We start from the raw sequence: 71805 nt of genomic DNA, 5'->3' as shown, positions 1-71805 counted from the left end.
CTAGCCCGTGCTGCTCTCTGACAAGGGACAGCCTTAGGATGAGTGTTTGCCCTGGAGGACCATGGGAGCTGATGCTAATGAAGCAGGTAGCTCACCCCTGCTGGTTAGGGTCCTGTCCCCTTGGGATAGTCAGGGTTTCCCTTGCGCCCCAAAGGATGAGACATTCTTCTCCATTCTGGATGTGGAGAAAAAAAGTGTGTTTGGAAAGACAGCCACTTTTGGCAGCTTCTATAATGAGTGTGTCCGTGAGGTTTTCTCTTGCATGAGGAAGTCAACCATTGGTTGACAGAAAAGAATGCCATCACTACTGGGACTCTAAAGAACTCCTCATTTAATCAGTGAAATAGACAGTCTTTCTATATCTGTGCAACTTTTTAAATTGCATATTGAACCATTAATGTGTTTGCTTATCAACTCAGTAGACACTTAATGGGCACCACACGGAGCCAGTGGGCCCAAATGGTCAGCTTGGGAACTGCCATTTCCAATGACCTCTCAGAGACCCCACTTTCTTATCTGATAAATAGGAGTAAATATGATCTCTGCCTCATGAGACTGTTCTGAGGATTGAGTAAAATCATACTTTGAACACTTAACGTTAGCTACTATTATTGTTGTCGGTATTGCTGTCTCTACTGTGTGGAGCCACGTGATAAGTGGGGTCTGTAGAAGCAGAAATGGCATGGCCCTTCCCTGTAGGAGCTCACAGTCATTGCAAAGGCAGATGTGAAGGAATACCAATGATCGTGACAAGCACAATGATGGAGATGAAGCTGTGGGGAGCCCAGAGGAGAAGTCCATTAATTCTGCCTGGAAGAATAGAGAAGGCTCCCTTGAGGAGCTGGGTCCATTCAAGTCAGACCTTAAAGGCTATTCAAGATGCAGAGGGGGAGAAGAAAGACACTTCAGGCGGATGGAAGAGCTGCCAGTCAATGGCTGAAGCAAAAATGGAAGATTATGGCCATGAAAAGGAGGAGAATGTGGGCAGGGTGCAGGGGACCCTGAATGCAGAACCAAGTGGGGACCTTTGAGTTTTGTCCTACTGGCCATGGAAGTGGTTCCAATTCCTTAGGCAAGGAAGCAATTGGATCTAATCATTGCCAAGGGTACAACTTGCCACTGTAAAAATAAATACGTTTACTCAAGACCGAGAAATATTGGCAGGAATAAGCATCCAGATTTCCAAGCCTCCTCTGGTTGTGTGGGTATGCTTCTTGCCACAGGCAAAAGGGCCAAGATGAATGATGTCACTGTGGGCTGCTCATGTCCAAAGCAGGCAGCCAGCCTGTGCTTATCAAGGACCGTGGAACACTGCGCACCAGCCCAAGCTTCCTCCGACCTCTACAGCCCTGGCGAGTTCCTGTGGGCCTAGGACGGGAAAGTGGGCACAGAGGGACTAATGACAAAGGGAGTTGGAGCCAGATGGGCTTAGGTTTCAATCCTCTTTCTACCACGTAACTAGCCATGTGACCTTCAGGAAAAGAACTTAACCCTTCTGAAGTCTGGCTTTTTCATCTGAAAAGTAATAGTAACAGAAACTATTTCTCAGTGAGACTCTTACTCAGTCCTTTATCCCAGGAAGTCACAGATGACAGAAGAACAAGCATACACATATTAAAGTTTATTTTAAGCCAAAAAATAGAGAGAAACAGAGTAACTCCCCCACACAGGGATAAAAAGGTGCCAAAAGAGGATAGACATTGATGCTTTTGGGACATCAGCCTTTAACCTACTTTGTGACTCTACAATTTTTTCCCTTGTGATTGGTTTGGTTTGGATCCTGCAACTGAAGTCCATGGACCAGCTTCAATCCCTAATTTGAATCTTTATCTTTTAGAATCTCCTTGTGATTGGTCCAACTTGGACCTTGTCTAGTTTCAGGCTTTCATTTATATATTCACTATAATTGTTACTTTTATGGTCTGGTTTCAATCCCTAATTTGAACCCCACTTTATTGCAGCTTGGCGGGCTCTGCTAATCTCCCGGGCCCATCCATCCTGCTCTCTTCTCTGGTGCTGCCCACCATTCTCCCTCTTGATTACTCTTGGAATCCGCTCATACTGATTGTTCTCAGAATTCAGTCCACAGAGGGGCTGATGTTTCATTTTGATTCATTGCCTGAAATCCTTGTATTGAGCTGTTCCTACCTGGCCATTGTTATCCCTGTGCCTGGTAACCTTCCCTCCTCTGCCTTCGACTTCCAGGCCATTTGGCATCAATGAAGTCATAGGACTCAGTAAGAGACTACATAGGATTGGGGCAGGATGCTTGGCATGCAGAAAATGCTCACAAAATGGTAGCTGTCAGGAGCAGCTCTGAAACTTTGAAGGGCTCAGCACTTAGGCCTTCCTAACCTTCTTGCCAGTTGTGCTCTGACCAGGCTGTGATCCAGGCAAGCTAGACAAGAAGCCGAATGGAAAATTCAGATGCCTGCCTCAGACGACTTGCAGTGAAAGAAAAACAAAGAAGATCATGTTTGCACCACTTCTCCTGGGAGGGTAAGAAATGTATCATGCATTTTTCCCCCTCTGGGACCTTTGAAATTTTAGTTATAAATAGTAAAACACATCAATGACTTTCCCCATGAATATTTATTGAAATGGCACCTTTAATACAAAGCCATTTGAAAAATGAACCTCCAAGGAAAAATGCATCTTGTGTAGCCATTGATCTTAAAATATTTACTATGAATATGCTCATCCTAGAAATATTGCACCCTGCTTTTTATTATTTATACTGGATGCGATTGCAGGGATTTGGCCTCAATGATTTTTACAAGCTGAACAGTATTGGCAAGATGATCTGGACCACATTCAACTTTCTTTCTATTTCTCGCTTTGTTAGTTTTATCATTTTTTTTCCCAGAGATGTATCTGGAATTCACAGCTAGTAAAGGGAGACTAAACACACACCTGCTAACACATGAGCTCTGAACATGTGTAGAAAATCGTGACTACTCGGGCTAGAAGGACCGTGGAGGTCATTTTGACCAAGACCCTTTCTCTTATATGAAGATGCTCTTATTAATACTCTTCAATTGTATGGCATTTCTCAATCTTCCCATTGGATTGGCAAAAGTTTAAAGAGTGATAACTCCAGAAGTCTGTAAAGATCCAGAAGAATAAGCATTCATCTTTCATGGAATTATGAATTTCAGTTGAATTCATATTTCCCTTGCTGGTGGAAGCATGAATTTCTATAGACGTTTCAGAGAGGAGACCACCAGAATCGATTAGCAGGAAATCTATACATACCCTTTGAATCTTCAGTTTTACTGTTGGGATCCTGGCCTACAGAACTCAGAGTGCTAGTATATAAATTTTCGTGTAGAGTGATGTTCCCTGTGTGGAGATGCTTGTTTCACAATCCAGAAATATCCTGGATCCCTATCAAGAGACTGGTGGTCTCCAAACTTTTTGTTGTTGTTGTTACTCGGGATTGTACCCAGGAGCATTCTACCTCTGGCTACAACCCTAGCCAGTTTGATTTCTTTTAAAATTTGAAACAAGGTCTCACCAAGTTTTTCAGGGCTGTGCTAAGTTTCTGAGACTGACCTCAAACCTTGGTTCCTCCCAAGTAGTCAGATTACCACGCTTGGATGGTCTCCGAGCATTTTTGATTGCTCATTTAAGGATAACATGAACCCGCAAAATTAGATATTTATTTGCGTGCATGAATATTTTAAGTGTAGGATAAAGACGCACAAAATAGAAATTTAAAAGAGATGAGATAAAAACAGAGAGAAAAGTTTGAATATATTTTACCTGTGCCAGTAGGCTATATTCATCCATTCTGGAGAGCCATACTGAGGAACACTATGCTACCTCCAAAAGGAATGGATACAGTGGATAAGTTAGTAGAAGAAAAAACTAAAACAAAACTAAAAAATCTGTGCATAATATGATCATATTTTTTTACAAAGTCTAATGATGGCTTTTAAGTTCTTATACAGATATACTTATCACTACACATGCTTTTATTTATTCACATGAGTATAGAGAGTGTGTGAATAGTTGTCACTACTGATTATCAGTGCACTGAATGGAAAGTGAAAAGGAGAGATCGTAGAAGAAAATAAGATATTAAGCCGGGCGTGGTGGCGCACGTTTGTAATCCCGCGCTTGGGAGGTGGAGACAGGAGGATCACTCAGGTTTGAAGCCAGACACGCTGGCTTAAGAGATCCTGTTTCAAAAAAAAAAAAAAAAAAAATATATATATATATATATATATATATATATATATAAAATAGGTCTGGGAGTGTAGCCCGGAAGTAGAAGGGATTCTAGGAACCCCAGTACCACCACCAAAAAAAAAAAAAAAAAAAAAAAAAAGAAAAAAAAAAAGAAAAGAAAAGAAAGAAAGAAAGAAAATAAGATATTAAAAAACTAGACCGGGCATGGTGGCGCACGCTTGTAATCCCCGTGCTTGGGAGGCAAAGACAGGAGGATCACACAGGTTGGAAGCCAGCCTTGCTGGCTTAAGAGACCCTGTTTCCAAATAAAAATATAAAAATAGGTCTGGGAGTGTAACCCGGAGGTAGAAGGGTTTCCAAGAACCCCAGTACCACCAAAAAAAAAAAAAAAAAAAAAAAACCAACAAAACAAAACAAAAACAAAACAAAAAACACTTAGAGAAAAACGGAAAAATATGCATGCTATAATATTAAATCAAAAGTGTAAACGTCTATGACATAGGTTAAAAAGTAAATTAGCACAAAAGGGCTAGAAAATAACATGAATAAATGAGAGAACTGATTTGATCAGGTGCACAAGTTTTGGCTGAGGTTGGTTATCATTTTAACATCAATAGGCACCAGCTCACTCTGTCCGTGCTATGTACATCTTGGTTCTTCCTTTGGCACAATGATGCCAGCTGCTGCTCTCTGCAGAGGCCTCTGCATGCCCACGTGCATGCTCCATGGGCCCCACGTTCACATGTCTTCATTTCACACACCCAGCAGACAGGTCACTATCTTTCAGGCACAAATCTAAGCGATCAGAAGACATACTCCTACTGCCTCAGCTTAAGTCATGACTCCAACGATCCAATGATCTTTATTCAGAAAGACAAAGTTATGCGGTCAGATTCAGGTACCAGCTTCACCATCATGACTGAGTGATAATTCTCAGGGAAGGGGATGATATCTTCCAAAGATGCTCAGCTAGTTAGCGTTAGAGTCAGTTCTAGAATGGAGGCTCCTGACCCCTGGGCTGGGGGATCTTTCTGTTCCTTGGAGTTGTTTGGTCCTCTGCAGCCAAGGACTGGTGATCCTAAGAAAGATTTGTTCGGTGGTTCATGGGATTAGAACAAGCTAGGGGCGTCAAAATTGGGCATCTCTGTGGGAGAGTAACTCAGAGTAGACTGGCATTTTAAAGAAGGGGAAGAGCCTGGTATGGTGATACATGCCCATAATCACAGTGTTTGGAGGCTAAAGCAGAAGAATTGCAGGTTTGAGAACAGCCTCAGCAACCTAGCAAGACCCTGTTTCCAAATAAAAAATAAAACAGGGCTGGGGGTGTAACTCAGAGGTAGAATATCCCTAGATTTGATCCCTAGTACAGAAAAAAAAAAAGTAGATAAGGATGTCTCTGGCTTATTTCTCTTTCCATCTATTGTTCTTCCACAATTGAAAATCCGAACAAAATAGTTTGCATATGGCATCTACTGGCTGGTGCAGCTCTCACACTTGAGATTTGCTTGCTGACATTCTGTGCATAAAATATTTCTTCCTGGCCCCATGCCTCAGCCTGACTCAGAGCTGTATAGCAAACTTCAGCCCACTGAGAGAGGGGTTAGGAGAGAGAGAGAAGAGGTCTTGGCATGGGGCCCTGCTGTTCGCTGTGGAGCATAGGTTGGGATATGCCTTGCTCAGTGCTCAGAGGGGCAGGAGACAGGACCAGGTCCAGGTCACTTCTCAGATCAGAACTCAATGGGGCCAGGGATGGCCCCACTGCCCTTGGCTACTGGGCTGTATGAGGGGAAAATTGAATTATAATCCTAACATCCTTTGTACATCTGGAAATTTGTCATAGTAATTAAATGCTAATAAGGCAAGTGAGATTAAATGGATAGTTTCTTTAAAGATTACACTTCACCACCCAAGGTCAGGTAGAAATTATAAGTAATATAGTGATGTAGTCAAATCACTCTGGCTGAATAAATGTCAAGACAAAAGCAAGGAGTCGCTCAGTTTTCTATATTTGAACATCTCATTAGAGTTGGTGTCATTTAAAGACGTATTGGGTGGCAGAAAGGTGACAGTTAAGGTCTCTCGTGGTAAACCAAGCCCTTAATTATCTGATAGAGGTTAATGTGGCCATGGAACATGGAGAGCCTGCGCGTGAAAGGGAATTATGGATGATGTCTTGAGCGGGTGCCATGGGTGGCCATCCCACCAGGACGTCTGGCCAGGTTTGTCCTGTGAGGCTGCTTCCCTGACAGGCTGAATGTGCGGACCAGGACCAGTTCTTGGTGTAAAGAAGTGATAGCCACAGTTATAAGGGAGAGGGCTGCAGGAAATGAGCCCTCACCTTCAACAATGATGCAAACCAAAGCCCAGCCACGCTGCAGGTCTAGAGCTCTGCTGAGGATGCTGAAGGCTGAGAGGGGCTGTGTACAGGGAGAAGCTGAGTGCAGGGTATTAAGGGGTGGACAGTGACTACAGCATGAGGCTTTCAATGGCCCAATGACCCCCCTGCCTTTCAAGATTCCTCGTGTGATCCCCTCCCCTGGATGGGAGCTGGATTGAGTGACTTCCTTAACAAATAAAATATGGCAGAAGTAATGACATTGATTCCAAGATTCGGTTACAAAACACATGACATTATCTTGCTTGTGCTCTCTTTAGCGCGTTACTTGCTCACTCAGGTGAAGCAGGCTACCATGTTATGAGATGGCCTATGGAGAGGCCCATCTGGCAAGGGGCTGAGGGTGGCCTCTGACCAACAGCCAGCAAGCGAGGGAGGTTCTCAGACCAACAGCACTCCAGGAACCACTCCTGCAGCTCTGTAATGTGAGTCCCTGAGTCAAGCCTTCTGACCTGATGAGACTGCAGCCCAACTTCCTGACTTCTGAGAGTCTCCTTGAGCAGGAGGACCCAGGTAAGCTCTGCCTGCACTCTTGACCTACAGAAACCCTCAGCTAGTAAATGCTTCTTTTAAGTCGTGGCAAAGCTGTAGGGTAATTAGTTACACAGCAGCAGGAAGCTAATACACCGAGCTTGAGACTTTAGATTGCTCCTCGAATGGGAGGCCCCAGGCAGGTGAGAAGGCAAGTAGGTGCTCCGTGCTGTGTCTCTGCAGTCTCACCCTTGCTCCATCTCATGGAAAGGAAGGCTTTTCCCGCACTGAACCTGGGAGCAGGGTCATTGCGGTCCACCTTGGAGCCTAAAATAGAAGGGAGGTTTATAGTGAAATAAAAAAGTTTTGCTATAGAGTTAATGGCTAGCTTTAGGCAAGGAGCTGCAGAGCTGGGGGAAGTAGAGAAGCTACCATTCCCTACCTAACCACAAGGCAAACAAGAACAGTACCCATCCTTAGTGTAGACTCCAATATGAAGCCAAGGTATGAACTGTACCATTATGCTATTGTTCTGGACATCCACGAGCAGTGATATTGACAGATATTCTGCCAATTTGTATCCTGTTCTTCTCCAAGAATTAGAAACAGATGGCTGACCCAGAACTGGAGTGGTAGGACAGAACAGCTCTCCAGCAGAATTGGTGGCTGCCAAGATTTTTCACCTTTTATACTGAATAATTATAGCTCAACTAAGTCCCTGAGTTACTCGATAAACAGCTGGTGAGGAAATACAATCAAGTTTCTTTGGCCACATTTCCTATGTGGAAAAATCAAGGTTTTATTTCCCAGGGTGATATTATTTTCTTAAAAAATGTTAAACCAAGTGATTTTGGATTCACTCATTCCTCTATTACCCTACAATTTCTTGTGCCTCCTTGTTTTAGTCTGCTTTATTTGTTGCTGTGACCAAACAACATGGAGGAGGGAAATTTATCTGGCTCATGGTTTCAGTTATAGTCCATAGTCAGCTGACACCACGGCAGATAACGTGGTAGCATGGTGTGGCAGAGGAAAGCTGAGCTCAACTCACTGGTGGCTAGAAGCAGAAAGCCAGACAGGAAGTGACCAGGGACAGACACAGTCCCCAAGGCCTACATCCTCCAGCCATGCACTACCTGCCTGAGTTACCACCCAGCAAAATCCATTCAAATGATTAATTATTCAATGGATGTATCCACTGATGAGATTAGGTCCCTAATTAAATTATTTCATCTCTAAATATTGTTACGTTGGGAGCATGCTTTCAACACATGAGCTTTTTTAGGGACATTGCAAGTCCAAACCATAACATCTGTTACACCAGTCCCTCCTATGCTAGTGACTGAGGCTACCAAGACGAATACAAAATACCTTACTGCCTCTGCCTCTACTTTTAAAAAATCTAAGGAAGGAAATACATAAATATAATTTTTCAGGTGAATAAAAAGTATCAAGGAGTTGTTTGTTGGATTTTTAAAATGACTGAAAATAGAAAGAATAAGCAAAAATCATTTTCTGGGTATTTTATTTTTCCCAGGACACTATCCATTTAGGAGGTGAGTAAGACATGACCAATATTAGGAGACCAAGCTTTGTGATGTGAAAGTCTATCTGTTGTGGTATCATTGGTGAAGGTCTGTGCTTTGAGCAGGTTCAAAAATCATTCTTTTCATGAAGTTATGTGAATGAAATAAGCAGGATTTAAAGATGACCAAGCTAGATGTGGATTCAGACAATTCTTATTTTAAACTTCTGAGTTTCTTGTGAGGTTCAGAGAAGGAAAGCTACTTCCCCAAGTGACATATTTCTATTTCCCGATGGGAACCCAGGTCTTCTTGCTCTAGGCTCGTAGCCTGCATGATGCTCGCCTGTCCCATGAGAGGATCAAAAATCTGTTTTTTTATGATAAATGACCCAACTTTTCTTGTGATGGGTTAATCATCAAGGATCTGTTTTTCAAGATGGTAAGTTAAGCAAGTGCTTTCTTCATTCTCAGACTTAGATCTATGTAATAACATAACCATGCTTGAAAATGAGAGGGGGCACTATCGTGAATCCCAAACTTAGAAATCCCTAAAAAAACAGAAGTAGATGGACACTTAGAAGGAAGACAGCACCCAGGGCATAGCTGGGGGTTCTAGCTCAGAACTATCAGCGCCTCTTAGAGAGAGCTGATGCATTTTTGGAGCCGAGAGTGGCCTAGGGTAATCACCAGGGTCATTAGCTAAGGTATCACACTTAAGACAGCCGAGACGGTTGACATATGCCTAACTCTCCTATCCTTTCAAGGACATACATTCACCAACATGTTGATTTTAAAAATCCCAAACCCTGGAAGAGACATCAAAATCAACAAATAAAAAAAATTATACCTGAGGAAACTGAGTTAATAGAGTCAGTAGTACAGAACATCAACATAAGTATATTTAGATTTAGAAAGATAAGGAAGTACATCAAATAGGTTCTGATTGTTATCAAAAGGAACTCGCAGTGTCAGAAAAAATAACTATAGAAATCAACAGTAAGTTGAGGAGTACACAGTGTGTACACAGAGTACGCAGTGATGAACAAATTTTAACACTTGACTACCAAAGTAAAGAATTCTTCTTGAAGCCAGGCGTGGTGGTGCACACTTGTAATTCCAGCATTTAAGAGGCTGAGACCAGAGGATAACGATTTGCGGGCAGCCTCAGCTACTTAGTGAGGCCCTTCGTAACTTAGTGAGACCCTCTTTCAAAATAAAGAATAAAAAATAGGGCAGGGAGTGTAGCTCAAAGGTCAAATACCCCTGGGTTCCATCCCCAGACCCTCAAAGAAAAAAAAAATTCTTCTAGAACTCAGAACATTAGAATCGAGAGATGGGAAGTATGGTAAAAGAGCCAGGATGTGCAAATCTGATTCTATGTTCCAAAATTAGTACAGAAGAATGACAGAAGAAGAGATTAATTTCATCCAGAAAGAAATGGCAGTCTTTAAAGAAATAATAATTTAAAATGTCCTAAGATTAAAGAAATAAACCCAGACAATCAAAAGGGGTCCTATTTGTTACCCAGTATAAATTCTAAAAAACATAGTATATGGCCAACATGAGGTGGTGAGGCTTCCTTATCTTCACAAATAGGTGGTTCTGTTAATGTTGATGCCGTGGACTGGGGCCATCAACCTTGAGTTCATTGTTATGACTTGGCTGTAACCTGATCCTCTTAGATGATGCTTCAAAATATCTATGACACACGACACAATCCAACAGTCAGTGTTGCTTTATAAACCATAAAGCACATTGCGATTGTTGTATATTTTCCTTATTATTGATGTTGTGGCGGCAAACTCACAGGTAATCCCTACATATTCCCACCTCTTGGAATTTATGCATTTATGTCAACATGTGCCTTGCTTCTAACCAGGAAAATATGGCAAAGGTGAAGGGATGTCATTCCTGTGGTCTTGTTATATGTATATTACTGTCTTGTCTTCTGGCTGGCCTTGAAGAAGCAAACAGCTATGTGGTTAATTGCTTATGGAAAGGTAAGTGGCCTGTAGGAGCCCAGAGCCTCAGTCCTACAACCTCAGATGACTTAGTTCTGCACCTACAATCTGATTGGGCATGGAAGTTGGATCCTTCCCTGGTCAAATTTTCAGGTGAAAACCCAGTCTGGCTGATGACTGAATTGCAGCCTGGTGAGATCCTGGAGCAGAGAACCCAGCTAAACCACAACAAGACTCGACCCACAGAAACTGTGGGAAGATCAATGGGTGGTGTTTTAAGTAATTTTGTTTGTGGTCATTTGTTAGGCAGTCATATAGAATTACCAGAGCTGATTCTCTGAGGTAGGGTTTCAGCCTTTGGCAATTCCATAGTATGATGGATGGTTGAAGGCTGGGGAGGTATCTGCTTAGCACCACTCCTCTGTCTCCTCAGCTTCCTGCAGAAACACTAAACATGTGTGCTGCCTTCCAAAGTGGGAGTGAATTACTATGTCATATGCTAGCTCTGTGGGAGGGAGAGCTATCCATGTGAGATGATGCCAAAGCCCAGGCTCATGCCACTTGTAATGCTCAGGATGGCTGGCATGTGATTTGAGGGGGCAACTATCTGTCAGAAAATGGAGCTCACACCTGCACACCGATGTTCTCATAAACACATACATACTGTTGAGTTCAGACCCACTGAAGATGCTTGCCAATTAATATCTTGGGATAACAGGGCTCTCTGATGCCTGGGCCGTTTATTACTCTGGGCTCCCATCTTATGACAAGTGCTGTTCTTTGGAGAAGTGCTCTCTAAGAGCCACGTGTTAAAGGCTTGGTCCCCAGCCCAGTGAGACTATTGGGAGGTGGTGGACCCTTTAAGAGGTAGGGCCAATTGGGGAGGGCTACTGGTCAATGGGGCATGCCCATGAAGGGGATACTGGGACTCCAGCCTCTTCTTATTTTTATTCTTGGCCATGAGAATGGGCTTCCTCTGCCACACAGTGCTGCCATGACATGATGTCTCACCATAGCCCAAAGAGCAACAGAGCCAACTGACTAGGGACTGGAACATACAACTCTGAGTAAAAATAAACTTTTCCCCTTATAACGCTGATTATCTCAGGTATTATGTAACGGTAACAGAAAGCTGACTAACATGAAAAATTATGGTCCATCTCTTTGACCTCACTTCTTCAGAAAGGATGCTTCCTCTGAGCAGGTTTACAAATACTGAGGATGGCGATAGATGATCTATAAAAGTGAATGCAGGTGCCCACTAAAAAGTATTTTGGCAAAAAATTCACAATGAAATTAATGGAGTTGTTCCCAAATGAGCTGATTATAACTGTTTCATTCTCAGTTACTTCTTAAAAAGTTACAGGAATGCATTGTGGAGAGTCTGGTGGTCTAGCAGAAAGTGCCGACATTCCAGTTCGCACTCTGCCTTTTTCTCTTACAGTAACACCTTGTATAAGACCCTTTGCCACTCTGGGTCTCGTTTTTCTAATCTGTAAAATAAAGGGCTAAACCTTGGCTAACACAGCCATGGAAACTAAAATTTCTCCTCTCCTCATGTGGAAATAATGTCTATCTCACTGAGACACATGTGGGATGATGCCCCTGTAGCCTCGTGATCCAGGGAAACACTGTTTACCGATCATCGGTGGTCATAGCTTTAAGCCACAGTTTATCACCACTGATATCTGAACCTGAAAAAATTCTCAAGTACTGAAGATACCTTGGAAAGTTAATTCATTCAGCTCATGCTTCTTACAGCATCAGCTGGAAGCCTTTTTGCTTTTGTTTGACATCAAGATTCTTCATTTTATAGAGCAATCTTGCTTGTAATTTACTGTGGATCTGCTTGTATTTCCCATGGCAGGAACCTGGGTTTTTATGATGTTTCTGTGCAGTGGAGGTTCTCAGAAGGGGCCGGTGAGATCTGTGTCCAGCCACGAGTTTCCTCGTTTGTGGCTGGTGTCCTCACCCTCTATCTACACATTGCACAGACCTTCACCCTGGCTTACAGTGATAGGTGTCCCAAGGAGCATTTGAAGATAGAGACTCATGACTGCCTTGGTCCCTCCAATTTCTGGAACACAGTGGGGTTAAAAAGGGAGGGATAGCAGGCAGGCTCTCAGTGGCATTGCCCCACGTCTCTGCCAATGGCACCAATTCTGCTCCACCTTGAGCCTACATATCCCATTCAGCAAAGTCTAAGTTATACAGTTAACCATACTACCCTCCTTAGAAGCCAATTTATCACCTATCTGCTGTCACTGTTAACTATCTGCTATCCCTTAAAGAGAGCCTCACCTCAATCTGAGTAGGTATCAAAGAATTCTCCTGTGCTGACTTAAAAATGCTACATGTCACGGTTGACTAAGCACAGCTTCCTACTGAGTGTTTCACTCCCAGCTCCATTCCTGCAAAAGCAACCTCCCAGTCCTACTAGCTCACGCTAGTCTGAATTTCAGGCTTTATCCACATCAGCTACAGAGACAGCGTATGTCAGAGCCTTGGGGTTTTTCAATCCAAGCCCTTTGTACAATGTGCTGGATTATAAATAACAGAAACCCAACTCAACCCAACTTAAACAAGAAAGAGACTTTATTGGCTCATGTATCAAAAAAGCCCAGGGGTAGGGCCATTGTCAGGCAAAGCCTGACCCTGTACTTATAAAGTATCAACAAGGACCTGGCTTCTCTCTGCTTGACTTTTCCTTCTGTGGCAGCTTCATACCAAAAGGGATTCCCTGTCATGGTCCCCATATGGCCACCGTCTAGCTTGGGGGAGGAGGTAAGATAGCTGCTACCCAAAATTCCTAGAAATGCTTTGAAATTCCCTTTGGCTGCACAGATTAAGCTCACATGCTCACACCTGGACCAATAATCATAGCCAGAGAAATGGTTAGTGCTGTTGGCTTAGCACAGGCAAAAGCTGTATCCCCAGAAGTGATGAGAGCCAGCTCCGCCAGATCATAAGAACCCCCAGCAGAAACCAGGGGCCACTGAAAAGGAAAATGGGGAAAAAGATGTTGGGGATACAACTGATGACCACCACAATCCCTCATCTTATGAGTGAGACTGAGACCAGAGTTGGAAAGGATCTTGTCCAAGACGACAGCAGAGCTTGGGACACAACCCAGCCCTGCCATCCAAACACCCTCCTATTCCCACCACACTTTACTCCTCCCTGTTCAGGCCCACACTTCCATACTGAGTGATGCTCAGTCTGAGGTCAGACCAATCACTTTCTCTCCAACCCTCATGAATCACTTTGGAGGCCTTCAATTTTGAACACCTGCACCAAGTTGCCAGGTCAAAAGATAACAAAGCTGGGCCCCAAGGATTCCTGCAGCCATGAGGATCAAACTCAGCACCTTCTCCTTCCCTCTTGGAACCCCCCTAAGAACCAAGTAGCTCTTGATACTTTTAAGAGGAAAAAACTGCACTCTGATATGCAAACATGATCGCATATTCATGCACTTGAAATCTAATTTTAGCTGCAAGAGGCTTCATTATAAGATGCTCACATAATTAAGCAGCTTTCTTCCTGGGGTTTGGGAGCCTGTCTATTCTTCTCCCTCATTTACACATCACTGGGATTATCAGGATGTGTTTTAGCTTTTTAAAATTATATATTTTGGTTTTTCCAAATTGATCCACAACAGGAGATAAAATCCATGAAAATTACATGTTTTAACACAGGTTTTTATAACTCCATAGCTTTGCTATTAAAGTTAGAATCTATAGACAAGGTTTTGCTGTTCTCTTCTAATTGGCTCTAATTTGCCTCAACTCTGCCCTATGGATAGATTGGCTCCTACCCTTGGCTGGTTGGGACAGTGTCCCTTTTACTGAGATGGAGATCAGACCCAACTTGGAGAGAGCTAAATGTATTTCACTCCATCCAGCTAACGAGCCATACCTGGGATGAAGGCTGGTGAGGACCAGCAGCAGCTGTGGGGCCTTTGCACTCCTTATGGTGGGAGCACCTGCCAGGTACCAGGTGCTTTGCTACATGGGCTGATTCCATGTAAACTCCAGAGTCCTGACCTCATTGCTCAACTCACCTACACTCCTAGTTATGGTACACAGTGAACACACGGCCACATGAGCTGGTGGGACTCCACCTGAACAGGCAGCTATGACTGGATGAACCCAAACAGAGGAGAAACCCTCTGGGGATGCTGCTCTCCAGACTCCTGATGGCTGTGGCATGGTTGGCTCTCCACATGTCTGCCCTCCCCAGCCCCCGTCCTCCCCAGCCCCCATGGCTCTAGTCTTCTCTTCTGAAGGTCACTTGAGTGGCCCTGGAGAGGGATGGCCCGAGTCATGAAGCCAAACTTGGAAGGCCAGCAGTGGCTGCGAGGACTACTGTCCTTCATGAGACTCTAGGTTTGCCCTGGGATGTAGGTGTGTCCTGGCCCCCTCCCATGGGCCTTGGCTCCCTTAGTGGGCCTGAACTCTCCTAACACTCAGGGGAGCAGGCCTAAGCAGGGGCTGCACAGACTAGACCACGGAACCACCCAGAGCCATAGCACGAAGGCCTTGTGGTTCAAGCTTTAAGATGAGCCAGTGACACTGAGGGTCAAGAATGGCCTTGCACCAGGAAGGCCTGGAGACCTTGAAGCTCCCTGCTGGGTGAACAAGGTGCCAACCTGCCTGCTGGCCGGGTTGGCATGTGTTCAGGCCGGTTCTCCCTTCACCCAGCAACTCCTGCTGCAGCTTGGCCTTCCCAGCACGGTGGAGGGGCCACTCCAGCTCATGTCCCTGCCTTCCACCACATTGCTGAGGCCAGTGTGCACCTAGATCTGCCAATCCTGCCCACACCTTGCTGCACCCCCACCCTCCAGACTTGCCCAAGACGTGCAGTGGAGGGTGACCCGTGGCAGGTCGCAACAGCAGCAGCTGCTCTTCTGGTCTTGAGCGGCAGGGCACAGCCTGGGCTGAGCACTGAATGGCTGGGAGGACACCTCTATCCTCCCGCCCACTGCAGGATAGAGGGACACACCCACCCTACACTCAACTAGCAGCTATGTCTCAAGAACATCAGGGTCTCCCAGGTTCTCTGCCTCCTCCACCCTTCCCCTCTCCTTAACTGGGATAGTTCTTACAGAATCCTCAAGACAACTTCAAAGTGGCGGTGAGGCACTGCAGGAAGACCCAGGGCAGTGGCTGAGCTCGCCTGAGCCCGTCATGGTCACTGTGACAGCCCTTTTCCCTGCCCACTCACTACACTGTGAGATGGGTTAGGGGACAAGAGGGGCCGCCTTCACAGTGGGTTCCAGGGTCCCACGAGCTTTCCGTTCGGTGGAGGAGAGACGACCAATGTCACCTCGGAGGGTGCAGCAAAGAAGCTGAGTGGCAACAGTGACAGTCAGTGTCAGGATGAATGATGGAGTGACAGGGAGCGCTGTGCCCCCAGGGTCACATGGCTACATTCCTTATGACCCCACCAAAGAAAGCAGGAGTTGTCAGCGTGTGAGGCACCCAGTCCCAGTGGTTCCTGAGACACCCCTGTACAGGGCCCCCATGTTCTCTTCACCCCTCTTGTCCTCAACCTGGTCCTCACCCCCTGCTTCTGGAACAGGGGATGAATCCCAGCTTCCTTAGAGATGATCAGAGGATGAAGCTGGGCAAGGGGGTCCCATTCTGAGGAGCACAGATGCAGGGTGAGCTTGGGGGCTGGCGGCTGTGCAGAGGTGGCTGGTCCTGAGATCAGTGTATGGGTATCAGCAGGGATAGCAGAGGGCTCTGTGCTGCCCACAGTGCACCAGTTCACCCACTGTAGAAGAGAAAGTCAGGGCTCTGGAGTTTGTGGTGCCTGGTGGTCAGAGCACACACATTTATGAGATGTCAATCATGTGGTCCAGGCCCAAGAGCAATAGTGTACATGCTCACCCCCACCACCCCAGTGGTCCTTGCTGCCCAGCCTGGCATTCCACAGTCAAGGACTCTTGCAAGCAGGCCTATGCCAGGGCTGGAAACAAAGCCTCTCAGAGCCCAGGCTGCATGTGTGTGCATGTACAGGTATGAGATATGGGCAGGCAGCCTCTGGGCCACACGCCCTGGTACGTGTGTGCGTTTGTGTCTGCATGTAGCTGGGTCTGCAAGGCTGGGAGGGTCTGGTGCACCCTGCATGAGTAGCTTAGGCACATCAAGATGGGCTTGGGCACTGTCAGTGGGATGTCTAAATGTGTCTGAGAATGTGGGGGTGTCTGGCTGGTGTGTCCATCTGAGTCTGTCCTGCCAGGTGTCTCTCTGGGCAGGCTTTGTGTCCACCCGAGTGGGCCTCCCCTCTGACACTGCAAAAGCAGCCATGCGTCCCCGGGGTCCTCGGCCAGGGCGGCAGAGCAGCGGTGCAGCCCCTGGCGCAATGGAGTCTCAGCAGAGGTCGGCAGCTCGGGCCAGGGTCTATCATCTGGGCACATACTCTCTGGGAAGCCCAGTCCAGTTGTGCTCACGCAGGGCCTGATCCACTGTCCGGATGTAGCCATTGATCATGTCCTTCATCTCAGGAGTGAAGGGCTCTGGGTCGTGGGGGCGCCGGCCATGCCGCCGGAAGCTTCCCTCCTTGTTATTCTCCACACAGAGCAGCCGCTCCTCACTCACGGACACGTTGAGGAAGGCTACCATCTCCCGCAGCGTCGGCACCAGGCTGCGCCGCAGCTCCTCGTAGTGCACCACCAGCAGTCGCCTCCCATACTTGAGCCAGTCCAGGACATGGGAGGACCACCACGAGGCGTAGGTGTTCACAAAGTCTGGCCACTCTGGGGGCAGGGAGAGAAGCGATGCTGTCAGGGCTGCTGCCCCCGGGGCGTGCCCAGAGAGGGGCACACAGGGTTTCTACTGTCCACCGCCCAGGGCCGACCTGCCTGGGTCCCCAGAGGGCAAGATCCCTCGGTAGCATCAGGCTGGGCTCCTGAGTCCCAGTGCTGCCTGGGAAGTGCTGGCCTTGAGTCTGCTTTCCCCCACAACTTTTCCTTGGAAACGTATCAAGTTAAGACAAATGTGGCCCGCTGTGTGCCAAGAACTGGTTCTCTCTCCTATGTTCTAGGAGTTCCTTGACCTTTGGGGTGGCACCTGGACAGAGAGGGATGGAAGTGTGTCCCCAGGCCTCAGACCATTAGGAGACAGGAGAATCAAAGGCCAATGGGAAACTTAAGCAGGGCATCTCTGTCCAGAGCAACCACAAACATTTTGGCCTTCTCCCTGGCTGCTCTACATGTCCCATGTTAAAGGAAAAGGAGGCGGCCAGGGTCTCCTTAGTGCCCAGCACCAAAGCCCAGATCCCACATGGGGCAAGACGTTTCTGGTGCCCAAGCAGCATGTACTCAGGGAAGGGGAGCTGCTGAGCTTCCTGGTGAGATGCAGCTGCTTCTTGCGAACCAAAATAGCTTAACTATGAAGTTAATGGGGCTCTTGATGGATGTATATGGGAGTCTTGAGTTTTACTGCCTATTTGAACTCATGTCCCTCATGAGAAGAAGGATATACGAGAATACCACAGACAGGGGTGGCCTCAAACTTTCACAGATGTGCTGCTGAGTGAGAGGCCTTTTCCAGGAGGTACAGATATCCAGAACAGTCCCAACAGAAATAGTTTCCATAGTTGGGCTACTGGTATACCTCAAATGCTGTGGCTTGCTCTTATTTTTACAATGATCCTATGAAACAGGGGCTATCCTACTTTCTAGGATGAAAAAATAGAACTCTGAAGACAGGTGAGCAGTTTTCTCAGGGTCAAATGGCTTGCAAGATGTAGAGGAGGAATCTAAGCTTGGCCTGCCTGCCTGACAGCTTTGTACTGAATTTACATCATTTGCCACCAGACCTGTATCTCTATTATTCATTGCCTAAGGGCTAGGCTATGTGCGTCTTAAGGGTAGGATTCAGAACCCCTTTAGCCAGGGCCCTGCCCAATGCCTGGCACACAGTAAGACTTCAGTAGCTGTAGGCTGGTGGGCTGATTCCATGAATAAAGCCAACTGGGCCCAGAATCAGAAAATCCAGATGCTATGGATTGAATGTTTGTGGTTCCCCAAATTCACATGTCAGAGCCCTAATCCCTAATATGGTAGTACTTAGAGGTTACCTTTGGGAGGGAATCTGGGTTAGATGAGGTCACGAAGGTAGAGAGTCGTGCTATTATAAGAAGACACACCCGAGGTCTGCTGGGTGAGGACGCTGCGGGAGGGTGGCTGTCTGTGGACCAAAAGAGGCCTCACCAGACAGCGCAGGAGCAGGCACTCTGACCTCAGACTTCAAGTCTCCGGAACAACTGCTGGGAGGTCTGTGGTGTTTTGACCCAGCAAGCCTGAGCTGACTAAGACAGGGATTGAGACCTGGGGCTGCCCCCTGCCTCCCAGGCCACTGCAAGTTATGTAGCCATGTTCTCTGGGCTCATCTGGAAAGTCAGGTGGGTGTGATTCCTGTGTGGGACACTGTGAAAGCCAGCAGGGGTCAGCACAGGAGGGGCTGGCACACTAGGCACCACCCACAGACTGGGCACGCACCTTTCCTCACTGATCCCCACATGGCCCCCGAGATGCGCGTTATGGGCTCAGTTCATAAAGGAGGACCCTGGTTCTGCAGGCAAGGAGGGTGCAGGTCAGGTCCAGCTGCACCCAGAGCCAGTGCTGCTCTCCAGCTCTCTGTGAGCCCCTGGGTATGAGCAGGGATGGGAAGGGGACAAAGGTCACCCCACCACTACCCTGGGGGTAGACAGGAGATTTCTGGCCATCCAGTTGGCATCCATCTAAAACACTGCGATGTATGAGTAAGCAGACTCAGAGGGGATGGGAAGGTGAGTTCCAGCTAGGCACAGCAGCAGCAAGTCCCCAGCACTGTGCACACTAATCCTGCATCCCATCAGGCATCTTGTCTGCACCTTTGAGGCCCCTGGCCATCTAGCCCCTGCTCACCTTTGCTCTTCCAGTTGCGATCAGGTGCATAACCCAGGTGCCCAGCGCATTTCCTGTTGAATTCGGCCACCAGGGACCTGTAGGGGTTCCGGATCAACAGGATGGCTGCATCAAACATCTCAATCTCCCTCCTGCCACTCTCATGGGTCTTCACACAGATGGTTCGTCGGCTGCGCCAGTGGTCCTTCTCACCCTTGAACCCTGTCCAGGAGGAACAATAGGGCCTGTGTAGGAAAGGCACCCCTGTTCCCACAGGAGTGCCCATCTTTCTGCAGCAGGAGCAGCAGGTTCTGTGCTGCTCTGCCTCCGAGGGGAAGCTGGTATCGGGGACATGAGCCAGGCCCATAGATGGCACTGCTGGGAGCACCAGGAGGACCTGTGGATGGGGATTGGGATGGGGATGAGAATGGAGATGGGGATGGAGATGGGGATGGGGATAGGGATGGGGAGGGGGGAAGGGAGGGGGAAGGGCATCTAACAGTGAGGAAAGATGGCATCTACAAGAGAAATGAGCCGATCCGCCTCCTGCGACCCCAGGGTTAGCTGACAGAGGGACGCACCATGTCTCCTGATGGACACTGGAGATGCACACACACACACACACACACACACATATGGGGCTTTTCATGGAGATCACCTCACAGGAGCACTGTAAATAACCTCTGAATTAACCACAGCTGCAGGCACAGCTGGGTGATGAGACTCAGGCTCAGAGAGGGTGTGTGACTTGCCCAATACCACATAGCACATGGAACCAGGGCAGGGCTCTCTGCATATACCTCTGTGCCTCAATAGGGCTCTCAGCTTCCACAGTGGGGGCAGGATACCTACTACCAGTCACTATTAGCAGCTGTAGCCCTACCCTTTAACCATAAGCCACGTCCTATAAGAGGCTCAGCCTTGCATACATGGAGATTCTCCACCCTGGCTCTAAGGCAGGAGGCCTGGTCCAGGTCTCATCCGTAGTGTTTGAGCCTGGCCTTAAAGAACTCACAGCTTAGTTTTTAGGCTGGAAACTTGCTCCCATCAATCAACCTCTCTGGGGCTGTAGGTCTTTTCCCTTGGTCCCTTGATTCACTACTTGGTGTTCAAGAACCCGAGTGACAATTGGCTGAGAAGACCAGACTCACTCCCTCCCTCCCTCCCTCCCTCCCTCCCTCCATCTGTCCATCCACAGAAGCTCACAGGATTCCACAGGGTTGCTGTGCCCTTGCTGTGATGGACTTTATGTAGGCGATAAAGAGATAAGGCTCAGACCCCATCCTTAAGCTTATAGTCTAGTACCAAGTACAACACATAGGGTTATATGAGGGAAAAGAATGAGGGACGCCATTAGTGGGACATCATAGAAGGCTTCCTGAAAAGCTCTCACCTGAACCTAGTCTCCTGGCCACATCCTAAGGTAGCCCATGCTGTGCAGTTCTGGGAACAAGCTCCAAAAATGTTCATGAGCTTATCTTGGGCTCTCAGAAACAAAGTGAGTCCATCCACCTGCCCCCTTCATGCATAGCTGGGAAGCACTTGCATTACAGTGAGCACCAGAGGCTTCCCTGATGCCAGAAAAATGTAATTATCTTGAATGTGGAAGTCCCGACTTTACCCACTGAAACTCAACATAGGTTTTAAACTCATCACTGCCATGGACCAAAACACCCAAAGCCTTGGTTTGGATTAATTTTGTCCAACAGTTGAAAAATGCCATAAAAGCAAGAATCAAACCATGGGCTGAAGGAACTTGAGATCTAGTCTTGGCAATCCTGAGATCCAGGGCACCTTTCACCAGACTTGCCCATTCTATCCAGTACTCTGCCTTGAAGTCCAGGTCACATCCACCTACCACGCAGGTTGGCATTTTAGCATCAGAGCCATCACCAGAGTGGACAGGACCATATACTTCTCTGGCCACTTCCTATCCCATCAGCAGGTGCCCCTAACATGCAAGACTCCCAAGGAAGATGGGGCTGGATTACATGAGCAACAGCAATTTTTCTCAAGCAATCAAGATTGTCATGAGCAATTGCAGAAACTGCTGCCAAGCTCAGGATGTTTCTGTTTCTCTAGTATGTTACTGATGTTATCATCTTTTTCTAAATCAAACTCTGGTTAAGAAACCAGGGAAAATGTTGCAACACTTGACAACATGGAAATACATTTTGCCAAATTTAGATGCCACTTGACTTGTCTGAGGCTCTTCATTCTTAAACAGCACACAGTCTTGAGGCATTTAAGTTAATTTACTCGGCATAATGAGGCCTCTTATTTCTACAAGGGAAAGATTAGAAATCATAAAACTCTTGAAAAATTTTGGACCTACTTAAAGAAAATTGCATTGTGATGAGCTACCCTTTGCCTTAAAAAAAAAAAAAAAAACAAGGAGATTAAGTCTGCTTCATCCTAATGATCAAGGATTCTAAAACTTAGGGAAAAAATTTAAAATGTTTATAGAGGAATCCAAGCTATCTCATGGAGCAGGCACTATCTCACGAGGTTCCAAAATGTGGTCCCAGGTCCTGCTAGTGAACATCCCTTGGGAGACTGTTAGAGACTCACACTTCTAGGTCCCACTTCAAGCTAACTGAAGTAGTGGCCCAGGAATCTGTGTTCTAGAAAGCCCTCCAGGTGATTTGTAAGCACTCTTGATGTCGTAGGCACTGCTCGTGTGCTCCCAGGAGGAGCTCGGCTGGAGAGGGCATGACCTGGCCGCTGGTGGCCACCTTTGCTCTCCCTTAGAGCTTTAACTTACCTTTGTTGTACAGGGTCCCGTCAAAGTAGTAGCTTCCTGTATAGAAGCCAGTGGCGTGCTCGATGAGGTGCCTCGCCCAGGTGTTCCCTGCTCCCGGGAAGCTTGACAAAGCCACAAACCCCTTTGACTTGTTGGGTAGGAATCTCCTGTCTGTGCACCGAGTATCTGAAAATCCAGATGCCCAAGCCCGGGTTACTCACAGACCCACCACTGGGCTGCCCCAAACAGGAACTGATGACCCACAATTCCAACTTAACAGATGGAGACAGAGAAGAAAGTGGTGGTGGGATGTGCCACCTGAAGCTTGGCTGCACAGGTATGTCTGACCGAAGAAAGCCCCGCAGCCAGTGCAGAAGTGGGTGGGAGTCAGGCACCCTAAGGTCCCTCAGCCCCGCTTTGTCTCCGTGGTCACAGCCAAACCCTGGCTCCTGGCATAGCACAGGTGATCCATATTCTTCTGGGTGAGGTGGACGGGGTGTGGCTGTGCTAAAGACGTCACACAGCACAATGCATCAGGGCTGGACTAATTTCAGGCAAATGGTTCTCTGGATTTTATGTGCCTTCCCCAGGTGCTGCAGGGGAAAGCCCCCGGGATGCAGGGTTATCACAGGCTCTTGACAAAGGTGGAAACTTCCTCTCTCAGTTGCTAAGGTCGGGGGGCAGCTCACTCCAAGCCCACCAGGCCTGGAGGCCTTGGGGCTGCTGTGCTCCCCAAGCCTCCTCTCTCCCTCCCCCTGACACTGCCACGGTCTACGCCTGCCTCTCTCTACTCTTCTCTTCTGCTCACACCATTGTTCCCAGAGAGACTCAGATAAAGACTCAGGGCTTCTTCAAACGAAGCCTGGCATTCTGCATCCAGGGAGGGTAGAGGCCTCACCCTCCCTCCTGCCCACCCTCACTGACAGGCTGGAGATCTCAACAGACACCTTCCCCAGGCACCAATGGCATCTCCAACTCTGGCAGCTCTCCTGAGCCCCAGACCAAATGTCATACCTGGTAGTGGACGCAGAGCTCACCTTGCACAGGTGTCTGGTAGACCTCACAGTAGCCCGCCAGCCTCTGGTCCTCGCGGGACTGGCTGCACAGCGAGCCGTCCACGCTATCCCGCAGGCTGAACCGGGGTGTGGGGTAGGCACAGTAGCACTCCCAGCCCCGGAGGATGGCCAAGGGGAACTCCTGCCAGGAAGCACAGAGAGATGAATGAAAGGGGTCAGTGGAAGGTCCAGGAACCCCAGAGCCAAGCTACCAGGCTGGATGGCCAGACGGACGGCAGCTGTGTGGGGTGCCCAGAGGTGACTTTCATACTCCTGTCAGCAGATCTGTGCCCAGAGGAGATGAAAACCAGCAAGATGGGACTCCTGTCCGCTAGGAGCTGAGTTGGCTGTGAGCGCACAGTGGGGAGGTGGGCGAAGGGCAGAGAGCCAGCGGCAGAGCTGGAACTGTGCTTGGGATGCCTAAGCGTTGCCCAGGGGCGCCGGGGAGGGGCCTGTGTGGGTGAGATTGCGCGGAGCAGAGTGGGGTAGTGAGCCCACATGGGGCAGCTCAGGGCTCAGTGTGTGCTGCCATTAGCTAACAGACCTTGAGCCCTGAGAAGGGGCTAGAATCCCTCTCTCCTTCCTCGGCCAGCCTGGAAAGAAACTGAGGCCTATCCTCATACCCAAGTCCCACCACAGAAAGGGGGCAGACTCCCACACGGCAATCATTCCAAGGACAAAAGGGGTGGGCCACCGCTCGCAGCCTCTCAAGTCGGCTTTTGTTGGCTGCCTGCAGTACGCAGTGGAGGAAGCAGGTGCCCGCTTCCTGAAAACTACAATGTGAATTTTGCTTTCCTTGCTGGGCAACCTTGGGCAAAATGCTCAACCTGTCTCAACTTCACCTTTCAAAAAAGGTACTAAGATCTATCTCATAGGTTTATAGTGACGGCTAGATGAGCCGGTCCAACCTGCCTAAGCCCTGGGCAGTGCGAGGAATGCACTGTCCTTGGCCTCCTTACCCTGTGGGCATCAGCTACAGCTCATGAAAAGATGCACCGACCCACTTCCCCCACGTTTCGTTTTGTTTGTTTGTTGATTTTTAGTACCACGCACCAGGACATTTAGCCCCATTTCATCTCTGCTCCTCCCTGCATCTTGCAGCTGGAGACACCAGGCCTCCTAGAGCAGAGAGATGAGAGTCGGCTACCAGTGCCTGCGAGGGAGGGAGGCGGTGGGTAGAGAACACTGCTCACAGCACAAACCTTTTTATTTTTTGCCCGCAGCGAGAGATCTCATAAATAAATAAATAAAAGGAAATCAATAGCGTTTTCTATGCACGGCTCAGTAAAGCGGAGGATCTTAGCCATCTTGGCATTTGGTAAGAAAATAAATGGCGCCGCAGCCTGGGAGGGTGGTGCGGAGCCTGGGGGAAGCGTGAGGGGTGTCTTGGGAGGGAATGCTGCTGAGCAGGCTGGCTCCTCTCTGCCCGCTTAGAGCCCTGGGAAAGCATTCCCCAAACCCCTCATCCTGGGAGCTGAGGCCACTGTTCCTGCAGAGTGCACAGGAGGGTCATGAGGCCTGTCTAACTAGACTCCACACCACTTACCAATAGAAAGAGAGGGAAGCCTGACCCTCCATCAGAACACTGCAGGCTTTTCTGGAAGCAAATTTGCCTTCCGATGTAAGTTCATAAAAAGAGATCTTAAGAATTGCAACCTTCAGCGGCCTCCAGGGCCCCACCTCCCCTCACAAGGCCTGGTTGAGGGCTGGGGTGGAGCCCTTGCCTGGAATGGATCCCCAGTACTCACCCCCAAACAAAACCCCCAACTAAAATTAAGCAAAGCTCTGTGGTGCCTGGCCCCATGTGGACACCTTCATCCCGGGGACTGCAGAAGCCAGCCTCTGTCCCCCTTCCCCCTGGCACAACTTGAGGGCACAGAGCGTCCCCCTCTGCTTTCCACACTTCCCGCCAGGTGGCTGGGATGGTAGAACTCTGCCAGTCGTAGTCCAAAATTCCTAACAAGAACAACTAAGAAGAGGGAAGGGTCAGAGATTCAGTCCATAACTGGCTAACTCCAAGGCGGACATGATGGTGGTGTCAGCTCAGTGCGGGCCGGAAGCAGAGAGAGCGACAGGAAGCGACCAGGGACAGACAGGCCCCAAGGCCACAGCCCCAGCGGCCTACCTCCTCCAGGCAAACACCACCCGCTACCATCCAACAGACCCATTCAAACCCTTCAGAGGCTGTACTCACAGAGGGAATTAGACCCGATTCAAGTATCTCACCTCTGAACATCTTTGCATTGCCAATACATGAGCTTTTTCCAGGGGGCATTCTATGTTTAAACCATAATGCCCTCCCCCAAATCCATGTTGAAGCTCTACTCCCAGTACCTCAGAATGTGATCTTATTTGAAAATAGGATCTCTATGGAAATAATTAAATTGAAGCCATTCATAAGGAAGGGCCCTAACCCAGCATAACTGGCATCCTTATAAAAAGAGGTTAGGACAGACGACACATGGACCTATAGGCCACCATGCGAGGACACAGGGAGCAGACACCTCCCGCAGGCCAAGGAGGGCAGCCCGGACCAGCCCTGCTGACACGTGGGCGCCGACCTCCGAGCCATGAGAAGGCAGGTGTCTTCTGCTGCAGCCACTCCACTCGCGTGGAGCAGCGGAGTGGCCGCGGCAATGGCTTCTTGCCTACCTCAGAACCTCTGCCCGGGATGCTCCATCTGCCCAGCGTCCTTGGCCCAGCTGCCTTGTGACTCTCCCCTCACTGCCTTCAAGTCGCCTCAGCATGTCCATCCCAAGTTGTGATACTCCTCCCACTGTCATCAGCCCCCTGCTCCTGTGCTGTGCTTTCTAATTTTGTTTTGTGATACCCTGAATGAAATACTCAGACCCAAGTGTATATTACTCAGTTGGTTCTGATGACTATGTATCAAGATGGTCAGCAATTCTGTCACAGCCCAGGTTCCTCTGCTCTCCGGCCACCCTCCCTCCCCACTCTTCTGTTTCTGTCACCACAAATAGTTTTATCTGTAGTAAAATATCATATAAATAGAATCACCAAGAATATATTTTTGTACGGCTTCTTTTACTCAGAAAAATCATTGTTGAATCCATCCACACTTTTTATGTATCAGTATATCATTCCTTTTCATTATAGTATAGTATTCCATGTGTGGATATACCAGTATGTTGATTCATTGACTTGTTGAGGGACATCTGGGTTGTTTCCAGTTTTCAGATATCGTGAATGAAGAAGCTGCTTTAAATTTTCATTTTAGGGGTAAATACCTACAATGCCTGCCCCCTTTTTTCCTACTGCACTTATCACCACACAACATACGATGTGTTTTACTTATTAATCTGGCTTATTGCCTGCCTGTACCCACAAGGACGTGGGTAGGAAAGTGCTTTTTGCATGTTTTGCTTTATCCTTAGTACCTACATCAGTGTCTAGCATGTGGCAGCTGCTCAATATATGTTTGAGTGAATGTATGAATTCATATATCAATTGACGTATGAATGCATGAGTGAATGAATGAATGGCTATCCTTTCCAGGTCTCAAGCCCCTCCAAAGCCATACCAACAAACTTGAGTATGATCTTTCTTCTGGTTGTTGGATCAACATGTAAGCAAGCCCTCTCCAACTGCAGGACCCCCAAGCTCTGCTGCCCTGGGATTCCCGTTACAGGAGGACCATCTCCCCAGAATGTTAAATCACCCAGGGCATTCTGGCTCTGGCTCTCTCCCCAGAGGTAACAGCGCCGCCAGAGCGGATGCCTCATAATCTTATATTCCTGAGCTGCAGACTGAGCGCCCCCACCAGGTGACCCAAACGTTTTTTACTTCCTTGAGTGGATTAAACTGTCAAGTTTCAGGGTGTTTGCAGAGCAACGGGAGAGCTGCAGACGGTAATGTGGTTTTATTTACAACAGAACCGCTTCAGCGACATCACTGGCTTCTGAAAACACCAAACAATTTTCAGCCCCTTGGGGATTTTCTAGGACATGATTTCCATAAAAATTAAATATTGATGAATCTTATCTCTCTGCCAACTTCCTGGCTCCCCCCAACCAGCTCCCGCTCTGAGCTTCAGCAAGGGAGGAAGAAAGAGAAGAGGATCAGAGAAAGGCAGGCAGAAAAGAAAGCAAGAGCACATATGTGGGACTGTTTGGATCAGACAGAAGCAGGGGTTCAGTGGCCCCGGCCGGCCTGTGTTCCAGGGCACAGAGGAGGCACAGAGGAGGTATCCTGGTGCTGGACCTGGGGCCAGAGCCAGGAGAAGGGGGCAGAATGGGGCCCCGGCTAGGCGTTGGGAAGGGCTGCGGGGTCATGAAATGGCCAGGGCAGGGCTCTGTGGGTCCTGGGGATCCACCTGCAAAGCCGGCTTGTGCTAAAGGGTCAAAGAGTGGATATTCATCAGATGTGGATGAGGTCCCAGCAGCTATCCCGGCCTCAGCAGCCAACCCACCCTTCCTGAGTACTGTTCTCAGAATCTCCATCACTGCAGGGACTTCAGAGAAGTCTCACTGGTCCCCTTTCATGTGGTGTGTCCGGCTTCACTATGGGTGGCTCTAGTGCTGGACAGACACTGGCTCATCTGTTCGATGAATACGAGAGGAGGCCAAGAGTGATGGCTTGGGGCAAAGGTCGGAGGCCCTATGGGATTGTCCCCTTGTGTGGTTTTCTGAAGACCTGAACTCACAGGCAGGCAAGCAGACCTGCCCATATTCCCACTGAAGACAACCATTTACCAGACAGAGAGTCTGAAAAATGCTGTAAGACTCAGAAACACCAAAGCATTGGGATCCCAGGGTGCCTGGATTTCCACCAACCTGGGAAAGGAACAGCTCTATGTCTTAGGCAGTTTCTCAAAGTTCCCTACACAGCGAAGGAGAGAGGGGAAGCTAAGTGATCATCACAATCATCATTTGGAACACCTGCTACTGAGAAGACACTCAACAGAAATCACCAAGTCTTGTCACAGTTGGGCGAGGCTTGTGCATCTCCACCCATCACATTTAGCAGATGAGAAAACTGGGGCCCTATATTATGTTATGCCAGTTCAGGGATATAAACCCAGATCACTATGACTCCAAATATTTATAACAACTTAAGAAGGATAAAGCTAGGAGACCCACTTGGAAAATATATCAAAATCTTAGTACATAAAATGTACTTATTCTTTGCCCTAGCAATTCCATGTCTGTTCACATAGACTAGGAAAATAATTATGAGCATGCTCAAAGGTTAATCTTTAAGGACATTCAAGGCAGTGACGTTTATAACAACGATTACAACCACAACAAAAAGAACAGAGAAAAAGAAAGAAAGAAAAAATGGGAAATGGTCATAAGAGCGGTATTACCTTCTTTTCAATACTTACACATTTCATTTCACATTTGCCTACATGTATTAATTAAGATCTCGAATGTTAATTAGAAAAAGAAAAGAAGCCGGGTATAGTGTCACATATTTGTAATCTCTGTAGTTGGGAGGCCGAGACAGGAGGATCACAGGTTCGTAAGGAGGATCACAGATTTGTAGCCAGCTTCAGCTACTTAGCGAGGCCATCTGCAACTTAGTAAGACCCTATTTAAAAATCAAGAAGAAGAAGAATTAAAGAATATAGAAGATGTCCACTGGCATTTCCTGGACTGCCACGAAAGGTTTAGCACAATAAAAGAAAATGTCCAGGACAAAGAAGAAAAGGGCTGATGTAAAAAGGAAAGACCGATGCTTATAAAGCAAATTCCCTATGCATACACTTAGACTAAAGGACCGAAAGGCTATAAAATGCTGTCAGCTGTTCTCTCTGATGTGGTAAAGTTATAAGTGGGTTTTATTTTTTATCCTTTTGCTTCCAAAATCTCCAAGTTTTCTAAAACATATATGCACCACCTTTCCAATGCCTTCAAAAAACAAGTGTTTTTAAAAGCATGTACAGAGTTGAGTGTGGTGGCCCACATCTCTACTCCCAGGACTCGGGAGGCCGAGACAGGATGGCTGTAGCTGGAGGATAGTCTGAGCAAGCAGTGAGACTCAGCAACCTACTGAACCCTGTTTCAAAACAAAAAAATAAATAAATAAATAAAATTGGGCTTGGGGGTGTAGCTCAGAGGTAAAATGCCTCTGGGTTCAATCCTCTGTACCACAGGAAAACAAAACAAAAAACAAAACACGTATACACACACACACACACACACACACACACACACACGGGGCAATATTGATAGTTTCTCTGTGAATTTTCTATAATTAGTCTAAAGCACTACTTCTCAGCCACCTATGGAGAGACGATAGCATTTCAACAAAGAGAGGTAGAGGTCACAAAACTCAGACTGTCACAGACCCCACCCTTAATAAAGAGCTGATAATGGGCAGATCCTTGGAGACCAAAGATCTATTCAGGATAGCCCAGATCACATCTATCCGATCCAAGTGGATTTAGTCAGAGCAGCTGCCCAGCTGAGATAAACATGCCCCCCACAGATCAGCTGGGATAAACATGCCCCCACGTGGATGCAAGCCTTGCCAGTTTGCAGGTGGCAGGTGAATGCTCCATCTACTAGCCAGGGGGAAACGCCCTTGGAAGAAACGTCAATGGGAAAACATCTAGGTGATTAATATTCTGCATACAGGACTTAGACACCCACAAAAGGCTGAAAGAGGGCAAAAGAATTTAATACCTCTCTGCCTCCATCCCCCATTCCGATATCAGTGCAGCCACCAGCAGCTGCTGGGAGAACAAAGCTCAGCTCCCAAGGCATCTCAGTGACCTGTTTGCAGACCTTGTTAGATTTCACTCATTAGCTCCCACTTCCGAAGAGACCTTCACTCCCACAAGTGGTCTATCTACTCAAGCACAAACAGCAGGCTTCAAAATCAGTTACCCCACATCTCAACTGGTAACAATGCAAATATCTCTGCCCCCCTCTCTGCTCATCCACACCTTGCACATAAATGGAGGAGACAGGATCTTGAAGACGAAGGATGATGAACAGATTTCCTTCCAACCACCAACACGATCACTGGAAATTAGACAAGATCATTTTATGGGGCTTTAAAACCATGTTCCTCCGGTCAAGTCCCTCTTGCTGGCAGGGAATCGGAGCATTAAAATGCTGATATTGCCCCAAAATGTTTTATTTGGTAACTACATTCCTGGAACTCCTCAAATCAGTTTTTATTAACTAGCAAAAAACAGTTGAAAATTTTAATCTGGGGTCACAAATAAACCTTAGGGGGAAACTCAAAAGTGGGATGTTGCAAGGAGGGCTCCCTTTTCTTGCTTCCAAGCCCCACCTCTTATATCTGCTGCTCCCAGAGGTCCTACTGCCCGGTCAGTCCCAGTTAACCCCCTGACCTGCACCCCCGCCTAGCTGTGCCTGATTGCACATCCTGCTGTGAGCATCCCTCTCATAAAAGTCTTTAGAAACATTTCGAATGGCTGCATTATAGTCCCTCGTATGGCTCTGGCATAATTTAGCCATTCCCACCTCATAGGGCATCTGAGCCTGCTTTTCAGTCAATCGAGGATGAGATAAATCAGCTGCTGAGGCCTGAGGAACTCTGGCCTCCCTGGAAAGGAAATATTCGGGCTTTGGAATAGGAAAGTACAGCCAGGTATCCCTGAAAGCACCTCTCAGCACCTCGAGGTTCAGGAAAGAAGAGAGGAAGCTGTTCCAGGCAGGGGCTGAAGTCAGATGCGCTTCCAGCTGGGTCCGCACCCCAGGCCTCCACAGGAGGCTGCAGGCCTGCGGGAAGTGGGCCAGGCCTGGGCGCTGCTGACCAGCATCCAAGTGGCCTTTCTACGGCCCTGAGTCACAAGAGACGATCTGGCCCTCAAGGGAACCCCTGCCAATGTCTGGAGTCTGAGTTGCTACGAATGAGGGAGAGATGTTGGCATCTGGTAGGAAGAGGCTAGCGAGGCTGCTGAATAACCCAGCTCACAGGCAGATCCCAGCACAAAATGCTCCAACCCAAAATGTCAGCAGCTCCAAGTAGAGAGACTCAGCTGCAGGGGAAGCAAAGCCCAGCAGGAAATCTGCAGGGCCGCGGGCTGACAGCCCAAAGGTTCAAGTCGTTATACCAACACCCAACGTGAGGCCAAGAGCAGGTGTGGCCTCTGGGTCCATGCTGCTTCTACTTGGATGTGACTTCCCACTCTTCTTGCCCTATTTGGTGTCGTTAACTCCAGAGCCCGGCCATCGGTTGACTCGTGGCAGCGTTGCCAAGGCCTCTCTGGGGGTGGCCCCTGCTGCCTCCCTGAGGGGCCAATGGAGAATTCCCCTTCCCCATTGGCCAGATCTCTCCCACCTCCCCCATGTCTCCTCCTCCTCCCGAGTGGTTCTCAGCTCTACTCCTCCTTTATCAGCACCATTTCTCCCTGTTCCAGAACATCCTACCTTTAGTTCTCAGACTAGTCGCACTAATACCTCCCTACTACCCCATCAATAGCTCCCTCTTTCCCACATAAAAATATCTGAACTTTAAGGCAGACACCTAAGGCCCTCTGCAATCTGTGCTCACCCTTCCACACTACCCCACGTAGCCCTCCACTGTGGCCAGACTGGGCTGCTTTCCAGTCACCTCTCACGATGCACTCCACACCCCTCATTCAACCTGTTGACCTTGCCCCACATGTTCCGGTCCAACCTTTCCAGAAAGTTGCCATCTCCTACCCTACTAAGCCTCCCTCACAGCTTCCTTCACCCCTTCAAGTTCTGCCACAGGTGTTCTGCTCTTAGCTCCTCCCAGCCATGAACTGGGTAATCCCCCAGGGCCGGGTCTCCTGGAAGGCTGGGGTCTGCTGGCCTCAGCCCAAGGCTTCACCCACTGTAAAGGTCAGCACCTGTTTTGCCATATCCCACTAAATGTTCTTTGCTAAGACTTGCTTTCAGCTTTAAAAATGGAACTGGTGGCTTCCTACAGCCGCAAGATCCTGCAGCTCTAAGCAATGGACTCAGGACCCCCCTCCTCCTGACACACACCCAGCACCACCCGACAGACAGGTGGACTGGGAGGAGGAACAAGCCACTGGCAGTTTCCCATGCTGTGTGCTCTGGGGGTGCGGCCGCTTCTGAGAGCCCTGGACGCCCTTCAGAGGCTTCTGACCTGAATGATGGCTAGCTGCACCAGGGCGGAGCAGGTGACTTGGCCTTGAAATGTATCCCGAGGGAGGGGCGTCAGACAAGGTGCTAAGGTGCAAAGTGGCTTAAGACACCAAGAGCCTGCGGGTACGTTCTGACACATTCTCTGCTGTGAAACTGCAGCAATCTGGATTTGCGCCAGTAAATAAGAAGAAAGACAGAAAACAGAAGCTGGGGATGTTTAAATCTTTAAATTCTCATCTGCAACCACAGCCCCAACTCTCTGGGTTCTCCAGGGCTGTCCCAGGGGAGGAGCCCCCAGGCTCCTAGGATGCTGCTTCTAAACCACCCTCCCTGAAGGATCACAAGGGTGGCTGTTTCCCTCCCAGGTAGCCAGAAGGGCCGGAAAATTAGTGCACCCTTTGCTGAGGGCGAGCTGGCAGAGTGGACTCAAATGACTAAGACACATCCTCTGTAGCCCAGCATCGTCTAGGAATTCTGTTTTGTCTTACAGATTCACTCACACAAAATGACCCAAGCAGAGTCGACGTGGCATTGTTTGAAAGAGCAAAAGACCAGAAACAGCCTAAATGCTTAACAGGAGGGGATTGGTTAAATAAATTATGGGACATCTGTGTAACAGAAAAAAAAAAAAAGAATTTACTCTTTGTGCTGATATGGGACAATCTTGGATTGCCCAGAGGAACAGGTTCAGTGCAGAATACTGTACGTGGCTTGTTACCAACCGTGGGGTTTGTATGAAACTGAAGAGGTGTGACCCCATGAATATTTAGACCCCAGAGCAGATACGGGAAGGCAGGACTGTGAGTTGCCTCTAAGGAAGCCATGTGGAAGAGACCAGGAGGGAGAAGTGCTGAAGATCAAAGCTAGGGCTCTTCCTCTCCACGCTACGCCTCCAGGCCCTCTTACTCTGTTTTATTTTGAAACAGGGTCTCACTTGGTGGCTGAAGCTTGCCTTGACCCTGCACTTCTCCTTTTCAGCCTCCCGGCATCACAGGTGTGGGCCAGTGTGTATCCCTCCACTCAGGGCACTGACGTTGGTCCCTCTGTGTCTCCTCTCAGCTCTTTAGCCCTGCTGCCTCCCTTAGCAGATGGGGATCACATATCTCCCTGGGGAGGTACTGGAGGGAAGGCCCCTAGCCCAGTGCCCAGCCCTCAGGGACCCTCCCAGCTGCGGACTGAGGGAGGCCGCCCTTCAGCCTGCTCAGGGCTGCGAAGTTCCTGTGATTCCAATGGAGGGTTCTCTCCAGGGACCTGCTCAGCAATGCAGATGTGAGGGATGCCTTGGGGGGTAGTTTGTCCCTTTGAGGGTATGGGAAGGCATGCCGCTGAGCATGCACCCCTATGCCAGCTCCCTGAGCTCTTCTCCCACTAGGATCAGAAGAGAAGAGGAGATTCCCAGGCCAGATATCCGTAGATCAGTAATCTGCCCTCTGGGTTGACTGCACTGTGTCCTGTGAACCCTGCCGCCCGCCCCAGACACCTGGCTGCTGGTGACGCAACAAAGCCACTCCAAAGGCTGCACCTGGGGCGAGGAAAGCGCCTGTGAAGGTTTTGTTCTCTGTCCACCTGGGAGGGAGGCATGTGCATAGTGCTGAGGAATGGGGGCAGCTCCTGGAGCTGGGCAGGGGTGCAGGGAGAATGCCCAGGAGGTCCCATCAACACCTGTGCCACTGAAGCCCCCACCACCCCAGACTTCTGCACCGCTCCACCATCCACAGGCTGCCGAGCCGGCTGAGGTCAAGTCCCTGCTCCACCACCTAGGGGTGGGCGTTGGCCTCGGCAGACTGCCACACTAGCTTCTTTCGCTATTCACTGTAAGAGTAGTTATCACCATCGTCATCGTTTCCGTCACCATGGTGGATGAGGCCTTCCTCTCCTCTTAGCCCTGTTCTATGAATCTGGAAAGTACCGCAGTCCCATCAAGACTACTGAACTGGCCGGGCGTGGTGGCACTCACCTGTAAGCCTAGTACTTGGGAGGCTGAGACAGGAGCATGGCAGGTTTGAAACCAGCTCTGGAAACCTAGTGAGGCCCTCAGAAACTGAGCAAGACTCTGTTTCAAAATAAAAAATAAAATAGGGCTGGGGGTATAGCTCAGAGGTAGACTGCCCCTGGGCTCAATCCCCAGTACATACACACACACACACACACACACACACACACACACACACACACACACACTCTCTACTGAGCCTACTGAACCCAGCATACCTTCAGCAGCCCTGGCCCTGCCCCCACCACCTAGGGCCACTGAGGAGTATCAGCACCCACCCCAACAGCAAGGCAGCCGGACCTGAGCCCAGGATCTCACTGTTCCTTGGGCAGTCTGTGGGCTCTCGCCAGCCCTGTCTTTTGCAAGCCTCCTCTGCCTTTGACCAATCGCCCCCACCCTGTGCTAGCGTATGATACAGGGACGGTGGTCTTCGGTGCTCAGCCCAGCCCCTGTGGAATCACACATACTCCACTCCTCAGCCTGGGCCGAGCCAATGAAGCAAGAATGACTGCGACCCCACAGTCAGATTCATGGCAATACATCAGTGCAAACACTGTGGAAATTCATGGGCTCTCCCCAAGTCCCAAGCCAGCATCTTCTTGCAACCAAACCAAGCCACTTTAACATCTGACACTTGTACAGAGCTTACATCCAGAAAGACACATTCCTTTTATTTATTTATTTATTTGCGGGTCTTGGGATGGAGCCCAGATGCATTCTACCTCTGAACTACACTCCCTGCCCTGTTTTTTATTCTTTATTTTGAAACAGGGTCTCACTGAGTTGCAAAGGGCCTCATTAAGTAGCTGAGGCTGTCTAGGAACTGTGATCCTCCTGTCTCAGCCTCCCGAATGCTGGGATTACAAGTGTGCGCCACCACGCCCGGCTGACACATTCCTTTTAGCTTGACCATCTTCACTGATGATTGCCCATCCAGCCTCAAAGAGCTGGCACCTCCCTCCCACACCTGCTCCCTAGCTCCTGTCCCATGCACGTCCCACTCGGGGGGACCTGCTCCTCCTCTAGAGATCACACAGCGGGCTGTTAAAAGGGAATGACAGTAGGAGGGATCTTACTTTCTGAGAACAGAATCCTGAGCAGGCCTCCACTGTCATGTTGGCCTCTATCAGGGAGGTGGCAAAGGCATTGGTGACATTCTCTGGCAGTGGGAAACACCCGCGGTAGGTTGCGGTCCGCCCTGTGGGAAAAGAAATGGATTTTTGGTGAAAAATGGGGTCCGTAGTTGCTAGTGCCTGTCACAGAGGAAAACCCTGGCTTTGCACTCTGAGGCAGGTGAAATAGAAGTGTATCTGGGGGCGGATCTCAGGTCAGGGAGGGTGAACTGTCTGGATGGTGGGGTGTGGTCAAGGCAAGCTCCTGAGAGAAACCAGGTGTCAGGACCGGGGTCACCCAGGTCACTGACAAAGGACCATTTGGCTAAAATTGCTGAGCCCAGGATGGGAACCTCTGGGCAGTTCTCTAGAAACAATGTCTTTCCTTCAACAAATTTGGACTGTGCGTCTATTGCACCTGGTTCCACAGTAAGTAGACCCCGAGAGGCTGAAAAACTCCGTGTGCTCCAAAAACACGCATTGAAAGAAAAGTGGACATGGACACCTGACATCCTGCCCCGCTCCTGCTGTGCACAGGCCACGCCTCGCGCAACAATTTTGCTCACTCTGATCTCTACCTCCCACCAAATTCTAGGAATACACCTCAGACCTGTGTCTCAAAGGGAGCGCCCTGCCAAGCTCTCTAGATCTTCGGGTTGGAAACACCCAGCTCCTCGGTGCAGTGCCGAACAAACCTCCTGGAATGTTCTGGCACCAACTGTTCCTATTTCCTCCAGACTCCAGAGTTTCTCTAGATAGCATGCTGATTCTCATCCCACACCCTTCTTGGTGCAGGGTCTCCCAGAGCTCAGCATCTCCCCAGCTCTACCTGCCTCGCCTCCTGGCCAGCAGCAGGAACCCTCTTGCCAGCCTTAGCCATGGCAGAAGAAATCTTTCTATGCAAAACTGCCAAAGCAGGACCAAGCCCTGGGTCTGGAAGCGCATTCTGATTGACCACAGCACCAGTAGTAAAGTCAGGGTGTGGGCCCAGTAGGACAGAGATGCAGGCCAGCAACCTGCTGCAGAGGAGACAGCTGAGCTTAGAGTCCTCACGGCCTGGGTCCAAAACAAAGCAGCTTGTGACTAGCTTGGCAGATCCCGTGTGCCATGGACCCAGAGGCTCTCTGTTCCCTCTCCTTCACACAGCCGAGCTCAAGGCATTGCTACCAGGAGTAATGGACATCCATATGCCACCATCTGCTTCACATCGTCTCCCACCTGTGCCTGCCCTTGATGGTGGTGTAAAGGCTGAAGGAGACAGTGTACACCAGGCTCACAAGACTCTCTGCTGTCCTGTGGCATGGCTGGATCCCCCAAAGAACCAGCCTCAAGCCACTGGGAAGCCACACTCAGGGGCCTGTGGCAAGGGGAGAGTCAGTAAGACTATTGAGACCCAGGGAGGGTAGAGTAACCGGCTTCCTAGCGAGTTCAGGAGAGACAGCAAGGAGCCAGGAAGGCTCCAGAGTGGAACTCCTGGAGGGAGACTGCATCTGGTCACCCACATCCCCTGCAGCCCACTGAGGCTGACACACGGCAGGTGCCCAGCAAGTGCTGAGTATGACTGCACAAGGATGAGGCGGTGAGGGTGTTATGTGAAGTGACAGGTGAGCAGCTCGGGAGGTGCTGGGGAGGAGTCACAGCAGCTGCCTCGGGGTGTCACTGATGTGACGGTCAGGGTACAGGCTGTCACCTAATATAGCCTGTTTCATAGCCTTCTCCCTGGCTGCTCTGGTGAGAACCCCAGGGGTCACTTGGGGCAGACGGACACCACCATGGGGAAGGCATTACTTGAGCGGTCAGGACCAACCTCTGACTCCAACCTGGAGGCACATTCCTGGGTCTCCAGCCCTGCGAGGCTCCTGGAGGGCCAGAAGCTGCAGTTTACAGCATGGGGGAACCTGGTCACCTCTGACGGTGATCCTGTCAGCCCGTCCCCGAGAAGGGAGCAGGAAGGTCTGCCGCCTGCCTGGGTGGGTGATGCTGACACTATTTCCAACATCAGCCACGACAGCAGATCGGGAGGTCTCAAGGCCTGGGGCTGGCCCAGATGCCTGGACCATCTGCCCCTTTACCAGAGGCAACAGAAGCAAAACACCTGCTTCTAAGAGTCAAGGGCAGAGTGGATAGGAAGGCTGCTGGGGCAGTCTAGGGTCCACATATAGGCCTGGTCCTGCTGGAGTGAGGGCCATGGTTAGGCAATGCTCTTTGAACCCAAAGAAGTAAAAGATTCATGAGGATAGCCTGCAGCGGTGTGGGCCTCAGGAAACCCACGTGGACGTCCAGGTGTCAGGGCCGACCTCGGGCCCAGGGCAAGGCCTGGTGTGGAGGAGGTGCCACAAGCATCTGTTGAGTTCATGAGCTCTTTAGTGAATCATTAAGCTAAAGAGTTTATTGTCAGTGTCTCTGCCTGGTGCCCACTACCACATCTGGCCCTCCTGGATCCTATCTGAATGTAAGAAGCACCTGAGCATGCCCAGCTGTCAGGGATGAACTGAGCCTCTCTTGCTGCACTCCAGTCTAAACAAGGTGGCCAGGGCTGGCCTTCAGGCCCACTATGGTTCTCAGGGGTGGGTTCTGAACTTCTCGGAAGGCTTGATTGTTGGGAAAGTCCTCCCAGCCCACCACCTTGCAGGTTAGCTTTTAACCTGACACCTCATTCCCTGAGCTCTGCTCCATTCTTGAACTGATCCATCAGCCTCCTGAAGCCCTGTTACCAGGACCATGGACAGAGGCATGCCCGCATCAGTGTGCCTGGATGCTGAGCTGTGGGAGGTGTCCACCCACGCTAGGGGGGAAGCCTTACTTCCTCCCACCCAGACCTGGTCCAGTCACAGGAAGGGTGGCCCCGAGTGCTGTGAGTGTGCGCAGCCCTGGTGTTTCATAGAGGAGCCTTCTGCAATTAGATTCAATGGATCTGGAGCCCATCATCTATTAATAAGGACAATGTTGAGTTTCGAATTCATCTAATTGGGTCCCCTCAGGTGTCATCTCTACTTGCCAGTACTATGAGTTGAAATTCTTGCTATTTGGTATATCAGTTTAGACTCTCTCCTGGTTATTTCCTCTTGAGGTCTGTAATTTTGAAATGAAAGCTCATCTTCAGTGGGAATTTACCTATTAGAGCACTTGACACTTTGGTTGTGGCATAAGTCTCAAGAGAGATTTTGCATTTGCCTCTGCAGATATTCCAGAAACCCTACAACCAGCTTTTATATTGGTGCTTTCAGAACCAGGCAGGTAATATAAATTAGAACCCCCAAATACAAATGCAGGATTATAGCTACAAATTCATAGAACGATTTTTTTTTTTTTTTGCCAGAAGCTCAAGCCAAAACAGAGAAGTTTTCTTTTCATCTCCCTGAACAGGTGGGTGGCTTATTACTAATCTAAACTTCTGTTAGTTTATGTTAGTGAAATTGAGTTCCACTTTATGCAAAGGTTTCAATCCAATTCCCTGGACCGACAAGCCACGGCATCCTTTCTTGCACTGCTTGGACATTAAAACCTAGGACTGGTGGCCACCATGCCTGACAACTTCCCCTTGCTGAGACCCAGGGCCACACAGCATCGTCTCCTCCTCTCACCACTGTGGCTCTGAGTTTCCCCTTTATTTATGGATCTGCTAGTTAATCCAGCCACTTAAATTGATGTTGGCAAAATCTTATCTAGCTTTTCTACATGTTTTCTACCCAGAGAACTTTCAACTTTTCTTGTCCACCCTATTGCTACAAATCGAAGCCTGTCTAGAGGCAGTTTACAAAATAGATTGGAACCCAGAGAGGGGAATCAGTTTCCCCTGCAAGGGACAAGGAAAGGTGTGTCTCAATCATAAACTCAAGCCAAGTCTTTGGTGGACCCAAACCCACTGCCCACCCTTCCACTGAAAGAGAGGGAAGGGAGGGGCCGGGTTCTGTTCCACCTAGCATGCTTGTGGTTGGAGCAGGTGGGACATGCAAAGCTCAGGACGAGGCTGGCACACTCACGCTTCCTGGAGCCTTCCAGCAGTGCGTCCACGTGGTACACGGAGAGCCGCCCTGCAGCCCCGCACACCGTGCCCTTCTCCCCCTTGCACTCCTGGTTACACTCCTTCAGCCCGACGCGCACAGCTGGCAGCCGGTTCCCACAGTAGCAGTCTGCGCCCGCCTCCAAGCCAGCATAGAAATAGGACCTGCAAGGAAATGGAACCTGGGTGAGTCCAGGCCTTGGTCTGGAGCTGGGGCTGAGGTCCTAAGTGCAGACATGTCTGGGTCAGGCGATGGCAGCTGGTCTTGAAGCAAGATAAAGATGAGGTCTAGGTACGGAGGGGGACCACAGCCATCAGCCTATGGCTGGCCTTAGGAATGGGTCTTCAACCAGAAGGAAAGCTTGTCTACATTGAGGGAATAATTCTTCCATTGTAATAAACTATTCAGTCCCATCGGTCTTTCTTCAGCCCAGGTGTTTGGTGCCATTGGGTTACAGGCCACAGTGGCATTCCATTGGTGCTGCACTGGGAGCCTGGTTCTTGGTAGGAGACATGCAGAGCCCTGATCAGTAGCACTTGCCAATTTCTGTGGTGTAAATACTCTCACTATAGGTGGTGTCAAGGGACCAATGGTTTAGTAATGGGCTGAGGACAGCCTTACAAATTTAAGTTTGCCCCAGCACAACCCTGGCCTGAAACACCTGCCACAGGTCATATGTTACAAATGGGCTCTGCTCTACAGCTTCCCTCTCCACAGCCACTGCTTTACCTACTTTTCCCCAGGTGTAATTGCAGTTGTGGACAAAGAAAGATTAGAAATGCAACCTATTATGTATCATAGAGGATTGCAACTACAGAAAATGGTCCATGTTTCCAGACTCCCATTGCAGTGTATTCTGGTATACAAATCCCAGACAAAAGCATCGAGTTCCTGATCCTCAGTTTCCCTGTTAGGAGACATTAAGACTATACTGTCTGTCTTCAGTTTGAGCTTTATCCAGGCTGCGAAAAGCATGTAAGTGGAGACCCTGCCTTTTCTTTTTCAAGCCTCAGTTTCTCCATCTATAAAGTATATAATTAATTGCTACCTAGCAGAGGGTTGTGGGCTTTATATGATATATGAAATGCAAAAGGCTCTAAGGTGATCGAATTAGATGAAGCGTAGCATCTGCTCATGCTGTTTCCCTGGCCTCCGCGTACGTGTGCGCGTACATGTACACACAGTGATTTGTGACTGCCTAGATCGTTAGGAGTGTTTCTTAACACACGACAAGTGTCTGGTTACTACTAGGTGTCCAGATGATATCAGAAAAAACAAATCTTGTTATAAACACAAGGTAGAAATACGTTTGCTGAGAGCTGTTAAGATTTTCAAAAAAATCTAGGTTAAAGTCGTTTGCTTTATTTAAAATAGATGGGTAAACTGAGGCCCAGGGGAAGAAAGAACTCACCAAATTCTCATGGTGAGTACCTGCTACATCTGGATTAAAAGCCAGGTGTTTGGACACTGGCCTGGTGCCCATACCATCTGCCAAAGACCTTTCTTTTGGATAATTGGGATTTGATCAATTGAGATCTAATTAGACTCTGACAGTCAACCCACAGCCATGTTTCACCCAGTTGATTCTGGGACTGTCCCTGACCTGATTTCTAGGGGAGTCAATAGCGCAGGTCCCAGCACTTACCGCTCAGCACACGCGTCCTGGCAGTGGGAGACAGTCATCTTCCTCAAGTCATAGAACACTGCCCCCTTTAGAGTTCTCTCCTGGCCTTCATCACTGAAGCAGCCCAGGTAGGTTCCTGCAGAGAGGGGTGCAAGCTGAGGCCGAGAGGGAGGGCTTCCAACCCTGGGCCCACCCTCAGCAAAAGCCAAGCACTCCAGACACCTCTTTGGAAGCACAGGGGATGAGGGCTGACATACAAATTCCCCCTGGGGTGGGGGCCAAGTGGGCACCTGGACATCTCTGTCTTGCTCATTTCCTGTCCCCTTATTAGTGAAAGGCCGAGTGTCTGCCGAGACAGCCATGCCAGCGAACTGGCATCATCCTGGCCACTGCTCTCATCTACATCCAAATAGTATTAGATTTGGGTTTTGTCATTCATTATTATGAATTGTACATATTTGTTGGATATGGTACAATTATATGTGTGTGTGTGTATACACACTGTATAATGATCAAATCATCAAGGCACTTAGCATTTCCTCTCCTCAAACTTTAAAAGCATTTTGACGTGCATGTAACACTTGGATATTTTAAAGACTTCCAGTGGCCACTAGCCTCTCCCCCCATCCTCAGCCCTCCTAGGCGCAGAAAGGCGCCTCTGCCTCCATGAGATCCCATGCATCTTCAATATGAGTCACGGGCCTGCGGCCTGTAGCTGGGGAAAGTCTGATATTAGCTAATGTAAGGAAGATCTTTAAAAGTGGGAAGCTATTTTTAAAAATCTGCCAGGTATGGTGATGCTCACCTGTAATCTAATACTTGGGAGGCTGAGACAGGAGGATTGCAGGTCTGAAGCCAGCCTCAGCAACTTAGCAAAGCCCTGTTTCAAAGTAAAAATATAAAGGGTTGGGGATGTAGCTCAGAGATAGAATGTCTCTGGGTTCAATCTTCAATTCCAACCCCCCCCCAAAAAAAAATTCCTCTGCTGTCCATTGCTGGTATAAGCAGTGTCTCTTAGAGTGGAAGACAGGTGACCTGTGTGGTGATGAGTGGGACCAAGTGACTTCGGAGCCCATCCCTGAAAGCCCATCCCGGAAGCAGGATGCTGGGGGATGACTCCATGAGGCAGTGGCAGTGTTGACCCAACCATGTCCTTGCACCTGTGGGGTCTGTGACAGCCCTGCCCTGCCTCCCCGAGGAAAGAAGACGCCTCCCAGAGATGTACAGAGCAACTCAGAACACAGTGCGAGTGTCGCATTAGGCATGTAAATGTCACACGCACCGCAGTGTTTTGAAGGAATGGCACGCTGGGAATTTGCAAACACGCCATTGCGTGGTCCCAAGCTGTGCACACGCACACCCACAATAGCTGAGTGAGATCTGGATGGGACACCTGTGTCAGGGACGCTGTGCATCTCCCCGAGAACGCCTGCATCTGGCTCCTCTGTGCCTTGAAATCCACCTGTGGTGCACGCCCCAGCCTCCAGGGAAATTAGCTGCTCACCCACCGGGCCTCCCAGCAGCCCTGTGACTCCTTTCCATTTCTGCCAAGAAGCTGGTCCAAAGCAGGGGCTGTGTGCCAAGTGGTCTGGAGGAGGGGTCCACTAGTCAATCATTTCTGGGTCTGAAGCAATTGGGGGCCCCTCATGGTCCATGAACACCACTGCTTTTTTTATGGTACTGGGGATTGAACCCAAGGGCATTTTACCTCTGAACTACACCTCTAGTCTTCAATATGCTTTACCTTGAAATAGTGTCTCACTAAGTTACTGAGACTGGCTTCTAACCTGTGTGATCCTTTCTAAGCCTCCCAAGTACTGGGTGTACAGGCCTGTGCCACCACAACTGGCTGGCACCACCTCTGGCCGTGCCTCAGTTTCCCCACTCTCCCTGCCTCTCCTGCTCAAGCTTTGCTCCCTGCTCCCCCGTCACATCTACCCCATGCTTTCTACCTGAACTGAAAATCACGACCACTGCAGCCTCTGTCCTCACTGAATTCTTATATGTTGTGCCTAAAAACTCATCTATCAGCCAAATTCTGGTCATTAACTGTTGCTGTTAAACCTTTCAGATTGGTGACCTTGACTGAGACCTCCCGGAGGGCAGGGACCACACCTTCACCCCAGCTGGTGACCCAGCCTAGCTGGCGGCTCACCAGGTGTAGGCGCAATGTTGATGCCAACCAGGAACTGTGACATCAACATCAAGGCTCCTAAAAATGCATACAGCCATGTTCTGAGGGCGCATAGGTGGGAGCAGAGAGCCCCAATACAGGGAGGGATGGTCCTACTGACTGCACCAACGTGCGATTCCCAAGACTCCGGGAGGCAAATCAGATGTGGATGACTGAGACAACAGGAGTCTATGCTTCCCACCACACAAGGACCCAAACACCCTAAGGCCATGCTAATGGCTGCCCTCATCAATGGCTGTCAAAGGGTCTGACCCCTTCCTCATATGAGAGTCTCAAGGCAGCCTCTGTCCAGGGGTGCCCAATCAGCACACGTGGCCACACCCAGTACCCCCTCCACAAGCAACTGCTATGTCCTGCTTCCCCGACACCTGGGCCCTGCAGGCTGCTCTCTCCTGAAAGCCTCGGGACTACTGCGCCCTTCATGCTTCTCTGCAGAAAACTCACCCAGGCCTTCAGGCATGGATTTTTCTTTCCTGCCTGCCTACTAAGGAAAAGAAAGCTGGTATTTGAGAAATTTCTAATGTGCCGCTCAGCAAAGAAAAAAGTCAATTATAGCTTTCAATTAAACATCCCAAACACAAGCTTGGGGATTGTTAAACATTTATCACTGTAGCTAGAAAATTAACCACGAGGTTCCCAAGGTGTCCGGACTTGAGTCTTTCTAAGGCTGAAGAGACTCGTAAGTATTTCTGGCCAACTGGATGGAGACAGCCTTTGGAAATGGTGGACCTGGGTTCAAATCCCCTCTCTCCAACTACTTGGCTGTGTGACCTGAGGTGCACTGCTTCCTCTCTTTGGGTCTCAGTTTCCCCATCTGTAAAATGGGGATGTGGACCCAATTCCATGGGCTGATTGTGAGAATTCCATAAGATAACACATGTTAATGGTGTGATGTAAGGCTTGGCATAGTAAGTACTCGGTAGTGGTTATTTTTACTGTGAATACATCATTATCAATCATGAAATTCCTCAATGACTTTACTTCCCTGAAATGCAAATTCTTCATCATTAAAATAGGAAGGGCACCACTTATATCAAAGGGCTGATTGACAATGAAATTAAATGAGACAACAGATGTCCATCTATACAAAACAACTCCTGGTACTGAAAAGATGTTCAAATAAGCTACAGCATTTATTATTCTGATCCTACACTCTGACCTGGGACCCAGTGTGAAGATGGACCAGTAAATATTAGCTGAAATTACTGTGCTGTTAAGAGAGGGAGAAAAATGGTTTCCAGCAGCCTGACTCCAGTTCCTCTGCAAACAAGGAGTGGCTACTGGTTACCAGCTGGCCACATCCGGGCCTGGCCAGTGGGCAGGGGAGCTCAGGCTGAGATACAGATGGCCCGTCTGGCTTGTGAGGAGCAGGTGAGCTCTTTCATCCTGAAACATAACAAACAGCTTCTCTAACTCCCTCTCAGAGAGGAGAATGTGCAGAAAAGAAAGAACTTTCGAGGGTGTGCCGGGACACATCCTGGGGCGAATTTATTACTTTCAGCTGAAACGGAGGCGATGCATTATTGCCTGTGACTCGGCATCTGTTCATTTGCACATCAAAATGGACACACTGTCAGGCTATTAACGATGGCTTTGGAGATATTGGAATGTCTTTGGATATTACTATCAATAAAAAACAAACTGGCTATGGAGAAGTTACTATTTCCCTAGTAAACTTACTGGCATTTTATTCCATTATGGCTGTTGTCCAAGGGATAATGAAATGCCCGGTGATTGATGGGCCCTCCTGCAGCCTCTGCAGCTCGCAGGATCCCCTTTCAGGAGGATGGCGGGCTGCCCGGGCTGCAGAGAGATGCTGCCTTTGTCTGCAGCCCCAGAAGCTGTCCCCAGGTGGCACTGGGGGCCACTCCCCACCAGTAGGGCCTGGAGGCTGTGCAGGACCCCTGGGAGCCCCAAGAGGAAGAGGGGCCTTCCAGGGGGCTTTCAGACTAGCATCCTGCCTTCCCCAAGGACCTCCAGCATGTGACAACGCAAGCCCAAGGAGGAGCTTTGACATTCCGCAGGGAAAGCAAACTCTTCCTTAAATCCTGGGCATATTCAAGATAGTCAACAACCTATGGGAGGCAAGGACCATTCAGAATTGCCACTATTGGGCCCTGGAATTGGATCCTGCATGCTTCCCTGCTTGCCCAGAAATTAACCCTTCTTTGCTGGAAAGTGGGAAGGTTTGGTTGGAGGTCTCTGAGGAGGCAGCCAGAAGCACGCAAGGCACCCCAGAGGCCCAGGGTGCCTACCAACAGCTGCAGGAGTGCTCTGGTATTTTAACCCTTGATAAGACCACACTGTTGGATAACAGTTGAATATCAGTCCCGTCTACATCTAACTACATTCTCTCCAACTTTTACCACTGGAGGTAAGTTAGAGGTAAAGAGGATGGTTCTCTTAGACATAAATACTCAACACTCAGAACTAGAGCTGGTCACCTGAGCCTCTTCTCTGTTGGTCAGTTGTAAAGGTCACCACCATCTAATGAGTCTCCAGGCCCTTTGTCTGGGCTCTACCATACTTTGGCCATGCTGGGCACATGTCCGATTCCACCTTCAGCCTGACCTTCCAAGGTCACAGTGTAAAGCACATGTGGACACGCATGCAGCAGAGCCTCAGGAAGGGTAGCAGAGAAGGGAAGAGAGGAACAGAGGTCAATTTGACCAAAGTGACAGAGCCAGGAATTGGCAATAGAAAGAAAGGAACCAAGGTCTGCTTTCAACACTTGTGTTCTTTTTGTGGCTTCGACTCAAGAAGTCTATGCTGCTTGTTATGTTTAGACATAAATTGTCCCCTGAGGAGCTCTTGTATTAATGCTCAGAGTTGAGGTAATCAAGTCCTGAGGGTTGACTCTCATCAGTGGACAAATCCATTGTGATGGACTTACTAAGCGGTAACCTAGGCCGGAGTGTGATTGGAGGACTGTGCTTGTGTCCTTGAAAATCCCCTTGCTTGCTCTCTTGCTTTAAACCTCAGTGATGTGAGTGCAGAGCGCGCTCTCCACTTTCCCCCCTTCCCCCCGCCTCTCTGACTCTACAGTCATGTCCTAAGCTCCCCAGACCTGACCTCACAAAACGAAATCCTTGAAATCTCCAGGACTGTGAGCAAATAAGTCTTCCTTCCTCTGAGTCATGTGGTCAGTTGTTCTGGATTACAGCAGTGAGAATGCCGACCGAAACACTGCCATCAGTCATTTACACTTTAGTCTAAATTTACACTGGTGAACACTGCACAGAGACCCCATTTCTTGACATGCTAGGTGAGTTTACAGAAGGCACAGCTTTGTAAAATGAGCCGCACCATCAATTCCTCATTTCTGTCTTCTTACATACAAGCCTTGCTGAGGAATCCTGTAGCAATGGCTGCGACCTAGATGATTTCTGAAAACAACCTTTCTTCCTTGGAGACAAAAATCCAGTCTTTTAGTTTTCATTCTGCTAGGCTACCAGAGTCATCTTCTTAATGTGAGGGAATCTCGAGCTCTTTTCTCTTCCCTGGAACCTTCACACCATCCTCAAAATAAAGACAATGTCTAGGGATGCAGCTCAGTGGAAGAATACTTGCTTAGCCTGCCCAACGCCCCGGATTTGACCCCCAGGACCACAAAAAATAAAACTAAAGCCAATGTCAAGGCCTGGAACTCATGGGCCTCCCTATCTCAGGCCTGGGGCACCTCGTGCTTCATCTCCTTCTATATTCTGCCACTTAGCATTCTATGTCCCAGCCACAGTTTGCAGGCAAGGGAGCAGTTCTCTAGTGACTCAGGGCACAGAACCATGTGAGGCGATGACAGGGCTGCTGACTGAGCCCAGTCACCATTCCAGAACAGCTTCAGCACTCACTGGGTGACCACCAAGCACCAAACACCCTTCCTGGGCCCTAGAGAAAGTCTGCATAATTCCGTGTAAAAATGTCAACACAGCTGGGTGTGGTGGCACACTCCTGTAATCCCAATACTTGGGAGGCTGAGACAGAAGGATTGCGGGTTCAAGGCCAGCCTCAGCAACTTAGTGAGACACTCCGCAACTTATTGAGACCCTGTTTTAAAACAAAAATTATAAAGGGCTGGAGGTGTGGTTCAGAGGTAGATGTCCCTGGGTTCAATTACTCACTACCAGTACGAAAAAAAAAAAAAAAAAAAAAAGTGCTAGCCCAGAGCCGCCCTGTCCCACTGTGGGAATTCTGGCAGTGTGCGCATGGCAGTCCTGCTATGCCTCCCCGTGTCTAGCTGCATGCAGGCTGTCCCCTGAGATGTGTGTTCAACGCTGACTCCCATCCCTCCTGAGCTGGATCAAGCTCTGAGTGCCCGATAGTAACCTCTCAATAATGCACCCTTTCTGGCTGCCTTCCCTTCCCCATCTCACTTCCACTTCCCACCAGTGTCTCCTGGGATCCCGTACCCTATCTACCAGTGCGTCGGAATCCTGGTCTCAGGGAACCCAAACTAAGAGACTGACCTTGATGATTTACTTAACTTTCCTTGTATCCATCTCTTTACCATAAAACTGGGGAAGACTACTACCTGTACATAATAGACATGCGGGTGCATAATAAATACCAAATGGCTGAGTTACTTTTATTAAATAATAACAGCTGCCAGTTCAAGTCCCAAGTAATATACTGGGCCCTCTTTCCTGAGGGTTCTGGGCTTAATCGTGCATGAAAATAGCTCAGAGCGTGATACTTAAATCACTGGTCACTGGTGCACCAGCACTCCAGCCTTCTCCAGTGGGAGAACCTGGGACTCTGCCCAGGGACGAGGTCCCAGGCGATGCTATGCTGCAAGTCTAGGACCAGACTATGGGACTCATGACTCTGCTATCATACTTCTTCCTCGCTGTGACCCCGAGGGGCCCAGAGAAGTGAACTGACACATCCGAGGTCACCCCAGGAGGCTGCGGCTGAGCCAGGCTCTAGGTGACAGCCGCACATCTCAGCCTTGAGCCTCTGGGGATCCTGGCTAGAGAATGAGCAAGACCAGACATCACAGGCTTCATGTGTCTCCCACAGGGCCGGAAGAAGGGACAATCTGCAATGGCCATGAACCTGCGGGACCTATTTTTGTAGCTGCCATAAAGCAGGGAAAGGGGACATCAAACTGTGACCCTAAGCTGGGGTCTGGCGAGTGGCCCCCGAACACACAGCTGAACACCTACCGAGGCTGCGGGCGGCCGGCTGGGGGGCCTCGGGGCTCAGGGTGGGCGTGCCTTGGGAGTCGCTCATGAAGCGCTGGAACCAGCGGCGTCTCAGCTGGCGCAGCTCTGCGCTGCGACCCCTGCGGGGCCAGCGCAGCCCAGGTGGAGGCTGGGCCAGGGGCCTCCGCAACACGTCTGTGTCCAGCAGCAGGTCCGGGCGGGAGTCGTGCAGAGCCCTGCTGTCCAGCAGGCCCATGCCCAGCGCCACGGTGGCCACTGGCAAGGCCTGCAGGGTGCCGGGTGCCCGGGGGCCCTGAGGGAGGGCCACTCGCACCCGCTGCAGGAGCAGCAGGCTGCCAGTCATCAGATAGGCGGCAGTGAGGAAGAAGAGCAGGAACTGGGTTCTGCGCAGAAACTTCTGGAGTCGGAAGAAAGGTTTGGCCATGCCCCTGGGCGGCAGGGCTCCCGCCTGGAGCCTGGGGGCGGCTCCTAGCACCCGGGCAGGACAGAGGCCCGGGCCTCCCGCGGTGTCATCCTCGCACCCTGGTTTGGCTCCGCCTGGCTCTCTGGGGCTACTATTCCCGCGCCATCTCCAGCTGTTATTCAAAGGGCACCATCACTTATCCCCAGCAGCCGCAGGGCCCTGAGGCTGCAGCTTCTGCCTGGGCATCGCCATCTTCCCCATTCCAGAGCTCTACCACGCCTCTTCTCCTGGCTTGGGGCACTAGAAAAGTGGAGAGAGGGAGGGAGAGAGAAAGTGTGAGTGTGTGTGTGTGTGTGTGTGTGTGTGTGTGTGTGTGTGTTAGCTCAGATGCAAGAGGAGGGTCTCCCAGCCCCTCCCCAGAGTCTAGGATACCCCCAGCCCCATGGCTGATCTGTGCCATGCTGCAGGAACCCTGGACAGAGGGCTGGGTTCTGATCTCAGCTCTGCCACCAGCCAGCTTTGTGACACTGGTCAAGTCGCTTAGCCTCTCTGGGCCTCAGCTTCCTTGTCTATAAAATGAGCTGTTGAGAAGTGAAGATCCAGTGGTCACAGAAGTAGCAATAAATAGGAGGAAAAGCAACGGCAACTCTTCACCGAACCTTAATATGTGCCAGGCACTCGGCTAAATGTGTTGTGTGTTATCTCTTTATCCCTCACACCAACCAGTGAGGCAGATACTATAATATGCCCATTTTACAGAGCAGGACGTTGGGAAAAGGAGGCAGAGTAATTTTCCCACACAGCCGGCAAACATAACAGCCAAAGCTATGAGCAGTCTCTATCCGGATCCTGTCCTCAAAACCACTACCTGGTCTGGCCTGTAATGACCCGGCATCACAAACAAATGCACCTAGCCCAGCAGGTGCAGGTGCATACAACAGATGCGCAGGGCATGCATGAACCATCTGACTTCTAGGGGTACACTGAGACTCAGCTATGTTCTTGGAGGGGCTTCTACAGAGGTCAGTCACTGTCTCTCAAAGCAGGCGGTCCAGGCAAAGGAGCGGGCTTCCTGCCAAGGCTGAAGGACCAGGACAGTGCCCAAGGTTGGACCCTGGCGGAGGAGGCGGAAGGAGCTTCCTTCCGTGGCACTCTCCACTCCTGAGACATGGCACGCACACTGGGCTTCAGTTCCCATCGGCGAGGCCTCTGAAGGGTGCTGCTAGGGTTGGCAGAGTGCTCTGCAGCTGCCGCGAGCCGGGCTGCAGTGCACGGAAGGCCCTCAGCACAAGGGCAGATTTGTCCCACAAGAAAGGGCCCTAGAAGCATGACTAAGCCGCTGCCTGTAACTAACATGGCCCGGGCCTCCCGCCAGGCCGGCACAGACGCTCAATGGCCTATCTGTGCGCCTGGGACAGAAGGCAGGGTGTGAGAAGAAAGCCAATGTTTGGGCTCTGAGGCCAGCACTCCAGGTCCCCAGGGAGACTGGAGGCTGGGAAGGTCCTCAGGGGCTGGAGCGGCATGAGCCTTCCTGATTAAGTGCTGAGGGCTGCCAGGGTCAAGCCCCTGGGGAGGGCTGGGCCGCGAGAACACCAGGCAGCGGTCATCCGCAGATGAAGGTGGACCCGAACCTGGTGGAGAAGCCGCTTTTAATGGGCCTCAGAGCCGTTCTTTCCTAAGCTGGCATGTTGGCAGGCCCACCCCAGCCAGCCTCATCAGATTTGTAAAATCAGAGAGAAAATCCCCCCAAATCCTGACTGATCTCTCTGCCTCCAGCTTGGGCCCCTCCAATCCATCTTCCATAGGGCTGCCAGGGTGATCCTCCTAACATCAAATCTGACCACCGCACTCCCTAGTCTAAAACCCTTTCAATAGTTCCCCGAGGCTTTGGGGATAAACTCCAATCTCCTTAGCATGACATACAAGGCCCCCTCGTGATCCAGCCTGGCTAGCCTCATCTCTGGCCAGGCCTTCTCTCTTTCTCTCTCTCTCTCTCTCTCTCTCTCTCTCTCTCCACACACACACACACACACACACACACACACACACACACACACACACACACGTTCCAGCACAGCCGCCTATGACAGGGCACACAAGTCTTGGTGATTTTCACATGCTACCCTGATGTATTTTCCTGGCTCAAAGTATCAGGAACTTGTCCGCAGATTTCTATAATCCTTGACCAACAAGTTTTTATTTGCCAGTGACTCCCACTCTGCCATGCTCACCTCTTTGGGAGGCTAACAGCCCCTTCAGGGCACGATCACACCCAGTTTATCTCCACATCCCCAGATCCCAGCACACCACCAGCAGGAGAGTGACTGTAAATGTGGAGTCCTGGACCCCAGAGAGGCTGTGTGCGTGTGTGGGGGGAGCTTGGAGCATCTGTACAAGAAGGACTCACAACCAAGCAGGTGAGTCAGGCCGCAGGACCAGCAGGCACATGGAGGCTTACCCACTCACTGAGTGTCACCACCCGGCCTGCAAGGGCACCAGCTGTGCCCCACACAGCCCAGCACCAACAGAGCCCCCAGCAGAGTAAATCTACCTTGGAAAATTATTGCCCCAGGCAGGACTTCAGACTTCTTGTCTGTTAAATAGGGGGTAAGCAGCATTGCTGTGGGGTCAGACCTGGGAGACACGGTGCTTCTGTTAGCTGCAGACCACAGCATGTGCTGGTTATGAAGGCAAAAGAGGGGAGCAAGGAGCGGCTGGAGGGCAGGCCGAGAGCAGCCCCGTGGGGAGGACTATGCCAAGGAGCCTGCCCCCAACTCTGAGATAGGCCCACTATCCCACTCCTCCTTGAAGTGATCCCTGTGCCAAGACTGCTTTATTTCTCAAGGCCGCCACTCATTAGGCCCTTGCAGCACTAATAGGTAAATAAATTGCATGTGCTGTGTACTTCACCGGCACCATCTCACTGGCTTCCTATGGACCACTGAAGCAGAGGCCTTGCTTCCCCCTATTTGAGAGCTGAGGTCTGTCCCTAAACCCCAGCCAGGTGAAGCTGAGGTCAGTGTCAGACCAGTGTTCAGCCCAGGCCACCTGCTCCTGGGGCCACCTTGTGCCCACGAAGCTTCCTGCATCGCCCTAACCCCAGTTTTGGTTTTGCAAGAGGCAAGACTTATTCTTGAGAAGAGTTCTGTGTGCCTCCAACAGCACCTTTTTGAAATGATGCTAGGCCCAAGCTTCTGGGGATGATGTTACACATGGCATCTTCTGGGTCAAACCTTCCAGACACTGTCCCATGGAGAAGTGCTCTAGTCTTCCAGGGCCAGCTAGGAGGCGGCCTCTAAGCCCCCAACCTTCTCTGAGGCCTCCATCATCCTTCCCCCAGGTGTGCCTCCCAGGAGCTAGAGGCACTTCAGGGGGAGGCTGGTGGACTCCCTGCAACCCCCTGCCTTGGGCTCTGCCGTGTGGCAAGGGGACTTCCAGGCTGGACAAAAGTGTATACCTGCTACTCCTCTATGTGCCTTTTAGAAGCTTTGGGGATGTCCTAGAGCAATACAGAATCTAGGGAGGAAGGCCCTGAGCTCCCTCTTAGGAGCAAGAGGAGCTTCTAGAAGTCTTGGGGAAAGAGGAGCCCAGGGCAGGTGGGACTCAGAAAACCTGGGTCCCAGGGAGGAGGTGTGGGAGGAGGTAGATGGCACCTGCCTCCCAGCCAAGCTGGGGTCAGACAGGAAGGGGCTGCTGGGAAGAGGAGGACAAGACAGGAGCAGACCCTGGAGCTGGCTCATGCCTGACCAGCTGCCAATGGGGCCCAGGCATGTGGCTCTACCTCCCTTACCACATGACCAGAGATGAGACTCCAGACAATACCAAAGGATCTGCACTGTGGCACTGCGGCAAAGGTGGACAGCCTTTTGGGACTTAGAGCTAACAGTTAGGAGCTCTAAGCCAGGCAGAGCCCGAAAAACAAAGATAAGAGCCCAGCCAGTTGCTTTCCACACAAGAAAATGGGTGCCCGGGTCTCCCGGCAGCTCAGAGCCCCAGCCTCAATGACCAGCAGCCAGGGGTCCTGAGCTTCAGGGAGCTCTCAGCTGGACTCTGGGCTCCTGGAATACCCATCCCATGTCTCCCCTCCCCAACAACTGCCTCTGCCCCTGCTCCAGCTCCATGCCTGTCACCTAGACCGCATCCCCTTGCATCAGCCTAAGAACATGATCTTACTAATACAAATTTTGTAATGTTACAGCCTGCAATGGGTCCCCAGGGCTTGGGTGAGCAAATCCAAGCTCCTTAGCCTGATATTCAGTGGCCCTTTTAGATCCAGTTTCCTAGCCGCTCCCTTTGACCATTCCCTCCAGAATCCTGTGTTCCAACCAGTGTCCCTGGCCGCTCCCAGCTCTCCTGTGCCTGCTCTTCCATCAGCAAGGAATGTGCCTCATTATACAGCTCTAAAACACTTCCTCGCTGTCAAGGCTCGGCCCCAAGGCCTCCTCTTCCATGAAGCTTCACCTGCTCTGGGAGCAGAGCCTCTCCCCAGCGCCAATGGCAAGGCTGCCAAGCCCTGTGCCTGGGTCTGAATTTGGCCTGAGCTAGGCTGCCTGCCCCTCACTCCAGGGTCCTACACCCGTGGGTCTTGGAGGCTGAGAAAGGGAGGAAGAAACCTACTAAACACAAACCTGCTAGGCCCTTGGCTAGGACAAGCTCTGGGAAATGGGAATGATCTGATCAATAACAAATAATTAAAAATACAAAAATAAATCAATAAAATCAAAACTCCATTCAATACACAGGAGGGAAGAGCCTTTCAGTCAACCTACTGCTGAAGCTCATATAAATAATGCATTTTATATACCCCACTAGAGAATGCAAAATAGTACTTCTATGTACTATCAGAGTGTTACGTGAACGAGCAGATGGATGGAGAACAAGCATTCATCCACAGACTTACCGAGGACCGTGGATTGTTATGAGCCATCATCTGCACTAGAGAGATGCGGGATCTGGGACAGAGTGAACCCATTCACTCCAACAAAGTCAAACAGCTATTGCTGGCTATACTCAAGCTTCCCGACTCCAAGTGGCATCGTCTGCCACGTCACATGGCCTTCATTTATTCCACACCGGATGGGGATCCTTCTAAGCACTGTGCTAGGAGCTGGGGCTGCAAACAGGGCACCGTGGGGGGTAGGGGGTTATTGGTTGATCTGGAGCCCAGCTCACTCTTGAAACAGACAGTCGTGATTTCTTCTGGGCCATCTCTGGACTACGTCTAACATGGATCCTGTGTTCATCTCTTTTGCCTGGTGCTGAATCTTGAGGGTTGGCTTGGGCCTAGCTCAAAGTGTAACAAGTAAACAGGTGTTCACATCCCATGGAGTGACTTGGATCAAGTGGGGCCAAACTCAGCTTTGCTTATCTCTGGCTCCATGCCCACCACTGGGATGGGGACCCATTCCATGGAAGGAGCCGGAATGGCATTCCTGTCCTAAGAACCCCTGGTCCCCTCCGTCTAAGGCAGCCACTGTCTGCGAGGGGCTCTCGAGGGAAGGGAAGCCAGCGGAAGGGTGGGCCTCAACACCTTTCAACAGGTGCATGGCACCTGTATTGCTTACAAAATTAATCCAGCCCCTTCTTTCATCTTCTCCTCACACCCACGTGGGAGGCGGTGCAAATGTACAGCTCTGCGCTGGCCACAGGCCTCTAAAGTGGCATCTCTGGGATAATTTTTCAACATGCTAAATAGTCAAGCCAAGATAAGACCGAGAGGGCACAGTGAGGCCAGACAATGCGGCCTAGGGAGAAGGCAGAGGAAGGCATGCTTGCCCACTCATCCCCAGTGAGCAGGCCGGCCCTCAGTCCAGCTGGCGCCATGTCTGTGCCCTGCTGGTGTGTATGATCATTTCTCACCCTGCTAATAAACATCGTGAAGGGCTGGACACTGAGCTGCCCTGAAGTCCTTGATCCTGACCTCATGCAGCTCCTGAGGGGATTCTGAAAGGTGGTCTCACCTAGGCAGACCATGGAGAGCCAGAGGGTAGTATAGGCTGGGAGTGTCTACCAAGAGAAACACTCCTTCTGACACGACTCTGATCTGAGCCTGGAGGCTATGGGTTGGGAGGCTCTGAGCTGCACGCTCAGGCCGATTCCACAAGAATCCAGCTTCACAACTCTCAGACTCTATGGCCTTAGGCTGAACCAACTGGGCTGGAGGGACAAGCTTAACAGCTGGACAACCCTGGCCCAGAATTCCCTTCTGCCTGGTGGGCCAGACAGGAGAAAGTGTCAAGAGTCTGCCCTTCTGCCTAACCCAGGCTTCTCTTCAAGGAGAGACCACCTAGGGCTCCAACACCCATGAAGAGGGATCCCTTGCCCAAAATAAGGTCTTCAGTTGTGGGAACAGTGCTACTGAGGCCCGGAGGATACAGTGCAGGTGAGGGCAGGGACACTTCTAGTGGCAGGCTCAGCTCACCTGCCCAGCCGCTGTGCCCCGGAGAGGCACACAAACACCCTGGGCTTCCAGCCTACCTCTATACCAAGCAAGCCTCCCCTTGCCCTCTGTCCAGCACCGTGGCCATCAAGTAGGGGGCTGCAGCTTGAGCCTCCTCTAGCTCTTTCACCTCCTCCTCTTTCACCCCCATCAGCCCTTATTTACTAGCTTGATAATTTAGGATTCCAAAGGAAAAAGCAAAAGGCCACAGTTTCAGCCAGGGTCCTGACCTGGGATAACCCAGGTGCCTCTGGGAACTGAAACATGCTGTTCCTGCAACCGGAAGGTTAGGAACTACAGAGGAGTCCTGAGTCTGTCCATCCTGGGAGCAGCTGGGACAGCAAGCGTGGCCAGGAGTTAGACACCAGGGCACACCAGCCCTCCTACAAGTCAAGAGAAGGCAGAAGGCTCCCTCCAGGCCCCCACCTCCCCGCTGGCGAGCCAGCTCCTGGCAGGTTTCATCCAAGGGGCAAAGAAGCTTAGGAAAGAGTTCCCAAGGCCCGGCGGAGGAGGCAGGGGACCCCGCCAGGGGCACTTCTTAGGGCCAAAGAAAAACACAAGGAACAGCAGCCAGTCTTGCGTCTCCACGCACACCTAGGAAGATGCAAGCTCGACACCGGGTAATTTTCCAGACAAAATACATACGTTTCGATTCTGCCTTAGTCTGTCTCTGCCTTTGTTCAAGTTCACCAAGAAAACAGAGAAAAACCTCGCTTGACCGGAAGCCTCGCTGGGGAGCCAAACGCGAGAGAGGGAGCCGCGTCTGCTGAACATCTCCGTCCAGGGGGGAGGCGGTGCGCACCCCAAACCCTGCCCTTGCCCTCGGTCGGGCTCCGACCGCGGACCTCCCCCGACCCGACCCGCGAGGGACGCGGCCGGCGCGCGCTGCGAGCGCACCCCGCCCCGGCCCGATTGTTGCGGAGCCCCCCCCGCGCGGCGCTCGCTCACCCCTCCCCGCCGCGCGCCCCCAGCCCGGGCAGGTGCAGCCGGGCGCGCTCCCGGCCGGCCACGCAAACTTGTTTGCCCGCGGCGGAGGAAAACCCGACTCGCAGCCCGCGCGGGTCCCGGCGGGGGCGTCCGGAGCCGGGACTCAGCCCGCGATCGCCGCGGGCCGGGGCGCCGGCCGCAGCCCGCAGAGCCCCCGGCTGCCCGCCCGCCCGGCCGGCGACCCCGGCGGCCGCGTCCCGGCTGAGCGCGGCGGGCGCCGCTCTGCACATGCTCACTCGCGCGGCCCGGTCCGGCCGCCGCCGCCGGGTCCTAGAGGCGCCCGGCCGCGCCGGGAGGGGTCGCGGCTCCGGCCCGCGAGTGCCCGCCGCGCACGCACGCACGCGCGGGGCTGCAGCGCTGCCCGCGGGACCCGCCGCCCGCCCATCGCCAACACCCGGCCTCGCGGACGCACCCGCCATGGCGCTCGCACCCGCACACGGCGCGCCGGGCGCTGCCACGCTCACAGCCAGACACTGGCACGCCGCACAGAAAGACACGCGCACTCCCGCACGTGGGCTCGGCCCCACTCACTCACGCGCGGGACACTGACCCGCACGGCACGCTCCTGCAACCGCGAGGTCCGTAGCACTCTGGCAGACAGAGTTGGGCACGCACTGGATCGCCGTCCCAGGCGAGCTGGACACCGACAGCCACGTCCTCAGGCACAGACACGCTGCCGCACACCCACTCAGACAGGGGCACGCTACAACACACGCGGCCATGCCGAGACAGTCCCATGCGGGATCCCAACCCTCGTGCGCAGAGCTTATTAACACTGCCCCCACGCTGACACCCGGCACTGAGCCGCTCCTGATGGAGCCACCCCAGGAGCACACCGCGGATGGACTCCACTAACAGACACACGGTGCAAGAGACAGCGCACTGCCTCCCGGGCACACCGCCGGGCGCACAGATGTCCAACACTCACAAACCTAAATCCTCTGTAAATGAAGGCTCCGTCCAACCCTAAGGACTGGCCCTCGCCGACGAGCCCCACCCCTGCCGCCCAGAAGCCCTCAAGTCACAGCTCCACCCTGCCCTGCCAGGTACACCAGCGGGTCAAGTCCTCACCCGGGGCTGGCTGCTTAGACGCTCGGGAGGCTGGGGGCGGTGGCGGCTCTGAGAGCAGGTAGAGCGGCTCTAACCCCGGCTTCCGGAAGGGAGTGTCGTGCCTCCGGCTCCCGCTAGGGGCAGAGTTGCTCGCCCAGGCTCAGAGGAGCCGGCCTTCAACAGGTGCAGGGCAGAAAGGAGAGGATTAGATGGGGACCCACTGAGCCCGAGCCTGCTTCTTGCAGGTCAGTCAAGTGGCATCCACAGGGAGAAGGGACTTCCGAGTTTGCACAGAGAATCAAAGCACGGGCAGAATTAGAACAGAGTCCATGACCTGGAAACAAAGGTTGAGCTCTTAGGATCCCCGGGGGACACAGGGCAGGAGGCGAGTGCTGTGTTATTCCAGCATTCTCACCTTGCGGTAAAGCTCCGTATACCCTCTATCTGACGTACATAATGTGAATGTATCACTGTTACTAACAACTGCACTTTTACAACGCGTCTTTGGCTGTCAAAGTCTCTCTAGGACCAACTTCATACTTTTCAGGGCCCATTGCAAAATGAAAATGTGGGCTGTGTGTTCGAAAATTACCAAGGATCCCTAGAGATGAAGGAAGGATGTTTAGCCAAGTGCAGGGTGCTTCTGGGTCTAGCCACTGGTGCCTTGCAAAGCCTCAAGCCCACGAAGCCAGCCCTGGCCCTCTTTTTTCATTTTCCCACTTAAAACTCACAGACGCTGCTTCCACGTGCCTACTTGACAGTAAGGCTCTTGACACCAAAAGTAGTTCATGGCCTAAGGTTTACAGCAGGGGAAGTCCAGTTTTTCTGGGAGGTGAGGGGTTGCCCAGAAGCTGCTACTTGGGAGAAAAGGCCATCTGCAGACTCTAGGGAGTGGTGTTGAGAAAGAAGGTACATACAGGTGGAGTGGTCAGGAAGGGCTTGGGAAAAGCAGCCAGGAGCATTTCAGCTTTGGGACAAAGCCTTCCCCCTCCTGGAAATGGCAACAGATAAGTCAGCCAGAGTAGGCCATCCAGGCCTGGCCTGAAAGCAGAGTCACTCCCGGACAACTCCCTGCCCTGACTCGCTCCCTACACAGCCGGGACCATTGGTACTTCTTTGCATTTCTCCCGTATCCCTGTCTCAAAAGCAGTTGTGGGAAGAGATCCTGATGTCACAAGGGCTTCTTCAGTGGTCCCCCATGGTGGTGACACACGTCCAACTCAGCACTGCTGCTGAGTAGGGCTCTCCTCGCTGCTCCCCTGCAGGTGCGGGACTGAGAACCAGCCCCGTCTGACCTGACATCACCCTGTCTCTCTTGGATGTTTGGCTCCTGACTCCAGCTCCCGTCCTTGCAGACCTTATTTCCCGGACCCCACATGCTTACACTGCCTCCTAACTTCATGCCATCTGCCCTGCCACCCTTTTTCCTTTTCCTTCCTTTCTCCCTTCCAATTTCTCACTAAGACACCGAGAGTCTGTTAGACTTTGCAGTGCACACTGGAGACTCTAAGAAGAACCGGAGCTCTCAAGGCATTTCTAATGTGGAGAACAACCCATGCAAGGTGTAATAAAACAGTATCCGCCACGTATTTTAGTAAACATGACATGCAGAGGTTTTCCTCAGGACTTTGCTAAACTAGAGAGATGCTGCATCTGCCCGATCTGCCAGGCTTATGGCACCTTCTCTTCCTCCAAATGCTCCTTGGAGAGGCCTGCCCGGGCATTCCAGCTAGAGACTCACCCTGATGTCTGGTGCTCATCCTCAGCACTCCGCACCCTGCCTACACCTTGTGTGTTTCCTGCTTTATTGTTTGTTTTCTCTGTTCGTATGGTCCTCACACTATGATTTGAGCCCCCACATGGCCAGGGAACTTTCAGATTCAGATCTATGCCTATCAAGCTTATTCTTGGCATATAGGCAGGCTCACTCAACATTCATTCAACAAATAGTTGATTTTTAAGATGTCAGCCATGACATTTTTAATGAACTTGGGTGAGTTCCAAAGGATGCCATGTTTTTTCTCAGGAACTCTTGTTCTGGTCACAAACTGATCCCTCTCCCTCTTTGCATCCACAGAGGCCCAGAGGGAGAGTGTGGATGGTTCAGCACACTGTGTCCCCCGGCCAGAAACTAGTGGTTGGATAAGGAAGCAGATGCCCATCTTCATTTGGAGCCACCTGCATCTGTGCATTCTCCGCCTTTACCCAGACAGCTTTTAGCTGCTGCTCCCCAACTACCCTGCAGGGCTTGACCATCCCAGAGGTCCCTGGGAGGTTGCTTGGCTCCTGTGCACCATTTGAGGAAACAGCGTCTCCAAAGGGGAGATGCAGCTTCCTCTTTCTTCCTCTGCATTTTTTCCAGGGATGCTGTGAACTCTTTGATGTCTGCTCTGCACAGTCAGACCTGAGGCTGGGTTCAGCACTCTGCCTGGCTCTGCATTCACTTGCTTTCTCCTATGAGTGCCGCAGCGACTTAAATATGCCTCTGTAAAGATGCCAGCGACACAGATGGTAATTTCACCCCCTGCAGAGCTGGGCCTGCAGACATTGGGGAGTTGGAGGGGGCAGTGGAGCAGAGCAGAGAATCTGCACCTGCCTGGGACAGGGACAGGGACAGGGAAACATCCCTTAGCGCTGACCTGGCCTGGGAGTAGCTGGACTTCCTAGGCATGGGCCAGAGGCACAGGGAAAGCTTTAGGAACTCAGAAGCCACAGAGAGAGAGCACTCCGTGAAGAAATCTGCCCCCCCCCTTTTTTTTAACCACACCTGACTAGGCTGTAGGGCATCCTGCAAAACTTGCCCCTCTGAATCCTGGCTTGCCTTTCTGTAAAAATGGTCAATGTGGTTGCTATTGAAGGGCCCCTTTAAGGAAGGCAGGGGATGAAGACAGAGTTAGGGGGCCAATTCTGCTTCTCTTTTGGGCAAATCACATTTCTCCCAGAGGTAGTTCTGTTTCCTTTTGCTTTGCTTTGCCTTCATGCTCATGAACACAGAGTCCATTCTGCAGCCCGTGGACCAAGGTTTGACTTTCAAATCCTATTATTAAAGAAATTTTTGTTCAGAAGGCTGCGGCTGCCATCCAGAGTGAATCCTTTGATGGATCTGGGCAAAGTTAACCAAAAAACTTCTGGGATGAATTCAGTATCCTGGATGTGATTAGGAACATTCACGATTCGTGGGAGGAGGTGAAGCTATTACATTGACAAGTGTTTGGAAGACGTGGATTCCAAGCCTCCTCAGGGATGACGCTGAGGGGGTCAGAACTTCAGCGGAGAAAGTAACTGCAGATGTGGCGGAAATAGCAAGAGAACTAGAATTAGACGTGGAGCCTAAGACAGGACTGAATTGCTGCGATTTTATCATAAAACTTGAACAGATGAGGACTTGCTTCTTATGGATGAGAGAAAAAAAAGCAAAGGTTTCTTGAGATGCTCTGAACATTCTTGAAATGACAACAGAGGATTTAGAACATTGCATAAGCTTAGTTGATAAAAAGCAGCGGCAGGGTTTAGAAAGGATTCACTCTAATTTTGAAAGAAGCTCTACTGTGGATAAAATGTGAAAGTATAGGTTTTTAATCTGCAAAATATGGAAAGTGCTTCATTCCCATAGTTTCTAGTACAGAATATATAGTTAATAAACTCTAGCTGTGATGGTGCTGCCTGCTCTAACTTCCAGCCCTAGCTGAGGATCTGATAGGGCAGGTGGCTAGAATAAGGGGTCCTGAATTGGGACTTGGAACTGCCTGACCCCACCACCCTCCCCAGATGACACTGATGTAGCAACCTGGTGGGACCGAGGAACAGAAATCCCTGAAGGCCCACCAAGTGCAAAAGTAGGCGGAGTAGATGCCAAGCCCTTTGCTTGGTCATCAGCTGGAAGGTGCAAGAAAGGCAGGCAAGCATGGCACAGGGGGGGTGGCACACGTGGCCCTGCTTTGATTCTCCTGTTTACCTGGTGCACACCAGCCGGCAGACAGCGGTGCTTGGTATAGCAAGCACCCCACCTTTGCCCATTTTTATGAGTGTAAGTCACTCATCAAACTCCTTGAACTTAAAAAAATAAACTACTAGAGCTCAAATGTGTAACGTGATACAAGAGGACATGGGTTCACTTTAATGAACTCTCTAGTTTGAAATAATTTTAAATTGACAGACACACTGCAGAAAGAATAGAGTTCGTTTCCCCCGTGGTCAATATCTCTTACTACTACGGTACTTTTGTCAAAATGAAGACACTGACTGACATTGGCACATTGCCACTAACTACACTTTAGACTTGATTTGGATTTTGCCAAGTTTGGGGGTTTTTGTTTGTTTGTTTCAATAACATCCTCTTTCTGCCCCCAGAATCCCACACAGGGTCTTGCTTTGCATTCAGCTATTACGTCTCCCTAACCTCTTTTGGTGTCTGATAATTTCCTTGTTTTTTTTTTTATGGCCTTGTTTTTTATGACCTTGACAGTCTCAAGGTCTGTCGAGATGGAATGTCCAGCAGGCTCATTTCAATGCACCAGACATCTCAAACACGAGGAATTTCTGAAGCTGGTGGCATCATGTGCCTACAGTCGCATCTCTTAGGGCGTGAGGCCCGTTGGCCAAGCTCCAGGAAGGGAGAGTTTTGGTCAATGTCCCAAGAAATATCAGGGAAAAAGAAGCTTCTGTGGAAGAAATTTTAACAGAATTGGGGCTGGCAGATGGCTGGTGGCTGAAATAAAAAAAAATCCTGGGGAAAATGCAATGTCAAGTTCCAAATGTGCTGCTGGCAGATTCTCAGAGGCACACCTGGTGTGCAGGGCTGCTCGTGTACTACCTGTGCCCTCCTCACTCCAGGGCCTGAGGGCACAGAGAGGGTCACCTGAGAGGAGGCCCTGCTCCCCTCTGCCTCCCCTCCCGCTGCTCCTCCCCCCAGATGGACAGATCCACCCATTTAAACGGCTAGCCACCTCTCCTTACTTCTACCGGACAGTAAAGAGCACACCAATGTCAATGGACACAGAAAATGTTCCACAAACATTCCTTTCAAGGCAAGTTAATCCATTGTTTAGGAATATTTTTAAGAAAGGAAGCTGGGAATGATGGCACATGCCTATAATCCCAGTACTTGGGAGGATGAGCCAAGAAGATTGCTGTTTCTAAGCTAGCCTCAGCAACTTAGCGATACTCTGTTTCAAAATAAAAAATAAAATTGGGTTGGCTATATAGCTCAAAGGTAGAATACCCCTGGGTCAGTCCACCGCATCAAAACATTTTAAAAACAGTAAGGAAGGAAATAAAACACTTTTAGTTTGTTCTAGCCCCTTTCCCTACCCTTTCCTCTTCAGGTTCTCTAATGCAGCATCTAAACTCAAATGCACTATTCTTTGTGCCATCCTGGGACCATGAGGTGACAAGCTCATCCTCAAAGAGGGCAGAGCACAAGGGTCCTGGGTCCTCAATGGCACTGTGGAGCTACTGTTTCAACAGAGGACTTCTTATCTCTACACATGTCAGAAAATTAGGGTCTGTTTATATAGGGAAAAAATTCTTCTCACTTTTATATTTTGATGTGATTCCTTCCCTACCAATTATGAGCCCCCAACACCCAGCATAGGACCAGTAAATTCACACTTCTGTATTTTAGTTTTCTGCCTTTTGGAAGGATGTGTGTGCAAGTGAGTGGATGATGAAAGGCAGGTGAAGGACTGTCATGTAGACGGGTCCAAGGGATGCCGGGCTCACGGGCTGGCTGGGGAGTAGCAGGAATGTATACACTGCACACCCATGGTAGCAGAGAACGTATTTGCCTTTCATTTTCTGCTGATGCAGATTATAGACTGATTGAATTAATGGCCACTGGGTTGATAACTAAGAAGAGGGCTGGGGGTGCATGTGGAGGTAAAGGGTAAAATGAGTAACACATGTATGGGTGGACTTGTGGGTGGACAGATGGGTAAAATTGGGGTGTCACATTAATTTCCTGTGACAGTATAAGAAATTGCCATAATCCAAGTGGCCTAAAACAATATGTATTTATGGCCTTATAGTCTCTGTATACCAGAATGCTGGGCACGGCTTGACTGTCTTATGCTCAGGGTCTCATGGGGCGATAGGGGAGGCATCATGGGGGCCACCTTTTCATCTGGAGTCTCAATTGAAGACAGTCAGTTTCCATGTTCATTTGGATTTTTGCAGAATTTGTTGCCTTGTGCCCGGATGACTGACACCCTGATATATTACTAACTGTTGGCTGGAGGTGGAACTTCAGTTGCTAAAAGTTACCCACAGTTCCCTTCAGTCTACCTGCTTGCTTCTTCAGGGCTGTGAGAATATCTTCTGGGCAATCCAGGCTCGCTCTCCTCGTCCATCTGGTCAGCCCTGTGTGGAACTGTGTGTGAGGCAGGGACATGTTCCCTGAACCTGGGGGCTCCAGATTCCAGCACCTGCCAGAGTAGAGAATGAGAAGTTGGTGGGTGCGGCCTGGGGACAGGCAGGGCACGTGGGGACTCAGGAGGGGCCTGCTGGCCTTGCTCTCATTCGTTTGGGCAGGACAGAAAAGCAAGTAATATGTTTTAGAGGAGTGGGAGTAGTTTGAGAACACTTTGAAGAGGAAGCCATGCCAGCCATGGTAGTGCATACCTATAATTCCAGTACTTGGGAGGAAACAGGAGGATCACAGGTTTCAGCAACTTACTGAGACTCCTAGCAACTTAGCAAGAGCTTGTCTTAAAATAAAAAAAAATTAAATTAAATTAGATTAAATTAAAATGGCTGGGCGTGTAGTTCAGAGGTAGAATGTCCCTGGGTTCCATCACGACTACTACAACTCTGACTACAACAACTGCTGCTACAAAGAGGAAGAGGAAGAGAAGGAGGAGGACAGCGATGAGGAGGAAGAGGAGGAGGAGGAGGACAGTGATGATGAGGAGGAGGAGGACGGCTATGAGGAGGAAGAGGAGGAGGAGGAGGACAGCGATGAGGAGGAAGAGCAGGAGGAGGAGGACGGCTATGAGGAGGAAGAGGAGGAGGAGGAGGAGGAGGATGGCGATGAGGAGGAAGAAGAGGAGGAGGAGGACGGCTATGAGGAGGAAGAGGAGGAGGAGGAGGACGGCGATGAGGAGGAAGAGGAGGAGGAGGAGGACGGCTATGAGGAGGAAGAGGAGGAGGAGGAGGACGGCGATGAGGAGGAAGAGGAGGAGGAGGAGGACGGCTATGAGGAGGAAGAGGAGGAGGAGGAGGAGGACGGCGATGAGGAGGAAGAGGAGGAGGAGGAGGACGGCTATGAGGAGGAAGAGGAGGAGGAGGACGGCGATGAGGAGGAAGAGGAGGAGGAGGAGGATGGCGATGAGGAGGAAGAGGAGGAGGAGGAGGACGGCTATGAGGAGGAAGAGGAGGAGGAGGAGGACGGCGATGAGGAGGAAGCGGAGGAGGAGGAGGAGTACGGTTATGAGGAGGAAGAGGAGGAGGAGGAGGATGGCGATGAGGAGGAAGAGAAGGAGGAGGTGGCCATGGGTGGGGTGAAAAGACCATTTTGGGATGAGGAGGGCAATAATGTGGTTCAGCCAAGTCTAGAGCAGGAAACGCACTTGGAATGACCAGGGGAGGAGTGAAGGTGGACATGCAGCTGGGGAAGAGGCCAGAGGCATGTTAGAAAACCCTAAAGGTCCTGACTTTCTCCTGGAGCTTATATAAGAGGTACTAAAGGTCTTTTGCCAGTGCTCAGGAGCCTTGATCTGCAGAAGGGAAGGGCTGTGGGTCCTGAGCACCGTTCCAGGGTCTGCCTGCCCACTGCCATGGCAGCCAGTGGTGGGATCATGGGCGGCAGCTTTGGGTTCAGGTATGAAGTTGAGCCTCAGGATCTCAGGTTGAATTTGGGACAAATAACTGGGCTTTTCCCCTTGAGGTCACCTGATGAGAAGCAGTGTTGGTGCCCACCCACCCTCCTGGGCCTCCTTCTAGCCAGCAAAGCCCTGGGTTGAGGGCCCAGGGTCCCTCCTGGTTCCTTGCACCTGAGGATGATAGGGCTCAGGTGTACATCAGGCGCGCTCAACACCCTCCACTCAGCGCCAGCCAAGCTGTGAGGAGCAGTGAAATGGGAAGTGACAGCAAGTGCCAAGAGTCACTAAGTCTCTGTCACCTCGATTTCCAGGCAGACAGAGCTGGCTCCCAGTGAACGCGGCATTCAAGAAACCTGGTCCCTGCAGGATCCACCTGAGATGCAGAGGCTTTACCCCAAGACTCCCTCTACCTCTGGGACCCTGTGCCACCCTGCCCTCCCCTGGCCTTACCTCCCTTCCCCACCCCATCCAGGCTCAGCTATTTCTGGGTCCAGCCTCAGCTCCCAACCCCCAGGGCTACCCTCCTCATCCCATCAGAACCACATCTTATCCTCCACGAGGACAGATCCGGCTCCTCCATGCCAAACCACAGGTGCCTCTTTACCCACCTCCAGGGCAGTCTCCTTGGAACAAATAACTCCCTCCATTGCTTTTTAAAGATAACCTTTAAAAGGTTTGCTTGCAATAACATCCAACGATTATGGGGTCAGACTCCCAGGAATAATGAATTACTCCATCTGTGTTCAATTTCTCTGTCTCCTTTTATTTTCACCAACAGATTGAGAGGGTTTCAGGCATTGCCTTTTGAAACTGCTCAGTGCCCTGCTTTCTACATGACAGACTCAGGAAAGAACCATTCCAGAGGGAAAAACTGGAAAAAAACATTAATCTCACATGCAGGCATCTATGATCTCTCGCCAGGTCACTCCCTCTTTATGGTTCTTCAAAACCCTACACAATAAGGTACAAATCCACTCCAACCTTCCCTAGTTCAACCAAGCTCATTGCCCATGTTTTGTCATCCCTGCTCAGGACATTACCCTCTCCCCCTCTATTAAATTATCTGACTCCCCCAAGCTGTCAGATGCTTCCAGTGCAGGCACAGACACATACAAGCACACACACATGCACACTCACGGGATGTCATGCACACACATACAAGCACTGATGCATACACAGGGACATACACACACATGCACGCGTGCACATTCATATGATATCATGCACCCATACAAACACATGCACATTCATGTGGTAGCAAATATACATACATACATACATTAATATACACACCCCTGGGTTCATACACACATATGCACACATAAACAATGCACATAGACATGCAAAATCCATTCAGTGGTTGGACATCCACAGGCACGCATGAGCACATACACAGATATATCCATGTGCACATCATTTGCACAGAAGTACACACACAGACAAATGTCTTTTTGTTCATGTGTTTGCATCATGATATTGATGCACATGACATTCTGTACATACCACAGTGTCTCCAAGTTCTCTGATACTGCCCTTTTCCTCTGCAACTCAACTCCTGGCCCTCGGGGAGCTGACAGTTCCCCCACATGCGAGGGCTTCACAAGCGCAGTAACCAGGCTGCTGGCCCTGGTGCTAACTCTGCCTCTGATCTGCTGCAGGATGGCGGCTCGGCAGCTACCCCCTCTCTGATCCTGGGTCTCCCTGAGGGTCAGGGGTGTGGACTCTCCATTCTCTACCCACATGGCTCTTTGCTCTTGTGGGGGGGACAGCTGGGAGACCACCCTACAGCTCCCTGCTACAGCCATCATCATCTACCCAACCAGCTTATTTATGATGCTTTTAGCTCCAGGCGACCCATTTTCAAACTCCTCTCCCAGACATAAATTATCATAAAGGTCTGACTTGCATCCGGTGGTTGGACTATGCCTAACCAGAAGGTGCTCCTGGCTTTCAACACTTTCAATCCACAAAGAGCTATGGGCTTTTTTTCCCCACCCTAATTGAGCACTTCAGAAAGGGAGGTTGAAAGTCTTCAATAGGTTTCATTTTTAGGGAAAGCAATTTTGACTTATTAGGCACTGTTGGCTTCAAAAATATGCTCACTAATGACTTCTATTTAAATATTTTCCTCCAGCTGAGACTTAAAAAAATAGTGTGTTAATGGATTCAACATCCCCTCAATGAGGATTTTCTGAACTTTCTTGTCCAGATCCTCTCAAGTGGTCAAGAGGTCCCAAGCAGGCTATGTTAAGAAATCCCTGTTGGAATTTCTTAGAGGAATAATGGCCACTTTGCACGTGTGTGTGTGTGTGTGTGTGTGTGTGTGTGTGTGTGTGTTTTGGTACTAGGGAGCTACCCAGCCCTATTATTTATTTTTTTATTTTTATTTTTTGTGGTACTGGGGATGGAACCCAGGGGCATTCCATCTCCAAGTTACACACCTGGCCTTTTAATTTTGAAACAGGGTCTTATTGAGTTGCAAAGGGCCTCACTAAGTAGCCAAGGCTGTCTGTGAACCTGGATCCTCCAATCTTAGCTTCCCAAATGCTGGGATTACAAGCATGGGCCACCACACCCAGCTACACTCTTGTGTTTTGTTTTGTTTTTGTACTGGGGATTGAATCCAGGGTCATTCTAAAATGTGAGCTATACCCCCCCCAACCTTTTGTAATACTTTTGTTTTAAAACAGGGTCTCACTAAGTTGTTGAGGGCTTACTAAATTGCTGAGGCTGGCCTTGAACCTGTGATCCTTCTGTCTCAGCCTCCCGACTACTGGGATCCCAGGTGTCACCACCATGTCCAGCTCACTGTACCCTCTTAGTGCTACACATAAGTGCAATGCTGGTTTGTGCTAATATAGATGGCATCATTGGTTTCTTAGAATCTTTCACTGGCTCCCCAATCCCTATGGGATTAAATCCAAACCCCCAAGTCCCACAAAAAAAGGCTTATCCTGATTTCCTGTGGGACCACAATATACACAATGCTCTTTCTTACCTCCAGGCAGAAAACAGTGGTGGTGGTGGTGGTGGTGGTGGTGGTGGTGGTGGTGGTGGTGGTGGTAGTGGTGGTGTTTCCAACTCCTGGCCATCTTCATGGATATGGACTTCCATGGGCTCATGGTGTTTGGTATCTAGAGAAGTCCACATCTGGTTTAATATCCTGCTGTTGCCACCTTAAAATTCTTAATAATTGATGAACAAGATGGACCCCATTCTTGTTTTGTGGTGGCTTCTGCAAATTGCATTGCCCATCATGCCCAGAATCCCCACATTCTCCTCCTCTCTACCTTTCTTTCTATATGCTGTTTCCTCTACACAAAGAGTCAGCCCCATCCCATCTCTTCTCTCCCTTGTCCATATGGGAGACCTTAGGGAGGAGTTCTGTGGGCATGGGAGGAGCGACAGCCCAGGGCTTAACACGTACCAGAGTCCAAGGGCCAATCTCAGCTCTGCCACTGCTGACCTTCAACAACTGAGGCTGAGTTTTCTCATCTGCAAAACAGGACCATTATTATCCCTACTTGCTAGGTTGCTGCAAAGACTAATTGAAAGATAATCACACAGCACTTGTGAGAATGTCCAGCACAGGGCGACAGTTTGATGATGCTGGTCACTGTTGTTGTTCCTTCATGCCTGTGACTTCAAACTGGTCCTTTAGGGAGAGTTCCCTAGCTGGCCTGACCCCTCTACCTAGTTCCATGTCCCTAGTCCATGTCCTTGCAGCCTCCTCTCCTGTCAATATTATAATTATGCCAGCTTGTTGCAATTGTCCACCATTAATTTAAGATCACTTTTGTTTGCAAGTGTCAGGAATTCACTCAAGTTAGCATAGGCAGAAAGAAGAGCTGACCTCACAGAACAACAATGGGAAGAATGTCTTGGACCTCCATACAGCCTGTAAAATAAAACTCGAAGGCCTCTGGAGAAGAGGTAAATATCTACTTCCCTCGGTATACCTCTGCTTTTTTCTGAGCATTTCTCTTTCTCTCTCTCCCCCTCCCTCCTCACCCTCCCTAACTATCCCTACACAGACAAGTTTTTTCTTCAATTCAGTAACAATGTGAAATCACCCACAGCCTTCTAACTTCACCTTATGGTTCCAGATGCTGAAAAGTCAGGAATTTCCTGAATCGGCCCCAGTTCTGCAGTCAGAAGCCTAATCTGTCCCTCCAGGCTCAGGGGCTCACCAATGGTTCCCAAGCTATGGGATGACCTTACACGCTAGCCTGGCTCAGTCCCTCTGCACCTGTCTTTCACACATGTCTCACTTCCCCTGAAGAATCACACACTTCTCATCTTTGCCTCCTCCAGCAGCCAGACCAGTGCCTGGAATATAAATTGGTGTTGAATAAGGGAAGGAATGAACAATAGAAGAGAGGCTTGTATTTCCAACCTGGGAGACCTACATGATCTCTACTGAAGGAGCCTTTCCTAGACCCAAAGCCTCAGAGGCAACAACTCATCTGAGGGGCGCTGGGGAGCCCACCCCAAGCCCGCACGTCAGGCAGGGCTTTGCTGGCTCCTCAGCCTGCATCCAAAGTGGTTCCTATTCACCTCTCCTGCTTGCCTCCAAAACTAATCAGGGCTCAGTCTTCCTGCATATGCAGTGCTGCGCTTCAAGATTTAAGTTGATTTCTGCAGGAGGGAACCTGCTCACTCAACAGAATCTACACTCTCAGAAATTATTAAAGGAACAAAATTAGATTCAGTGGGGTTAGAGGTCAAGGAATGCTGGAAACAAGGCAATCCCAGCAGAACCTTAACTAATTGCCACAGTCGAACGTGCTGCAGGAGCAGCAACGCTACTGAATTATTTACTTGGACCTTAATACTGAAGAAAGTAATAGAGAACCTGTTCTCAGGCTGGCGGCCGCTTGAGTTCAGGACATGGTAGTGGTCAAAGAGTCTTAATACCTAAGAGGTTGTTAAAACAATGGGTACCTACTGACCCGAACTGGCTCCTTTCTAGCTCCTCTGCAGAGCAGGGCAGGCCTGGGTGAGGCTACAAAGGAGAGAAAAAGGAGTGTCTGGTTAGGATTCTTCCGACTAAGCAAACCAGATGGACTTGAATTTACAGCCGTCACAAAGTGCTCCGTGCTTCTGTGTTGGCCAGCTTCTCCTGGGAATCTAGCTTAATTAATGCTCCTCCTCCTGAGTCCCCATCTCAAATAATGGTGTTAGAAATGAATGAATCTTCCCTTTCCTGGTTTTCATGCAGAAGGATTTTCCAATTCTCCCTCTGATCCCTCTTTGTCTTTTTGTCCTTGAAGCCTTGGGGTATCTCTGAGGGGGTAGAGACTTATTACCCAATGCCAGGGCAATTAGGTGGGCTTGTCCCTGTGTCTACAGTGTCTCCTCTGGTCCTTAATTTTGTTTGCCTTGTCTCTGTTGTTGAAAAATTCCAAAGGCCAAATTTAAAAGCTGATTAATGGGAGTCTGAGGTTCCAGAAACACAATAGGATATACATTTCATTTTTGTTAGACCAAACATAATAGCCAGGTTTTGAAACCCATATAATATATCTGTCAGGGTTCTCTGAAAATTGACCCTGGATCCAGGTGGCAGACCTAAGTCAGGTCCTTCAGCCTGGCTTGATGCACTGGTGGGAGAAGGCTTGTGGGCCTCCATCTATAGTCTTTGTTTAAGCCCCAGGTTGCAAAATAGGGGTGTTATTTTTTGGAAGGGGGGCTATTCATAGATCTCAATTTTTGCCACATATTTCAAAAGGTCGAGTCACCAAGAAAGACAATATAATGCTTAGCCTAAGGAACAACCTTCATGCCCACACCAGAAATGATAAAAGATAACCATGTAACTTTGGAAAACCCATTCTGCCTAATCCAAGCTTCGCAAGTGATTAAGGTCGAGATGCCCTACCTAGGTACTATGGTTTGGATGAGTATTTCCCCAAGGCCTATGTGTTGAAGCCTTGGTCACTGGGGTATAGCTTTCAGGAGTATTTTTATCCTTGGCCTCTTCCTGTCTCCTTCTCTCTGCTTTCCAGCTGCCATGAGCTGAGTACCTCTCCTCCATCATGCCATACTGAATGATGTTTCAGCCTCGGAGCCAGCCAGCCATGGGCTGAAACTCTAGGTCTGTGAGCCACGTAAGCCTTTCCTCCCCTAAGTGTTCTTGCCAGGGATTTTGGTCACAGTGATGAAAAGCTGGCTAATATGCCTTTTTAGAATCCTTCTGTTCCCTTAACCCTGCCTTCATCTCTAACCACATCTCTCCCTTATTCCTCATCCTGGGCTCTATATAGTGAACATACCTTTGAGCTTCCAATGTATCCTTTCCCTTTCTTGTCCTTATGGCCTTTATATGTGCAGTTTGCATTATTGGTTTATTATTCCATTACCCCTTCAGTTTTTCACCTGCAGACATCTTAGTCACAAAGCGTGGTTAGACAATATTCATGGATAGGAAGTCTTACTATCATAAAGTTTTACAGATTCAGTAAAATGCCAAACAAAATTCCTAAATGCTTAATTGCTAAGGGCACTTTCCACAATGATTTTAAGTTTGTATGTAGGGGTAAACTTCTAGAATAGCTTGGATACTTCTGATAAAGAACATTCAGTGATTCACACTCTCAAATGCTAGGACTTATTCTTTTTTTTTTTTTGGTTGGTACTGGGGTTCCTGAAAGCCCTTTTACCTCTGTGCTACACTCCCATACCTATACTTTTATATTTTTATTTGGAA

General features: G+C 50.1%; 1 protein-coding gene across 1 annotated transcript; it reads right to left on the bottom strand.

Moving 5' to 3' along the window:
* Positions 1 to 16953: 16953 nt before the first annotated feature.
* On the bottom strand, positions 16954 to 48824 carry WSCD1 (WSC domain containing 1; the record flags this gene model as incomplete). The annotated part of the gene is made up of 8 exons (XM_080712372.1): positions 16954 to 17306; positions 19461 to 19661; positions 22204 to 22368; positions 23220 to 23379; positions 35381 to 35502; positions 39400 to 39584; positions 41066 to 41180; positions 48401 to 48824. 8 exons carry the CDS (start codon positions 48822 to 48824, stop codon positions 16954 to 16956), a joined length of 1725 nt encoding a protein of 574 aa, XP_080568498.1.
* Positions 48825 to 71805: the final 22981 nt, after the last annotated feature.

This window comes from Muscardinus avellanarius (genome assembly GCF_963383645.1).
Source record: "Muscardinus avellanarius genome assembly, chromosome: 16".
NCBI classification, from domain to species: domain Eukaryota; kingdom Metazoa; phylum Chordata; class Mammalia; order Rodentia; family Gliridae; genus Muscardinus; species Muscardinus avellanarius.
Note: the sequence above shows the minus strand (reverse complement) of the source record. Positions and strands in the feature narration are given on the sequence as shown.